Below are 67683 nucleotides of genomic sequence, written 5' to 3' on the forward strand. Positions count from 1 at the left end.
TCATAATATGATGCTCATATATAGTTGTCAGTCGGATTTAATGGGAGGGATTTATGGTAATTGAGAGTGAGCGTGCACGCGCGTCCCATTTACGACTGATTGGAATTCATTAACACACACACATTTCACTATCACATCTGACGTTTACGAAGTTTTTGTGAATCAAGAGAAGAGTTTTCGGGAAGTTCTCTTTACGCGCAAATCACTCAGATATTTACTCGTATATTTACGAATGTTTCATGAATGAGACCCAATCAGTTCAGAATCATTCACCAAAAGAACAGTTTGGTTCAGATGCGCTGTGTGTCAGTCTGCTTCACACTGATTCACACATGCGCAGTATCATCAGCTCCTAGGTTCTTGTGAATGCACTCAAAACAGCGCTGACAAAGAGAAGACAATGCTGAATAAAGTCATAGTTTTTGCTATTTTTGGACCAAAATGTATTTTTGATGCTTCAAAAATTCTAACTGACCCTCTGATGACACATGGACTACTTTGAAGATGTTTTTATTACCTTTCTGGAAATGGACAGTATACAGTACATACAGTTTCAATGGAGGGACTGAGAGCTCTTGGACTAAATCTAAAATATCTTAAACTGTCTTCCGAAGATAAACGGAGGTCTTATGGGTTTGGACGACATGAGGGTGAGTCATTAATGACATAATTTTAATATTTGGGTGAACTAACCCTTTAATAGAAACAGGGTTGGGTTTCTTGTTTCCAGTATGTTTTGCATGGGACTGGATAGGGAGATTAATAGTTTAAATTAAGTCTTATTTAAAAGACTGATAAAATCGTTTAATTTTTTTGTCATATTCAAAATCTAGGTCTGGGAAAAGTTACATATAGACGGTTATTAGTGTGCTGTTCATATATATATATATTTTTTTTTTATTTTTTTTTTAGGGAAAGAAACCAGTTAAAAACATCTTCATACGATTCCTCACTCACTTTTTTTTTTTCAATTAAGAAATTTTCTCTCCCAAATCAATATTTCATGTCGATGTCATCAACAAAGCAAAGACCTTGAGGATGATTCAAACCTCTGCTTCACGCTGGTGTCCTGATCACCCTGTCTTGGTTTATTATGTGTCTGACTGCTCATTGTCCAACTTTGTATGTGAGGTCTTTTTAAAAGACCACATACCATAGGTCTGGCTTGCTTCAAATGGCTTTCTAAAGAAATGACTCCCGAATGTTAAGTATGTTTGTCTGCGTGACACCACCCTCACATTATTCACCAACTGTTTGACAAAACATGCACAGTATGTTGTCGGCACTGGCTTTCCACTACCACTCCGGGCACACATACAACATTCTTCACAACCACCTCCACCCAGGAAGTCCACAGGACATGACATCACAATGAACCAGCTGTTCAGGCCTCCAACTCTCATAATGCTGTTCTGTATTCAGTAGTGGGCAGAACCCGTGTTCATCAGGTGTAATGATGTGTTACACCTCAAGCAGGGTGGAGCCCTTTTTCATTTCAATCACAATTTGCACCTTGTAGAAGCCAAAACTAGTGAATGATTTAAAGAGCGCAAAACATGGTGAATAGGCAATGGGGTGTGTGCGGGGTCAAATGTTCATTTTAAGGGGACAGAAACCATGAGCAAAAGTTTTAGTAAAGCCTTTGACATGAAAAAAGATGTATTATTTATCTTTGATACTTTTGCATTTTTTTCCGTTGTCTTTGTCTTCAAAAAATTAGCACCAACCATCCACATTCAACTCCTTGTGGTGAAATCAGTCAAGTCAACTGTGTGTTTGTCCTCTCAAGACTGTTATGTTTGGTGTGAAGTGTGGCTGATGCCTGGCACCTTCCCACCACACTGAAACTTACGGACACAAGACTGAGAATGTTTGTTCTCTGTCCAGAACCAAGATTGACCATCAGTTTCTTCTCTTTTCACCAAAACTGCAAGACAAATGTATAGAACTCAGTACAGAGCTTGGAGTAAAACTTTCTTGGATTCACTGTCATCTCAACATCTCATCAATAGTTTAAAGTTTACAGATATTATATCAAAGTTTTACAGATATGATACTGAAATTTAAATCATAAGCCTGTAGGCTACTCCACAACAAAATTCTCAAATACAGCAATTCAGAAAGATGAAAAGAAAATATCTCAGCACAACAGAGAAGCAAAACAGAGAGAATACTTTAGTAGAGAAGGCTAATTTGCCCTCAGATTCCTTCAGCAATGCTACTTCACTTTTATACATGACTTCACTACTTAAAAGTCATAGAAGGGACATATTTATAGTCTGCCATTTATTCATCATTTAATCCTCAATATTGAATGATATACTGTCACTATTATCATATTAACAGTGATGACAGAAATGACAGAAGGGTAAGATGGTTTAAAGTGCTGTTCAGGACCATCACTTGAAGCCTTTTTAGATGAAACCATTAAAGCAAATTATCTGTGTCAAAGTATAAGGTAGCCTATAGTCTACTGATGGTAAATTCGGGTTCACCCACATACGAATTATTGAATAATTGGATTTTTGTCATTTTAACTGTACAGTGTTTTAAAGTAGTGTCTGTGTATATGGGCTTCCAACAACACACTTAAGTCTAAAAGTGTCTGAATGGTTTGAGGACTGCATGTACAGCACTAGGGGAAGTTTCTCGAAATTGACGATTTGTTTTAATTTTTTTTTTCTTCTGACCCGGATGTTGACGATAACGTGCAAACAACCGCGAAGGTAGGTAATTTACATGGATGACGACGCTAAACAAGTAAGTTACAGTGTAACGAAGACGCACAATAAAAAGAGCCCCCGTCCCATTTATTATATTTTTAAACTTTTCAATTCTAATCCGCTCCCGACTAATCTCACTTGATTGAAAAATATCCACTGACTGAACAACACTTAAATAATCTCAGAGGATGCAGATTGTTATTATGTGGGTAGCTACTGTTTACTTTATTAATTTATATTCCGACGTAGGTCTGATACTCACAGGAGGACTGTTTGCAAACTAGCAACAAATGTACAAACTTCTGCTCAGAACCCGTAGAGAACAGCTGAATGGAGTTTAGGCGAGGGTCTTGTTGATGATAATTTGTTGAGAGAACTGAGGTGAAATGCCTCCCTCTGGTGTTTTGTATTGCAAGAAGAAAATATCTTAGATTTAAAATAGTTGTATAAACATTAGTGTATGATATAGAGGCATTCGTGCATAATTCTAAACAATACGTCAATAAAGCCAACAACATAATGATTTTAAATTATTTTCCGAATTTTGATGAAATATTTGATGGGTCACATACATCCCCCAATGCGCATGTTGCCGTTGACATAATTACAGGCTTTGAGTTCTCCCACAGGGACGTGAGAGAGAATCATGCGACTGTTTCTCACGAAACACCCCTTTGGTGACAGATATGATGATTATAAATAACCTAATACAAGATGCTAGGGGGTTCCACGTGAATTGCATATTTTAATTACTTTTGAAAATATGTAGGTTTAAGAATCAGTTTAGCAAAGCCCATTTTATATAGGCTATGTTGCGTGCCATCACATTTATTTATGATAGGCTATATAACATACTTAGATGTATGTTTCATTTATCTTATTTAAGAGATCGTACATTTAAAATATATTACATGAAATATGTAATAAAGAGGCGTTTCTTCTTTACAAAATATGAAAAGCTTCATAACAGAGCTGGTAGAAGTGAACAGTGTGCGTGGGGAGGCGTCAGTGTAAGAATGAGCAGCGCGCGATCTGTGTACTTTCATATTTTACACTGTGAAGCGCGTGAGTCGATCACTACACACTGGATGTACCTGCTAAAGAAACACCTTTGAAGGCGCCCAGGGCAGAAAATGGGACACCTCAGTTCCCAACTTTAAATCTGACAGGAGTATTGTTTCTTGATGCAGAGTCTGGACTGATGACATGGCAGTAGACGGTAATTATGTGATTTAATTTTTATTCATAAGGATGATCGTAGTAGTTAGTACGTTGCAAGCTAGAGATGATTCGGTGTATCTGCTTCCCCAGAATAACATTCTCTTTTCAGTTTCCTGATTATATAATTTTGAATGTATCATATAATTTGAATTTAATATAAATGTTGTGAACTCAGTTAGGCAATTACGCGTATTGTTGAGCACATTAGATTTTGTTTTCCAGTTATATCTGCTCAGGATAAAATAGCCTGTACCCAGTGACATAGTTGGTTTAAAATAATTAATCGTTATCAGTCTGCTAATTAATGTGTGTTTGATGGCTTATTAATTTTTGGGTTTCAGTGTGTTCAGGGTCACAGCCTTGTATTTTGAATCAGTTCAAATGAATTTTGAATTGAGTTATTTGCTTTTAATGAAGCTACATTTTCTTAACGAAAACTCTAATTCTAATAAGCAAGCAATAATGATTTATTATTATTATTATTTATTTATTTATTTGGCTCTCCATTATGAGTATAAAATGCCAAAATAACTGGTTTATTGATATGTTGTGAAGTTTGAGTAATAATGTAATAATGGATTCTCATTGACAAAACCCTGCACACCATTCCACATCTCAACATGTCCTTGAAAACCTAAAAAAACAATCTCCTTTTCCTTACACATTCAAACCTAGAACTGTATGAAATCACAGAACACAATGAAACTGTCCTCAGTCTCTGTAGTTTTCTAGTGAACCAGTTACCTGCTGAGCAGTTTGTGTCACTACACCACTTTAATGAAGGCTTGCATATTCATTTTCGCATTCATCAGCATAGATAATGAGGCCAAACAGATCTGAGGGAGCTCCAGCTCCACATTTCTGTCTCTTTTAGTCAGTAGTAGCTCATTACTCCACACAGATGTTGTGTTTCTCTCCCTTCCCGAAGTTCAAACCCCTCATGCTGTTCGGAGATCTCTGGCACACTTGCTTGGTTTCTCACAAGAGACCACATCGTTAGTTCAGTCCAGTGGGTACAGCAGGTGAGAAAGACACCTTGGCTTGGATTTAATTATGTTTTTCAGAATGAAGAGCTGTCATGGATGACGGAGCTCTAGATAAAATATGGATTTAGAATCTTGTTTTTTTTTTTTTTTTGATTGACACATGCAATGAAATGGGTCACATGTGCTTGGCCATGAAGCCTGTCTGTAACCTCATATTCATAATATTCAGATGTAATAGTTTAAAGGAATAGTTTAACCTAAAAATTAAAGTTCATCATGTGCTCGCACTCATGTCATTCTGATCTCATACCATTTTTTTTCTTCTGTAGACAACAAATGGAGATATTGATGCTGCTTTTTCATACAGTGAATGAAAATGACACAAAAAAATTGCTGTTGGTTTTGTTTGTCAAGTCTGGAGATGGTAAATATCTGGTCACCGTTTAGTTAAATTTTATGGAATAGAGCAACATGAACATTTTTCTAAATTGAGCAATTTAGTCTGTGTTTTACAGAATAAAACATTTGGCTTTCTGTAGACTTTTCCATTTTCCCTTTAGTGGATCAAGAGGAGGATATACTGTTTCTAGATTTGGAAGCACATCTTTTTGTGCACACATAAATAGAAATAAGGGCAACATCTGTCCAGGACTAACAGGCCTTGGCGTGTTTTCACCCTCCAGCCACAGTTGTGCGACATCTCTCTAATGTCTGCTTCAGAGGCACTCTGATGAAAGACTGTGTTCATCTGTGACTCCATCCCAAATGCATTCACACAAGCAGGCATCCCCCATGCACTCTTGATGAGGACGGCCTTTGTAGCCGCCTGTGAGGCTGCAGGGGACGAGAGCAAAAGACATCCCTTTTATCTCATCCAGGCCTCCACCTTCCAACACACACACAAACTTATAGTCTCTCCCTCTCATCAACTCGTGCTTATGCACACACACACATATGGAGATATATTACCATCACACAAGTTGTCATGCACAGAGATGACTGATTGTACTCATTTGTGCTAAGACTAAGGTGGTGATTAGAAGTCTGAGGTTTTAATGAGCACATATGCACACGTCTCTGTCTTTGTTTGTTAATGCACTAGCCTCTCGCAGCGTCTGGAAGAAAATCTTCTTATGCTGCCCACTGACTCATTTACAGTCACCAGTCAAGCGAAACTGTGCTGTGCTGGTCTGCTGTACGGCTTTTAGAAATATGCACATTTTTTTCACAGTTTTACTCTCACAGTTAAATGTATGTACACTGTCTTTTTGTTTATTAAAGGGACAGTTCACCTAAAAATGAAAATTCTGTCATTTACTCACCTGCATGACCTTTTATGGTACACAAACAAAGATATTTTGAAGATTTTTTAAGCTGTTTTGTTTATATAATAATGAAAGTCTGTGGGGTCCAAAATGTGTAGTGATATTTTTGTATGATTTTTATTTACTGCATCAACTTGGCAACAACCTGAAATGAAACATTTAATAAATTAATAAAACATAATAATTTGTATGGTTTTATTTATTTCTAGTTTAATAAATAACCCTGCCAAAAACTACACTGAAGCATTTTTCAATATGTCTTCTTTTGTGATCCACAAAAGAACCAAAGTCAACTATTCCTTTAAAGCATATTTTGTACCAGGAAGATCTTAGCAGGCATCTTTATTAATTATATTTTCTGTTAACTGTTTCATGAATTGCAAATGCTAGTTTTGTCGAGCTCAGCAAGAACTGATGTTTTGAGGCGTTCGGTATTTAACAGCACTTAAAGTTTTCCTTCCTGGAAATCTGGAGCCTCATATGCTTTTCATTAGATTACCCCACGGGCTACCAATGCTCTGGTTTTTTATCACCCTCTGACATGCTAATGCATAATTTTCCTATTAACTTTGCTGACTAGCGTCTTTAGGTATTATTCTGGGAAGAATCCAAGCCACCCAGTCAGCCGCAGCAGATGTGGGTCATTCAAACATTTCTTATTTGCTTTTACTGAAGCCTAAACCTAAAACTCTTCTCCTAACCACCAAAACCCTAATGACAAACACAGTCCTCAAATTGACCGGTAACCACAGCATTGTTGCTGGACATAAACACTAAATCACCTACAAGACACTAGTTATTCTAATGCCAGGTTGCTGACTGAAAAAGAACAGTGCTGCTGCACATCTCTTTCTGAAGAGGGAAGTGAGAATGTAAGAAAGAATGATGGAATTTGTGTTTAAGTGAATGAATAAATGTCGAATCTCTCTTTTTCTGTTGCAGCGGCCTCCAGTTTCACTTTCTGTCGTCCTGCGGTGGAGTACAGGGCTCTTCCAGAGGACTTTAAGTACCAGCTGAGTCGTTGTGCAGGTGGAAACCTCACCTGGCATGAAGGGCAGAGCCGCAAAACAGCTGGTGGCCGAACGGTCAAACTTCTCCAACAGCCTGGAACCGAAGGACTGCAGGTGAGACCAAGAAGGAAATCTTTAATCAAACATCTTACTCATACATGAACCCTTTTCACATGATAGTTGGGGCAGCTTCTATACTGGTGAACAGTAGAGTAAGAAATATATAGTTTTTTTAATTCCCCCCAAAAATCAACTTTCCTAATGTATATGCAATTTGATTGTATAGCTTAGTGTTATAAGTGTACATTACATTTTTTAAGAATGAAAATACCAAAAACTTTTATACTTTCTAAATTTATGACTTTAATAACTGTGGAAACACGCATTTTGTCTTATTATCAGAGCTGGTGGTTTAAAAGTCTCATTGAGCATGAGAAAGAATAGCATTCCTCTTCTTCAGATTAAATAATAAAGATGAGTACAAAGCCAAGTGGTTTTTATGAATGCCCTGTATACATAAATGATCATCATTTTGTATGATCTCATTAACATGACTTGAATATAAAAACCCAATCTTTTTCAAGCTCTTGCTAGTGCACTTTCAGATGTTGTTGAAACTGACCTCAAGAGCACACTGAGAAAGACTCAGAAATGTAGCTAGTTGATCACCATATTCTTATATCATATGAAAGGATAAGTAGATAATTTAGTAACTTCACTATTTGCAGTGCAAATTTATGTGACCGATGTGAAAACCCACAAAGTAGGTAACTATAGTTATTATCCAGTAGAGCTAATGCCATGACAGCTTTCAGTTATTCCCTACCTCATCATTTGAGACTTTGTGTGCTTATATAATGTATGTATCGCTGTCCTGCATTATTAATACTGGAAAATTTCTCGCCTTTCAGAAATGCACTTGTATGAAAACCTGTGCATTAAAAAAGGTGGAGGAGGGGGGTCTGGCAACAAAATGCTTCGTTTCTTTCTCCATCTTTCCATCCATCTAAAAGTGTGTCATTTGTAGAGAATGAATAAGATGCTGTTAGGCCAGCGGGTAGAGAAGATAGAGACCACTCTCTACAAAATGGCTTTAAAAAGCCTTGTGGGCCTCAGGTCATATGGGCACTGCTGATTTGAGCACTGCAAGCAAAGATATGGGAAGTAATGTGTGTTTTTAACTTCATTTGATCTTCTGTATTAGCATATTAACGAAGCAAGGGCCTCTAGTCAGGTCTGCAGAGCTTTGTGGGTCAGAGTCAGTCTCGCCCACGCAATTAGACTCCTCTTAGATTTTACGACAGGTTTGAACATACTAATTAGACTCAAACCCGATTTTGTTAAAGTGAGATAGATAATATTATCTGTTCTGCCTTTAATTAATAGTATTCAAAAGTAATTACTTGAGGCAAATCCACTGTTCTGTTGTCATTTCCATTTTCTTTTCCATTTCTCTTTTTCTAGCGCTAAATTCCTTTTTTTTTCATCTCCCCAGTGAAATTAACAGAGGTGCTGTTCATTTGGAAATTCTGTTTAGTGGATTAAATATGAGCGTTTAAACAATTTAGCTAAATTAAAATGTACACATAAAACACATTAGAGAGGTGCTGCCATTCTCTGAAAAGTTTTGCACATAGTATAATATATTTTTTATATATTATAATAAATAAATACTTTGGGGTCAGTGCGTTTTTAAAATATACTTTGGGGTCACTCCTCAAACAGCGTTTCAATATGCTGATTTGGTGCTCAAGTAACAGTTCTTATTACTATCAAAATTGAAAACGGTTGTGCTGCTTAATATTTTTGTGGAAAACCTGATACATATAATCAAAGATCAAAAGTACATCATCCATATATTATTATGTATTATTATTTTAGAATGGATAAAAATGTTTCATCTAATTTTATTGTCTCGTCAGATTTATTTCAAGTCTCAGACACCAGTTTCTATAACATTCACAAATCTTGCTTTCGGCCAGAGTAATTAGAAGAGGAACACCAGACTTAAGGTGAATCTTCTGAACTTGGGTTTAAATTTGTTGCATTTTGCTGAACCGAGTGTGAAGGTTCAGACTGTTTGCCTTTGATTTTCCAAAAAGTGAATTCATGATCAAAAGCTTGGCGTGATCAGACATCCATGTTAATTTATTCCTCATGAAAAAACCAAACAGGAGCTGATGAGATCCTAACTAACCTCTGCACTTTTTTGGCCTTAATTTAAACCATCATTAATGAATGGTGAACCTTGTTAGCCTCTTCCAACAGTGACAGGAGAGATAAACAGCTCTGTTTTATCTCTTCCCCTAATGGCTTCATACACAAATCCTTTGTTCAGCCCAGCTACACTTGTTAGTTTTCTTCTCAACAATGCAGGTTTGTGTATCTCAGTACATGAAAGACTCACTGACATCTCACCACACAGTGTGCTCTTCCCTGAAAAAAATGAGCGAACAAAGAAGAAAAGAAAATAGAAAACGTCACTTTTATCACAAATCTTTTTTCCATTTCATCAGCGCTGTTGTGATTATCTATAAATTGTGCCAAGAAGCACCACTTTCCACAGACATGACATTGCAGAATGATCAAAGAAGAAATAAGGAACTCAAGTGCCTGTTGACTAATTGTAGTCAAAAATGTGACTGTTATGAATGCATTTGTGTACTGGGGGCCATTTTTGATGGTTAGGGTGTGTATCTTCTCATTATTGTGCTCACACTGATCCTCTAGGGTCTGTGTGAATGGAAGTCATACTGTAAATAATTCATGTTTTACATTTAAGTGGTGTGAATTCCTTTCTCGCTAACATATTCTGTAAAGTATAGACTCTCTCTATAGCATTGCCTAGTAAGAAGGATTGCATCAGCTTGTCTCCATTGTATGTCAGAGAGCATTTCAAGAGAGTATCTCGAATAATAGGCATTAAAATAGGGGAAGTTTGAAAGCTGCTTAGTCAGATCTATTGTAAGCCACAAACAAGGTACTTAAAAAGATGTAAATGCACTCACTGACATGCCTGAAAATCTCATCTACGAGTGCTTAAAGGAATAGTTTCCTCAAAAATTAAATCTGCTGAAGATTTACTGACCCTCAGGCCATGCAAGATGTAGATGAGTTAGTTTCTTTATCATTACATCACATACTTCCCAGTGGATACTATGTAGTAAATGGGTGCCGTCAGAATAAGAGCCCAAACAGCTGATGAAAACATCACAATAATCCACAAGTAGTTGACATGACTCCAGTCCATCAATTAATTTCTTGTGAAGCACACAGCTGTGTGTTTAATAAACAGATTCGTCATTAAGCATTTAAACCCTCATTCTGACGGCACCCATTCACTGCAGAGGATCCATTGGGGAGCAAGGACTGTAATCTGCTCTGGTAAAGAAACATACTCATCTAAATCTTGGATTTCTGAAGGGTGAGCACATTACATTATTCATTTTTGGCCTAACTATAATTTTAAGAGGGGTTCTACAGCCATTGAGAGACTGCAGTGTTCTAATGCCCTACAAAGACAGTTGTTGGAGAGATGTGCATCCTGCCCAGGACCAGATGAGTGGAACAGTCACTTACTCAGCCTTTATGTGTGTCTGCATGCATGCATGTATACATGTATGTTCACATGCAAGAATGTATGTGTGCAATTTCCTGCAGTTGCAGAAGAAAAAAATCCCCACTGCACTCAAGGGCAAACACAGCAAGGGCATAAAGTAGAAAGTTGCCTGAGGGAGAAAGAGAGAGAGAGAGCAGTAGAGATGGGGCAAAAACTGTGAAGGAGAAAGAAAATTGAAGATGAACTTGAGGGATGGGGTACAGATGGCGGCAAATGGCTTAGAAAAACAAAACAAATAGAGGGAGAAGTGAGAAAATAGAGGGCTGTGATTTTCTGAGGATAAATGACTGTTAATGAAATGGAACACTAAGGAAAAGGAAGAAAATATGCAAAACACAGGGAATGAAAGTATTTGTGAAACAAGTCACCAGAATTTATGGCAACCTACCACATTAGAAAATAGTCAAATATAATATAGAAATAATATAAAATGCATTTATTATTGAAAGTAATAAAGTGAAGTTTGATTGTACATCAATGGACAAAGGCACATTATACTTATTAGTTGCACATTGCATTGTTTTTCATTTATCCATGGGCCCACCACCCTCCATTTTGGAGTTTTTTTATGTTTAATGTTTTTGAAAAAAGTTGTTAGTTGTGCCGCTTAGCTTTTTTTTTTTTTTTTTTTTAGGATTCTTTAAAGAATATAAAGCATTTATTTGAAATAAAAACCTTCTGTAATTCACAAATGTCTTTACTGTCACTTCTGATCAATTGGGTGCACCCAAACAAAATTATTTCCTTTCAAATCAAATTTGACTCACCCCAAACTTCTGAACTGTAGTGTAAATATTCGTAATGCTTCTTTGGTGTCACAGTAAACAAACATCATAACATTGTATATCACAGATGCATTAAACTCAGTTTCATTAGCTCTCATAAACATTCAGTAGCTCTAAATGGGGATGATTTTCTGGAATTATCTTTGCGGGATGATTTTGTATAATTAGTTTGTGAGCATATGGAAGTGTGTGATGAAGGTCAAGCGGGTTTTATTGTGGCTCATGTCACTAGCGCAGCCATTGTAACGAATGCTAATCATTCTAGAATAGCCTTCATTTATACAGCTCGATGTGCAGAATCATGGCCGTGTCCGTTAGGCAGCCAATCAGATGGCTGTGGAAGATGAAAACATCCATCTCAATCACTGCCGGTGCATGACATGGAACACAGTTATTTAAACAAAAATTATATTTCCCAGAGGACTTGGCAGAAAGGAGAGCTGTTTATCTGTTAATATACTTCTTTTATTGCGCAAGAGATTGATTTCAGATTAGTAGTGCTATAAAAAGTTGGGCATTCATGCGTGGTCGGACTCCAGAAGGACGGATGCTATTCAGTCACATTTTGAGATTTGTGTTTCAATACCGCTTCTCTGTGAAATGCATATTTAAATTAGTTTCCCTGTCTCTCTCTTCCCCATTTCTTTGTATTTCAGTTACGTTCAGGTGAATCGTGCTCTGTTTACCACACCAGCCCAACCTTGCCGTGTCTCTCCAGGCCAGTGGTTTTGTGGTCTCAGCAGGATGTTTGCAGATGGCTGAAGAAACACTGTCCACACAACTACTTGACCTACGTTGAAGCCTTCTCCCACCACGCCATTACAGGTGTGTTATCCAGCATAAAATAACAACAACAACACCTATTATTGTTTATTCTTATATATATATACCTATGTGATTTAAACATGTTAGCCATTATTCATAAGAAAATCGCATTCTGAAATCTCACAGTGACCCTGCATAAAATCACCTTTTAAAAGGTATTGCATACTCAGCAGTTATAGACCAATCCCTTGACTCCAGCTCATCTACTATATCTCATCTGGTATGACAGAAGCATTAACCTTTTAGCTGAAGGTCAGCCAACCTGTGCTCATCCAGTTTTCCAAAAATATATCTCTTGTCAAAGAACTGGTTCTATTTCATTCTCAATCCCTGTTTTTATAGTGCTTAGTCTTTCATGCTTTCATTTTCTAGAAAATGTAGTTTTTAGTACTTGCACTGAATCCTCAAAAGTATGAAATTGGACATCTGCTATCTACACTCATAGACACTTTTAAAGCCATTTATCTGAGACATGTATCATTTTCCTTCATGATGCATGAACATGTACAGTCCCAAAGCCTTCATTAGCTATTTGCCTGAGCTGTGAAAGACAAGTTACAAATGTATCAATTTCAAGCCTTTAAGTGCCAATGAATATATAATGTTATATAATAACATTAGTGATATACAGCACAGTTCAAAAGTTTAGGGTCAGTATATTTATATAAAAAATAGTAATAATACATTCATTCAGCAAGGTGCATTCATTTAATCAAAAGTGGCAGTAAAGTCTTGCACTGTGACAAAAAATAAAAATTCTGTTCTTTTTAACTTTCTATCCATTAAATAATTCTGGAAATTTTTCCAAATGGTTTCCACAAAAATATTAAGCAGCACAACTTTGATAATAATGATTAATGAAATTATAATAATCAATATATAATACTAAAATATTTCTTGAGCACCAAATCAGCGAATTAGAATGATTTCTAATGGATCACTGAAGACATTTGTAGTAATATTTTACAATATTATAATTTCAGAAAAATTACATTTTACTGATCACAAACATTTGAATGGTAGTGTATTTTTTTTTTGCCAAAAAAATAAAGTTTATATAATAATTGAGTACTTTTTTTGGCAATCAATGGGGAAATCTGCAGCCAGTTGTATTTTTTTGAAGCTAGGACTCACTGGCCATACTGATATCCTTCATTACTATTTTATCATGTTTTTCTTGGGTTTGAAGCATTATAATGTGAATATGCGACTCATGTGTGAGCATATCACAGGGTCCCACTCACACACTGGCACACAGACCACTGCTTCTCCCACTCACTCCTTGAGTGCGCTCTTGCTCTCTAGGGATCAGTGTGGGTTCCCGTCCTCCACAAATCCTCTCTTTTCATTCAGTGGACACAAAGCATTAAGATCACAGACACACTGGGTGAGATCCATAGAAAAGTAAATTGAGAGAAAAGGAATATAGAGATTTCAAAAACAGGTGCAGTGTTTTTTCTGCATGGCTGTGGACTGAAGTGTTTAGAGTCACAGCAAGAGAGGCTCAGTTGGAAATAAAGTGGGAAATGAACCCGGGGCGGCCTGTGCCCTCAGGCAGCGGTTCCACACAGCATGTTACCATAGTCACACATGCAAAGATCACTGGGAACACGGAGATAATAACCTTAGGGGGATTTGCTATGCTGTAACTTGTTTATAGCTGCAAGCAAAACTGTGCATGCATAATGCAGAGGCTACAGAGCTTGTGTTTCCAAAGAGCTCATGTTTAGTGAAACTGTCTTTCTCTCTGTCGCTTTGTCTTTGACAGGTCGTGCTCTCCTGAGATTGAATGGTGAGAAGTTAGAGCGGATGGGTTTGGTTCAGGAGACTCTGAGACAAGAGCTTCTCCAGCAGGTTCTGCAACTACAAGTACAAGAGGAAGGGCGCAACTTACAGCTGCTGAGCAGAGGTGTGTGTGTGTGTGTGTGTGTGTGTGTATGTGTGTGTGTGTGTGAATAAAGAGAAAAATGAGGAAGAAATATTCTGCAGCAGGTGGCATGACCTAAAAGCAATAATGTGAGCATAATGGAAAATGAAAGTTGTGGCGGATTGGTGAATCTGTGCCTATTCATCTCTCCCTAGCAGCTTTATTTTATGCTTTAGTGCAGGGGGGTTTACATTTTGTGATGGCAGAGATGCCCAAACACGTTGATCTTCTTGCAAGGACACCCTTTCCAACAATATAAGTCAAAAAAGTGATTAAATTAAATAATATTTAGGAAGCATTTACATCTTTTTCTACTCACTATTAGAGTTATGTCAGATGAATAAACCTGAAGAAGTATGAACAAAAATCAAGAAATTAATGAACGAATTAACATTTGTGAATTTTATGAACAGTCAGTACTAGTGACAAATAAAAATTTGCTTGTTGATAGTCCCATAGTGTTAAAAACCCAAATCCATAAAACTCCCCAAAAACTGTAGCATATACTGTGGCACTTAAATATATGTGTTCGATGTCCAGCATATACTGTAACACTTAAATATATGTGTTCGATGTCCAGCATATACTGTAACACTTAAATATATGTGTTCGATGTCCAGCATATACTGTAGCACTTAAATATATGTGTTCGATGTCCAGCATATACTGTAACACTTAAATATATGTGTTCGATGTCCAGCATATACTGTAGCACTTAAATATATGTGTTCGATGTCCAGCATATACTGTAGCACTTAAATATGTGTGTAGGTTACCACTGGAGAACTATTCTGAGACATTTTACATTCATTCACTCATTCATGCTTTTTCTCTTCCCCTCATCTCTCGCTTTCCCTCTGTTTTTCCAGGGCTCTCTGGAAACCTGTCATAACTTCAACCGTGCGTGGGGCAGTTCTACCAGACTGACTGCACTCTGAAGAGACATCAGTGGGTCTGGTCAGACTGAGGCCAGAGACATTTGACTGGAGCTGTCATGGACTGGGACACAGGGACAGGTTTCAGTTATACAGCTCAACCTTCACATTCTCACTAAGCTTAAAGAAAACTCATACCAGATGAGACCTACAAAAGGAGCTTTCATGTGCACTCACGATTTATCTACCCCAAATCTACTTTGTAATGGAAACATAAAATGCAGAGGAATCTCGAATCTTCATAACTGATAAAGGAGGACCCAGCTGGCTGTACCAACGCTCCACGGATTTAGTAAAAAGTCAGATCCACTTTAAAGTCTGCAAGACCTTCTACTATGATGTCTGGTATTACTGACAGAACTTGCTATATTATGAACTTTGTCCACAGAAACAGGCTTGCTAACTATTTTCTGCTGGAATGTGACCTTGCCAGACGTGCCCTCAAACGTGCCCGTCAAGATAGTGGTACTACGTAAGCAAAATGTATCCGGTTCCTGCAGGTGTTCCTGGAATCATTTGATGTTAGAGTTAAATCTAAATAATTTAAACCTGCATTTGTACTGTGAACCCAACTGGACAGCCTGTTTTAGTGGGTTGTATTTTTTCTTCTGAAAACTTAAAAGTTTCTTTTTATCTTCAGATGATTCTGTTCTAGGAACGAAAAGATAAAAAAAAACGAGTTCCCCATGTGACAATGACGGCAGCATTTACAGTGAAATGATAAGTATCTTTGGTCACAAAAGGCTGTGTTTATGTTGTGTAAATTACAAAGCTCTGGAAGTCTCTGAGAACTGGAGATGACAGATGTAAAACAATGACGAGCTGCATTGTTGCCTAAAAAAGACTCAAGTGTGGACCTGCCCAAAAGGCTGTTAAAAAAACCACATCAAAACATCAAGATGGTACAGTGTGACAACCTGAAAGTGTTTTTGGACACGCAAAACGGCGTAAATGTGTTATTTTGTGAAGACTTTGATTTCAAGTAATGACAGGATTCTGAGTTCTAGTGTTGTGACACCATGACTCAGCTTGTGATATATTAGATTTGATTATAAATTTCCTGTCAAGGTTAGGCAGAAACATTCTTAATACCGTGTGAAGTGCATTGGCATTTAAGTTACTTTACAGGCAACTGTTTTCTACTGAAAGAGGCTAAACTAGTTTAAGCATTATCTACTTTGTGAAAAGCAAACTCATTTGCCATTTTAAAAATAGGCATTTTTTTGTTTTTAAGTCAAAGTTCGGATTACACAGTTTGCTTTTACCTTAGGGCAGTGCTGTTCATCTTAAATCTGCATTGTACATTCCAGAACGCACTGTCACATTTTTACATGACACCCTTTACCGAAAGAAACATTTGCATTTTGTCATTGTCTTCAGACCTAGAGTTAAAAGACTGTTCTAACTGATCATAAAAGTTATGTATTAAACTGATATGTGATTTTACCATTTAAATTAATCATGCATATTTGTGTATTTGACATTTGACAATTTACATTTAATTGATTATTTCTGAACATATTATATATGACAAGTTGTTTGTGATTGTTATGAAGCAACATTTTTTTTTTTTCATTTTCTTTTATTCTTTTTGTGTGTATGAGTATGTTTGTGATATGGGAATTAGTTCAGAGATAACAAGCTGGTTTGTGAACTTTTCATTTAAAATAAAGTAAGCCTGCACAACTTGCACACATTTTTTAGAGAGAATTTTTAAAGAGATTTCTTTCTGTGAAATTATTAGTTTTATTTAAGTCATTCCTACAAAGCCTTTTGAGCTTTGAAACTAAAAAAAAAAAAAAAAAAAAAAAAAAAATGATAATATTAAAAGTGTGTTTGTTTCATCATAAATTAGGCTAGTTTATACAGTTCATGCACTCAGCCTACTTAAATATTATTTACAAAACAAAACTTCTAAACTTGTGAAACTTGGACTACAACAATTTTGGAGAAGTGACCTAGGCTGATGCTGACCACATGAATTACTAAACTTTTACATCTACAAGAGTGGACCTGTTGTGAAGTAGCCTTCCAGGTTTGCCTACTAAGTGATGTCATGACATACAGGTACAGTTTGAGACTAACAATATAAAACATTAATTATTTTCAACGAGTAAATTAAAACACACATTCAAGCCATTTTTTTTTCAGAGAAAATTTAAAAAGATACAGTCGATAGGGTCTTTAAGACACTGAATTATAAGAATGGCACACAGAGCGTGCCCAAACTACATTTCCCACAATGCTTTTCTCGACGTATTAACAGCTTACTGTTGAGTCCCGCTTCATAGCTAGTCGGATCGCAGTGGAGAGTTTTGTGTGAGATGGAGTGCAGGAGGAAAAACTCAAGCCGGTCGAACAGGTATCACAATACAGCTGTCTGCGATCCACCCTTTACTCTACAAACATATAGATATAAATTATAGGGAAAGTGTCAATGCGTTACGCAGGTGCACTTCTCCCTGACCTTGCTATCCGTAGACCCACACCGAGCCAATTAATTATTTTTTGCCACGGTATGGTACGGTTATTCATACTATGGATACAATGTTTCATCGTTATGATGATGAAAGATAATTAATCATAATAAGAACATAAATCTGCATTGCGTTAGTTAACCCCCTTCTTTCCCTCATGCCCCAGTTTCAGCAGGCGGCTGCTGCGCGCTAATGACGCGTTATTATTATAATGAACTATAGACTGAGGTCTCCCTCCTGACACGACATGTGTTCCCATTAGTGCACCGTGGAGAGATCACATCCTAACTGAACCCCAACCGAGAGTCGACCTTTGAGATGTGATTTAATTAACTCGTGCATTTAAAATATTGTGCTTTATAATAATTATTTAATACCAGGTGGTATGACCTATATTTTAATTTAACACATACTTTCTTTTTGTAAAATCTATAGTCTACATTATTATAGTTTTATAATTCAGGTGGGGAGGCCAGCTCAGATTAAGAACACTTGGAAAACAGTGAAGTCAACATTTAGTATAACACACTACAACCTTTGATTTAAAATATTTTCTTGAAGTAGGCCTACACTGTGAGATTTTAAGTTCTCTATTTAAGTCATTTAACAACAAATTTGCATTGTAATACTTTAACAGCACGTGTTAATTCATGCTCACATGGAATCTAATTAAAATGCATTGTTTTATATTTTTTTAGTAAACCTCTTATTTTGATTGTTTTTATTTTAAAATACATTTTAAATTATAATTAATTATTAGCTTTTCATCAACTCATAAGACCCATGTAGCACCCTCACGAAGCCCAGGGTTTTGTCCCAAGTTTGGGAACCCTATAGCATATAAAAAAGCCACAAAAAGCATTATTTATAAATTTTTTGTTCTAAGTAAAATATGTATGCAATCTCAATCTTTCAGGAAGAAAGGTACTGTAGTGAAATATGATTTCAAATAAAATTATTGCTATCCATTGGGTTTTGGTGCTATTTTTTTGTTTAATTATTAAGTATTTTCAACTGAGGAATTTTAAAAGAAACATCTGATACAAAACTGACACTTAAATGAAATCTGAGAACTCTGAGTAGTTAAGCTTTCCTTCTCCTTGTCTCTTGGTTCTATTAATACTTTCCATCCATGTCACCTGGAGATCTGATCCTCTTATTCAATCAAGCCCACACACTGCGAGCGAGTTTCCAGACACAAAGAAAAGTCGTTTTTCTATTTATTAAAAGGTTTCTCAAATACATTAGAGTGGTCGGTAACGATCAAACCTCAAGGATTACTCTGATAAAACAAAAGCAGATCCCAGTGTTTATCTACAGATCTGTGCTTTCTTGGGGAGGCGTGCGTTTTTCCCAGTGCATTCAGAGTGCGATGATGTCTGCCCTCTCTGTGACCCACGCTTTGTGCTTCAGCTGTGATTATTAGCTGGTTTATCTGTGTTTGGCCGTTTGAGCTTCATCGAGAATGTGACCTTTATTGCTCATATGGAAGACAGCCGTCAGACTATTTTAGCTGATATGAGCACGCTGCCCGGATACACAGGGGCCAGAATATCAGGCTGCTGGGCACTCCGTACAGATGGAGGGTAAGTTATTAAATGCACTGTTTTTAGTATTTAAAAGGTAAATTAAATGCCGTTTTATCCACCCGTTTGAGTATAATCTGAACAGAGTGACATATGCCTTTTGACATATGTCTTTTGGCTGTTATCATAGTATTAGCAGCACCTCTTCTCCTTTGCTCTGTGTTGAGCTGTTTTGACTGAGCTGTGACTGCTGGCCTGATTTAGTCACTCACTCACGTTGATACAAAGAGTGAGAAACAGGTTATGTGTGACACTGATGTGATGCAGGGGAAAAGATCTCTTGGCTGCTGTTTTAAACCTTTTAAATTATTTCAGTTGGATTTTAATGTTTGAAAGGTTGTTCGTTTCAGTTTTAGGTTGAGTCAATTGATCATGTACAAGAAAATACTTTAAACATACACACACACACACACCCACCATTGCTATTTTAGTAATATTTGCTGTATGCATTATTATAGTGTTTCTACATTTGTATTAATTTTTTAAGTTTTAGTAATTTGCTTTGTCATTAATGTGCTTTTTCATTTATATTGTTTTTTGTTTTTATATTTAGCTTTCGTTCATTTTTAGTTGTATTAATTTTAGTACTTAAAACGTATTTCATTTAATTTGTGAAGGCAACATTTCTAATTTTTTAAAATTCCATTTTATTTCAGCCTTATTTCAGTAAATAACAAAGATTGGTAACAGTTTACTTAAAGCCTTTATGTATTATAAATGTCGTTTTAATGAATTTTAATATGCCTTACTTGTAATGCACCTCATAATGCATTCTACAATGTCATGAATAATTGTAACCACAGTTAATACATTATAACACTAATAAATTTGCTGTTACACTATGCATTTTAAATTTGGTTATAATTATTCTCGACAAGATATAATATATAACAACGCATATTATGAATAATTATAATCCATTATACCCTTTAATGACACTTGATAATGCATTAGACATAAAGGCTTCAAATAAAGTGTCACCAAAAGATTTTGAATCATTTTAGTTTTACTTTTTGTTAAGCATATCAATTACACCTGCTGCTCACTGCTAGTTAATTTTGTAAGGCATTTACAATTGCGTTTGGCATTTATATCCTATAAACATCAAACAAGTTATAAAATATATGTTCATAATTATAATAAACTAAACAAAAAGGACACTTTGCACTTTGGATTTTGATAAAAGCAACTTATTTAATTCTGTGGTACATGCTTTGTTGCTGTGGCTCAGTGGAAGAGCATTGTGTTAGCAGCGCAAAAGGACATGGGTTCAATTCCCAGGGAAAATACATACTGGTAAAAAATGTATAGCCTGAATGCACTGTAAATCGCTTTGGATAAAAACATCTGCTAAATGCATAAATGTAATATATTTGTTTTGCATGAAACGTTATGAAAAAAAGTTGAGTGTGTTATTACGTAGCATTAGTGGCACCAAAAAGAAAAGCAAAAATAACTGTAGTCAGTAAGGTTTCCCAAACACTCCACCTGTATTTGATTGGTTGGACATACAGATTGCCCCACCCCAAATGCATCTCATTGGTGGAGCTGCTGTTGCTATGTTGTGTGGGTCAGACAGAGAACAGTGTTCTAACTTTTTGGGAAAATCAACCTACATGTGTCTTGGTAACATTTTATAATAAGGTACCATAAGTTAATAGTAACTAACTGCATTTGCATACATTTAGCTCAGGTCCATTAAATAATATTAACAGGTACAACATTTGATTTGAATTATGTATTAAACAATTATTGAAATTAAGATGAACCAAGATTAGTAAAAACTAAACTAGGATTAAAACAGTTCTCTTTTTTTGTTCCAGTGGAAGTGGTGAAGACTCTCTGGACAGACTCCTCCCTGCGGTCAGCACCTCTCGCAGGAAAAGCAGCACCCTGGGTAAAACCGAACCTCCACTGCTCCGCACCGGCACACGTACCATCTACACAGCCGGCAGACCGCCCTGGTACAACGAACATGGAGCACAGTTTAAAGAGGCCTTTGTTATTGGTACGAGTTGCTGGAGACATACTGAATTCGTGCTGAACAGAAAAATACCATTCCAATAAGACTTTCACTACTGGCTCAGTTTAGGGTTTATTGTAGATTTGAGTTTAAATACTAAACCTGAATGTTTGAATGAAGTAAGCATGTTAATACAGGTCTGTGCGGTGGCAGTGCCTCAGGAAAAACTTCTGTAGCCAATAAAATCATTGAAGCTTTGGATGTTCCTTGGGTGGTTTTGCTATCTATGGACTCATTCTATAAGGTGAGATGTTTGTGAGTGTTTGTATCGAGTGTGAGATCTGAATGAGGGATTGTTCCACCATGTGAAGTTAGCCTGTTAAGTCAAGTTTTTGTGAAAATCTTTGCAATCCTTCTCCTTCTATCTTCATCTCTGTTGATGTTTGTACCAACACGTAACCACACAAAACATTTTTTGATAATACTCATAATGTGTATCATGTATATCTTTAAATAGTATTAAAGGTTTCGCTATGAAGAACCAGTCAGAAACTAGACTTCTGTATTTGTGCTGATCTACTAAAGAGAATCAGACTACACTGGTCATGCTGTATGTTATATCAGAAAAATTACATTTCATATTTAGACAAACTATGACTTTTTTAATTGTATGTAGCTCTGAACATGTTTTTGCTAATCCTAATATATTAAAACAGCCCCAGATGCTATGGTTTATGTGATCCCTTGCATTGCTGTTAAAGCACATATGGTGGTAGGGCAGGATTGTGATCTTTGCAGTGTCTGTGTCGCCCCACCAGTGATCAAACATGCAACCTTTATGTTACCCATCTGCAGGTTCTGTCTCCAGAGGAACAAGCTCTGGCTGCCCGTAATGACTATAACTTTGACCATCCTGGAGCTTTCGACTTTGAGCTGCTTGTGACCACGCTGCAGAAACTCAAACAGGGAAAAAGTGTAAAAATCCCAGTCTATGACTTCACTACACATGGACGCCAGAAAGACTGGGTGAGACAGATGATTCACAGATTTTCCAGAAGTATAATAAAAATGTATACCACAGATACAGTCATCATTTATCATAGTGAAGATGGCTTGGAAAAGATTTCAGTTGGTTTGATGGTCTTTGCTCTTTCAGAAAAATGTTTATGGTGCCAGCGTCATTATCTTTGAAGGCATCTTGTCCTTTGCAGACAATGAGCTCTTGCAGGTATGATAAAATGTTTCGATTTCTGAATGTTTAGTAAATACACAGATAAAAATTCAAAGCAAAGAAAGCGATAAAGATATTTTGGTGATGAAGTAAAGGAGATGTTCAAGGACCATTATCACAAATCCATCTTAATAACATCGCATTAAATCAAAATTTGTCTTTTGTGATTTTTAGCCCATATCGTATAGAATAGGATGTATATGCTAATTTGTTCCGAGAAGTTGACAAATGGGTGCATTTAAAATGTACAGTTTTTCTATTTAGTGCATATTGATTACTAAAGTAATTACTAATATTGATTACTTAATTTTTGATATTGATTTGAGTTTAAAAATACCTCTGTCACTATATCCTACAACTGAAAGCATAATATTTCTTCTTCTTTTTTTGCAGCTGATGGACATGAAGATTTTTGTAGATACAGATTCAGATATCCGGCTGGTACGGCGGCTGAGGAGGGACATCACAGAGAGGGGGCGGGACATTGAGGGGGTCATTAAACAATATAACAAATTTGTAAAACCAGCCTTCGAGCAATACATCGAACCCACCATGAGACTTGCAGACATCGTAGTGCCACGTGGTGAGTTCAACACACATGCATTGGTGCAGTTCATAATTGCAGTTTGCAGATGTTTCCGTTAATTATTTCTCTCCTTCACACACAGGTGGAGGTAACATGGTGGCTATTGACCTGATCGTTCAGCATGTTCACAGCCAGCTAGAAGAGGTGAGTGAAAAAGGAGATTATGATAGTGTCCTGTGAACTGATCTTATCCATTCTTTCAGACCAGGAGAAGCTATTCGCTTATTTTTGTGCTCACATTAGTAGACTGCCCTAGACAAAAATAAAAATTAAAATTAAAACTATTTTTAACAGCTTAGGTCATCATGTAAACCTGAGATGTTTTATTTTTTTCTCCCAATATTATCTTAAAAATCTAAGTGACATGTGGTGTCAGGGTTGCCAGGTCACAAAAACAAACTAGCTCATTGACCAATCAAAAATAGCCCAGTAACTCTTTTCCAAATCTCAGAACTCAAAATATGCCACTCCCATACCTAAAATAAACATTTTACAGTCACTGTTATGTGTTATACACAATTTCAACATAAACATCAGTGTATAGTATAATCGCAAACTGTTTGTTTCATAAAGGAGCTAAACATTCATTGCCTACCAAATCTCATTTAGCACTTAATGGCACTTAATGGTAGAATACACAATAGATAAAATATTACAAAACAAGTAATCCAGTCAAATACAATTTATATCTTTTTCAGCTTTCTTCACATTTCCACACAAAACAAACAGAAACGGCGCCCTCTGCCGGTGAATCTAGGAAAAATGAGGGAAACGATTGTCTTAGTGGTTCTTAGACGAGACGGATGACTTCTCTCACACTTTCAGCCTCATTCTTTCTCTTTCATAGTTTTTCACTGCTCTTTCATCTCTGTTCTATTGCATGCATTCTCTCGCCAGCGTGAGATTAGTGTCAGGTACAGAAGTTTTCCTCTTTCTCACACACACCCACATATATAAACATAAATTTGCGGTCTGTAAAAAAATATAGAGATATAGAGAGATTCTCTGGAGTAAAACACTTGACATCTAGCCCTCAACCAGCTATATATATATATATATATATATATATATATATATATATATATATATATATATATAGATTCTTTAGTATTAGTGTTAGAAATGTCATGGACTGGTGTACAAGTGGCTTTCATTTGTATTTGAATCATTTTTTTCTCTTTGATGGTGCAGATTTGCTTTATGTCTCTGCTCTTTGATATGCACACATACACACACACACACACACACACACAGGGCACTCCTGGCCACGGCCCATCAGTCCCAGCCGCTTCCTCAGACTCTCAGTGTATTGGAAAGCACACCACAGGTCCGCGGTCTGCACACCATCATCAGGTGAGCATCATATGAATCAGTTCTCTGAAACACATCAAGAGTCCTACTTTTAAATGTTAACGCTCATTGTTGAAGTGTGTTTTGGAATCCATTCATCTGTTCCGGCTGCCGTTCAGAATTCCTCACATGTGGGAATCAGGCTAATGACTCACTGGCCTGCTTTACCCTATTCTCTGCGTCTTTTATGTACTCCTCCTCAATTTTTCTTTTTGTTTTTAGGAACAGAGACACCAGCCGTGATGAGTTCATCTTCTACTCAAAGAGACTGATGCGGTTGCTTATTGAATATGCGCTGTCTTTCTTGCCCTCCAAGGTGTGTGGGTGTTTTTTTGTGTGTGTGTATGTGTGCCAATGTATTTTTCGCCAAAGATTGATATTATTGTGCGATCAAACCTGAATTTGAGATTTAAACTATAACTAAGGCTTAAATAAAATGTTTATGAAATTAATTACATAAGCTGTCGTTTACTAATCAAATTAATTGCTAATAAAATATTTTTTTTAAATTGGGGTAAAGTATATATGCCAGTTAATTAATCAAATGAGTAGCAAAAAAGTCACACATGTATTAATAAAATATAGTTTGAATTAATTACATTAAATGACAATTAATTAATAAAATTAATTTCTAATAATCAAATGTCAATAAAAATGTGAATTGAATTATGCCTGTTGATTAATCAAACAAATAGCAACAATCACACACAAAAATCACATTTTTCATTAATCAGACTAATTGCAATGAATAACACTTACATGTATATGATTACATTTTATTTAATTAATTACAGTAAATGTCAGCTAATTCAAGTCAGCATACAAGTCAGTTGTTACATTTAATCGCCTTATTCTTCATTAGTTATAATTAGTCATACTAAATTTGCCTGTTACTTTGAAAGTACTTTTAAAATAATTATTACAAATAAATGGTTCATGGTGAAGTATTAAATGTTAATATGACTGCCTTAATATAAATATTGTGATGACCTTTTGTCATACCTTTTAAGGAATACAGAGTGAAACGTTGTCTTCTCAGCTTTACTGTATGTATCATTACATAAATATCCATCCTTTCACAGGCCTGTTTCATCCGGACACCACAAGGCCAAGAGTATGAGGGTCGCAGATTTAGTGGGAAAGGGGTACATTTGTGTGCCCGTTCATTTTCAGTATTTAAACATTAATTTCCACAAATATTTGATTGAAATCATATTGGTTTTGAAGCAGCACCTGTCCTTCTTCACCTAGATCACAGGTGTGTCTGTTCTCCGGGCCGGGGAGACCATGGAACCTGCTCTGAGAGCCGTGTGCAAAGACGTCCGTATCGGCAAGATTCTGATCCAGACTAATCTAGATTCAGGAGAACCAGAGGTAACACGGGCCTCTAATCAATGCACACAATATCAGAAACAGATTGAAGATTCAATGAAGCCTTCTTGCTTGTCTTAACTACTGCAAGAACGATCTTACTAATAAATCCCAGTTTGTCTTATTCTAACAACTTTCTAGATAAAAAAAAATATATATATCTGTTAATTTCTCAGCTCTTCAAAAACCGTATATATGTCCGTTTTGCCTGATGGTCCCTGTCTCCGTGGTAACGGAGATCTCCTGACTCCTCAGTTTCGTTCTTTTTGGTGGCTGTGGTTACCGCTTTCTCACTTAGTTTCCGTGGTAACTAAGACCCCCCCCCCCTCCATTTAGCTGCACTACCTGCGACTGCCCAGAGACATCAGTGAGGACCATGTGATACTGATGGACAGCACCGTTTCCACAGGAGCGGCGGCCATGATGGCAGTGAGGGTGTTGCTGGTATGTGGCTATCGACCTCATTCATTCCACAATGTACTGATGAACAGTACAAACCCCGATTGGCTGTACAGTCCACACAGTTTTGAACAAAGTGTATTTGACTCCCTTCTCCAGCAATAAAGTAAAAAGGTGCCGCAGTTCCATGTGAAAATGTTGAATGTGAGTGTGTGTGTGTATATACAGGACCATGATGTCCAGGAAGACAAGGTTTTGTTGGTGTCTCTGCTGATGGCGGAGCTGGGTGTTCACTCAGTGGCTTACGCCTTCCCTCGTGTCAAAATCATCACCACTGCTGTGGACAAGAGTCTAGACGACCTCCTTCATGTCATTCCAGGCATAGGTCAGTTTACCTGATATATATTCGAAAATTTGTGGCCAGTAAGTTTTTTTTATTTTTTAAATAAAAATTAAATACTTTTATTCAGCAAGGATGTAAAAATGGAAATAAATACATTAACAATTGATTGTTCATTTTCAAATAAATCCTGTCCATTTGAACTGTTTTTCAAATGATAATGAAAAGAAATGTTTATTGAGCAGCAGATTAGATTCATTTTTGAAGGATCACATTACATTGAAGAAAATTCAGCTTTATTATAACTGAGATAACTTACATTTTAAAATGTTAAATTGAAACCATTTCAAATTGTAATAATGTTCCACACTATTTTTGTTCAAAAAAAAAAAAATTGTCATTAATTATTCACACTCATATCATTCCAAATCCCTAAGACCTTCATTAATCTTCGTAACACAAATTAAGATATCCGTAGACAGCAATGCAAATACGTACATACTTCGTTGTATTTTCCAAAATGGTGCTTTGGAGACACGAAGGAGAAGATTTTTTTAAAATAAAGTTATTTTAGTTTTTGCGCACAAAGTATTTTCGTAGCTTCATAAAATTGTTGAACCATGAAATTTCACATGGACTATTTTGTTGATGTTCTTGGCACATTTCTGAACCTTAATCGTGGTAGGCCCCTTGCGGTCTACGGAGGGTCAGAAAGCTCTCGGATTTCATCAGAAATATCTTAATTTGTGTTCTGAAGATGAACGAATGTCTTACAGGAACATGAGGAACATGGAACGACATGAGGGTGAGTTATTAATGACAGCATTTTCAATTTTGAGTGAACTATCCCTTTAATTTCAGTATTTAGTAATACATTATTAAAAGTTATATCTTTTCATATTTAATGGACTAATATATTTCATGAGCTAATATAAACTAACAATTAAAAGTTGTATTTTGTTAACTAATGTTAACCAAGATTAATAAAAATATTGTAATCAAATATATTGCTCATTGTTGGCTAATGTTAGCAAATGCATAAACTAATGTTAACTAAAAGGAACTTATTGTCAAATACCAAAACATCTTACTGACCCCAAATCTTTAAATGGTAGTGTATATAAATATAAGAAAGAAACAAACCCTACACTATGTCCTGAAATCTTGTGGATGTGTTTTTGCTATCATTAAAGGAGACTTTGGTGACCGTTACTTTGGGACAGATGGGATTTCATCATGGAGTGACAAAGAGCAGCAAGAACCGCATAGCTGCTCACCGGAGGTTTGACCCGCTGCTCAAGCAATTCAGGCAGCTGTGGATAGCGAGGATCAACACTTACCGTAATTTCATAAAACCAGCCAGGAACAAAAATAGATTTGCTAGCACACTCATGAGGTGCAGTATTTGTCGCACTTCATTTTATGACCGTATGTTCATGATAGGATCTAAAAAAGATCTAAAAATTGTTTTAGCAGTTAATAATTTAATTTACATTTGATATTTTATTCTGGAGTATTGTTTGTTCCTTAAACACTGTCACAATAGTTCAAAACGTTCAAACTAGACATTTATATATTTTCTAAATATTCGTTTTTACATTTGTATAAATATACCAATGACTGGACCCATATGGCTGTTTATCGGTTTTACACATTCAGCTTAAATTATGTTTATGTCCCTCAATTCAACATCGGTTCTACAATTTTATGAGAAATTTCTGTTTGATCATTCTTGAGGCGGCTATCTCCAAGAGAGCAGGTTGGAAGAGTTTTTCCCCCACACGTACTGCTGCAGCACTAACACCAGGGGGCAGTACATCACTCCTGTCTCATCGTGATCTTGCAGGTTCAGTAAGGACATTTCAAAACCAACTATGGAACTCAAAAGCATTTGGGGAAAATGTATTGTTCACTCAGGAGTTTAGAGACAATTGAGCTAAAATGTTTCTACAATCTTAATAAAACATTAGAAGAAGACCTTGACCTAGCCATGACCTTAGTAGCTCAACAGAATAGTGACTAGAGTAAACTTGAGGTGTTTTTGTTGAGAAACCCTGAGAGGAAACAATTGCACATATACTAGCTACCTTTGGGTGAAGGTGAAGGGTTCTTCACTAAGAGGTACTGAAAACATTTCTATTGCAATGGAATAATGAATGACCAAGTAAAAAGTGTTACACGGAAAAAGTCATAGAAGGTTAGAAAAGATAGATGTGACATCTGTTTCAAGAAAATGGAGGAAACTTGGCATACACAAGTCCTTTTAAAGATCAAATTGTTTTACCAAATTAGGCAACTGGAATCAAAGGGCAGCTGTCAAAGAATTAACCTCGAATGTTTGGCTGAATTTAACCAGACAACATCAATCTCTTAATTTAACATTTTACAGGTGTGACTTAATTAGCTTGATGGAAGAGACAGAATCTGACCCATCTGCATTTAGGACAAAATATATTCATATATTTCCCAGTAAACCCACAGCTATGAAGTAGTTCCAGGTCTGTTGACTGCATAACAGTTCAGTGTCACTCCGCTACACTATTTCAGTTATTTTGTTTTGTGGTGCATCGTGGTTCTCTCCTGAATGTGTGACGGAGACTGACATGTAAGAGAATAAATAGTTTTTATTTTTGTGTTTTAATTCATGGTTGAAGCACTGATGTTACGTGGAATAATGTATCGATGTCCTTCTGGGACTTCAGTTGCGTTGCAGTCTATGCAGGGTTAGAAACCATTACAACTACTAGGATAAAAAAGACAATCAATTAACATGTTTTCCATTATTATATTTTATTACCTATAGAAACAAGCTTCTTTTCTAACAATCGCTTTCTCAGTGTTGCCAGGCATGTTAATTATTGAATATGTATCATTTTGACCTCTGTGTGGAGATGAAATTTGGACCTTCCCACTAACGTATGCCTAGTTATTTATCTGTTGTGGTAATTTGCAGTTTGTGTCCAAATGTTGTTGGTAGATAGCTGTATTCTGTATGTTTGACTCGTGTACGATCATTTTCTTACAAATATGATGTGTTTTTATCGGGAAATAATTTGTGGACATGATATTAAATTATTAAAAACAAGTCAGGTTTTTTGTCCCTAAAGGGTTATTTCACCCAAAAATGAAAATTAGCTCATTGTTTATTCACCCTCAAGCCATCCTAGGTGTATATGACTTCATTATTTAAGACAAATCCAATTGAAAACTGTTGTTTCCCTTCCAAGCTTTATAATGGCAGTGAATGGGTGATTTTTGTCAATGGTTTAAAAGAAGCCAAATAAAGTGCATCCATCTATAATAGAATGTGCCTCATACGGCTTTGAGGGGTGAATAAAGGCTTCCTGTTAGTGAATTGATGCATCGATAAATTAGTCCACATAACATCAGTGATTCAACTATAAATTAAAACACAAAAATAACAACAATTTCATAGTGTGAATACTTTTTTTCAGGGACTGTACAAGGCTGACATTGCAGACTAGTGAGACTGGGTTGCACTCTCTCTAGGTTGCTACAACATGCAGACACTTTCTCCAGTGTTGCTGGAGCTCTGAAACATGGGTGACATCTTGACTTAGCAGAGCTCTCCATACATTCTGGATTCGCCTAGACAACAAACTGGTCTGCGACTGCAGCCTCAAGGTTAACCTGTTACTATGGAAACAAGTCAGCCAATAAAAAAACAGCAGACGGTTGCTATGTTGACTGCACCCTTTTTGTTTTAAGGATGACCTATTTTTTTTTCCCAGAGCAAGTCAGATGCATGCTTGTGACACCTTCACACATAAACACACACAGGGACAGAGTAAGAGAGGTAGGAAAGCAGGTTACACTTTTACAAACACAAGTTCATGTGTTCTGGTAGAGGATTTCAATGAAATAAAAGAAAAAATCCCATGACCTCCTCCATCTGTTTGTAATGTATTCTTACTGTGAAATGCAATGAGATTTTGCCTCAATGAAAGGGAATTCTTAAATACCATACCATGACACTGATGCAGTTGTCATAGGAACAACATGTACCACAGTGAAAGGCTGATGTGACTGCAGCTTCAATGGCTAATTAGGGTAAACAAAGAACTCCAATGCAATCCCTCATCTACCTGAGTGTATAAACTAATCAAACCCGGTTTAATCAGAGCCTAATCACATCCAGATTTGGAATGAGAAATGTACTCTGGAATATTTGCTGAACCTTTTGCGTTGATGCCTACAGACATCACAAAATGCAAATCTAACACAGGCGCACATCTGTTTCCTTTTAAGTCAGTAAGTCGGAGGAGCAAGACTTGCCAATGCGAGATCTCACGTCTGTGAACATCTTTGTTGCTGTAAAAATCATGGTTCTTTTTAAATAACCTTATTAATACTGAACTAAGAAATATTTAGTTCCTCTTTTGCCATTCATTTGTCTCCAGAGACAGAAATATTTACTGAAAACAGATCTGCAAGTTCTTACAGGTAATAATAATAATAATAAAAATATAATTTTTTAAATTCAAAACACCTGAAATCTGATTAAAATTAGAATTTAAAGGCATCTTGGTATGAGTGATTAGATCAGATTTCAAGCTTAAGCCCTCACTTAACTGTGGAACTTGCAAATAAATATAACATATTCCACCCGTTCTGAATTTTAATGCTACAGATATGTTTAGATGTGGCTACTGCATTCATGAAAAAGCCTTAGAGAAACATCCATTACTGAAATCTTGTGTATGGTTTTTGTGTTGTTACTTTGACAACCAGTGTGGAGGTACAACGATCATATAAATCTAAAGTTCTGTCAAGAAACTCTAGATGGCACAGTCCGATATGTCTTATTCATAATGACTTTATCAAAAGGTCAGCTGATTGGTTATTCTTACTTGCTGCCCAACATTGAAATACATTGCTAGTGCTTGCTGTAGCAATAGTAGCACGCTTCAGATACCCTCCAACTTCCCCAGCTCCACCTGCTATTGGGTAATTCATGTATGCTGTATATGGGGGCTAATTTATATAAATTAAAATTTTAAATTAAATTTTTGCATTTAGCAGACCTTTTATCCTAAGAGACTTACAGTGCATTCAGGCCATCAATTTTTACATATCATGTGATCTCAGGGAATCGAACCCCCAACCTTGCGCTTGACAGCACAGTGCTCTACCAATTGAGCTACAGGAACACTATATAACTATATATATGTTATATATGCAGCAGCAGTATTTCTTACATGTTTACAGCAGCATGTTGTGGATTTATCGGCAGTAGCCAATACGTTACGGTAATTTTGGTAGTTGTCATGATAGAACTACAGTATATTAGCACTATACGTGTTTACCAAAAAAAGGTTCCTGTAAGTGTCCACCACAATCTCAAGACAATCCATAAGTATTTCAGAATACAATTAATATGAATTCTACAATCTCATTCTTACGTTTTCATGCAATCTGCTTACATGTCATCGATAATTAGATTTAGAGTTTGGGTTGGGGCAAACCCTCATGCTTTTTTCAAAAGTGTACATTATTGTACAGATCACATTATACAGATTCAGATATAATTGCCACCTTGTTAAAATTTTTAACTGTTCTGTGAGATCGGATTGTCTGAGCACTTAGTGGTTAGAGAATTAATAAATGGCTAATTGTGAGCGAGAAAACACCATGTAAATGTTATATGCTTTGTGTTTTTTGAAGTGCTACTTTATTTAAAAAAGTATAAACTTGACCCGACATTTTATGAATAGTCATTTTGATATAAAAACATTACAATCTTTTGCACATTAGTACTTAATTACACAGCTTTAATACACACCACCCTGTTGTTTGAGAAGCAAACGCACGACATTAGCTGCCACACTAAACTCAACTGGTCTTTGAGATACACAGTATAGCTAAAATGATGTGGACAACAAAAAAATCCCAAAGCACATAATCAAAACTCACAGAGATACTGCTGAGATCATTTTTCACCAGAGAAAAATCATTCCAAAAGGACAACCAGAAAGAAACAAATACTGTCAGGAACACCAAGAGCACATTCCCTCCCCCCATTTTCTGTTGTAATTCTTCTTGTAACATATTTACAACATTGCACCAACATTTGATAGCAACGAGGGCTTAGACAAGCAGTTTGATTATATTTAGTTGACCTGAGCCCCTTTTTTTGTGTTCCAGCCATTTGGGATAATTTAATCCAGATCACATTAGCATCAGAATCAAAGACACCAAGAGACAGCGGCTTTAGTCCACATATCATGAATATTTTGACATTGTCCACTGGCGAAACTTGTCAATATCTGGCCATAAAATCCCAAACCCCCCTCCCATAGATTTACAGGGCGACATACACAATTTTAAATTGCTTAGTCATTGGACCCCCCCCCCTTTTTTTCTCCTTCTTTTTTTAAATCTCCCGTTATTTTCACGTAAAATACAGGAGATTTTGCAACACTCTAATGCATGTGATTCCATTCAATCTGATCTGGACATACATAGACATCCTGACTGCTTCTGAAATGATGGGGGAAAGGGGTTGTCTATAATACATTTATTCTGACCAATTGGGTTTTATTCCTAACTGTCCAGTATTTTTTAAGAGAGTCCTCCTCGAGTCCTCATTGGTCTCCCTCAGTCCTGATGCGATTCACTTTTCGCTTTTTCTCATATGAAGAAAAAGGCATATAAATCAAACAATCCACCGACAACAGCAAGAAATAAACCATTCTCTGACACCACAGGACAGTGCTAGTTTTACTTTTCTTTCTTTTCTTTTTTTTATCCCTTTACAAGGGTATTTTTTCTTGAAAGCATGCATCTTTTTTAATCAGGCAAAGTGCATAAACAGTATTGACAAAGAAAAACACTTACTCTACCGCATTGAAGTGCTGTGGTGACGTATGTGACAGTTTTAAATGATGTATGACCAAAACAAGAAAATAACATTAAAAGACATTTGGGGTCTCTTGTGAGAAATGTCATAATGTTTTGTGTGCAATTATTTCATATTGTTGTTCACTGTCCCTGAGCTTTTGCTAATTCTCTCCATGATCTTGATTTATTGACAATTGCAATTTACCATCAAATATTTTAACAGATTTTTAAAAATCTAGTACTCTTCAATTTCAGAAGGGCACTGTCTCAGATAGACAACATGCTACGCAAAGGATTTTTGTGCTTAATAAGAAAATACTTCCTTGGCGTATAGGATCTGTTTGACCAATCAAATTAGAATCTTTTTTTTGGCTCTAAAATTATGATTAATTTTTTTTACTTAAATAGAGGCTTTGACTTTACAAAAATAGGACCATGTGTTTCCTAAAGCTTTTGGGCAATAGATAGCGTTTAGTCATTTTAAAATAGGATCAACTCTTCTATGAACAGATTAAATAAAGGCTTTTGTCAATATATTATATTTTGATTGGCTTTCTATTAATGTTCACTTTCTGTATATTAATTTTTTTTAAACTTGTACTTTGCTGAGGGCATCTACCAAATTATAATTTTTCTTCTTTTCAGAGGGCCACGGGAACACAATTAAACTGTGCTTCTTAACAAGTAACATTTGTAATAGACTTGTGCTCTATTTTATTCTACTTTGGGATTTTCTAGGCACAAGTTTGACCTGCAATTCCAATGGTCACTTTGTCCTTAAAGGGTTACGCCTCCCCAAAATGACAATTTTGTAATTTATCACTTATCCCCATGTTGTTCCAAACCCATTAAAGCATTGTGATTATTCAGTATTTAAGATATTTTGGATGAAAACCTATCCCTTAGACTGCCTAGTAAATAACAGTGTCAAGGTCTATAAAAGGTATAAAAAGTAGTCGTCAGAATACTCCATCTGCCATCAGACGTGCAATCTTGGTTATATGAAATGGGAACACTTTTTGTAAGTGAGGAAAAAAGAAAAACAATTATTTTATTTATTTAGCTTTGATTTTAAACAAAACAGCACATCTTTTTGGCGCAGAGGACACAGAAGAGCACACACAGCACAGTGATATGGAGTGACACAGAAGAGACCATTGACAAAGGAATTATTGAATAAAGTCATTATTTTTGTTTTCTTCGCTTACAAAAAGTGTTCCCGTCACTTCATATTACCCAGATTGCTCATCTGATGGCAGATGGAGTATTCTGACAACAACTTTTTATACCTTTTATGGACCTATTGGCACTGTTATTTACTTGGCAGTCTATGGAACAGTCTCAAGCCTTCAGGTTTTCATCCAAAATATCTTCAATTTTTTTCCGAAGACGAACTGAGCTTTTACGGGTTTGGAACGGCATGTGGGGGAAGTGATTAATGACAAAATGTTCATTTTAGGGGGATTATCCCTTTAAGTACAGCATGTAATGACAAAAAAACAAGAATTTCCTCTATAGGAATGCTACTGTCAGGTGTGATATGTTGTGTCTCTTGTGATATGTCGTGGCTGGTGATTATTTTTCTTCTTCGCTATGGAGCCATATGACTAGGTTGGATTTTCACATAAGCATTCTATCGTTTTGTGCTGCGAGAATACTGACCTTTAACTAGACTTACAAAACTGAATAAATGCACAACTAAAATATATAGCAGTGGCACAATGTGCGTATCCCATTGGGTTAAGACACGCTTACGTGTCCCCATTCAAGATTCAAGACCCAAGAGAGGAAAGTTCCCTTCCCCAGAGCACCCTCTACAGGCCAGTGACATACATCTCCATACCGTCATTAAAAGTAAAGATGGTGGTTGTGCTGGAGTTGGCCGAGCTCTGCTTCAGGTCAGGGATGCTCTCGTACAGGCTCTCCCCGGGAATCAGCATTGTTTTGGCTGGGGGATGCTGCAGTTTAGGGGTCTGCTGGGGGGGTGGAGGAGGTGGCGGTGGTTGTTGCAAAGGTTGCTGGGGTCGCTTCCGTTTGGGCCGCAAGGTGGCACTGGCATTGGGTGGAGGCCTGTCACGCCTCCAGCCTCCCCCACCCTCCATGGTATCGTAAGCCAGTTCTGTTTCCTCAGTGCTGATGGCTTCGTAGCAGTGGTCTTCCATACAGCCAGGTGGCGCTCTTGTGCCTTTGCCCTCCTGCGGGGCCCAAGTTTGGGGTTTGACTACCACACTGAAACCCCCATCACGATCACCGCGGTCACCCCGAGCTAAGGTCCTAAAGCCGCTGATGTCCCTCGTGGAAGTGGGCGAGCCAGGCATGCCTCGCTTCTTTTTGCCCGGTTTGCAGACTTTCGAATACATCTCTGTGATCTACATGATAATAGAGAGATAAACCATAGTAAACATATTCATGAGTGGAAAATCTGTGTATATATCTGATACTCCAAAAGTTTGCTTTTCCAGTTCCCGCTGTCTGATATGCAACAAAAACAATCCGGCCTATTAAGAATACACATTTGTGGGTTTACAGCTGCTTCTGATTAACTAGTGTTTATAGGCAAGGAAGAACTCTGGGATCATTCACAGATTATGTTTTAAGAATGTAGAAGACATTTTGACTGCATAGAATGAGAAATAGAGGATGTGTCTCAGGACTGTGGAAAACGAAATGCACACTCACCCCTGCTGCAGATGCTGCCATATTCTCTCCTGCATGGGAGCTCAGAATACCCATCTGCTTGTGCTGGAAGATGATCTCATCCTCTTCCGGAGGTTTCCATATGTACTGTTCTCCATTTCCCATAAACACTGCCTCCTGATATATTAAAACACAATTGACTAGAATAAATATTAAATGACCTTTTAAGGGTCCATCTTAAACAATATACACTGGAGAATAGAGCTGTGTAGAACAGCATCAACAATGCACTCCCAGGGCACTCCAACGAATGGTTTACCCATAAAATTAATTCTGTCATCATTTACTCACCCTCATGTTGTTTAAAATCAGTAAGACTAAAGGAGCGTTCGAAATGGAAGCTTCAAAAGTGCAAAAGCAGCATGAAAATACCATCAAATTTTCAGTCAACAATATTCAGTCTTCTTGAAGTAAATTTAAGTATTGGTCACTCATAAATGTCACATCGAAGAACTGGATGAGTTCGATTTGTAAGAATTCAGACTGGTTTTGTAAATGAACCGATTTCAATAATTTACTTTTATTATATTGAAAAAATTCACCTTTGATTATGGATTAATAGAAAGTTAGATGATAGTTTGATAAAATATTACACAGACTTACAGAATGCTTTTTAACAGTCAGTTAAAAATTCATCTCCCTGAAAATAAGACTATGTAGCACAATCAGGCTACTGTCCACCCTCTTAATGCCTGCCCTCATGTCTAACCATCTTCTGCATCTGGTGATATTGAGCTCAATGTGTTTCCTCTACTCGGGTTTAAGGGAACAGGCTGATGCTTGCTGTGCATTTTCTTCTCATTGTTATGCAGGAGAAACGGAAGGTGGGCAGTGGGGTGTGTCACAGTGCCATTTTTAAGGCAGGGATTAGCCTATTGTTGTAGCTTCTTTCGTTCACCATAGCAATTCACTGTGTCTTCCATTAGGACTGGCCCATTTTCTGGGTCTCGCTGTTTGCCTGGGTTTTTGAGAGGTTTTACTCCGTGTTTCCGTTGGTTGCATCATCCTCATAGTAAAGCGCCCGTGAGTGTGCAACACCCTGAATGCTGTGGACGGACCACTAAACGCTCGCAAGTATCATTGATTTGGACAGTGTTCTCACTGAGAAAATAATGAAGTACACTTGCAATGTACTTAATTGCAGATCCGCTTTAGTTGCAAGTCCACACTAGTGCTGAAGCACACAAAAATAGGGGAAGCCATTTCCAGCATGCTTCTATTTATAATATGTTCCATTTTAAGACACAATATAAAAGCACAATTGCAAATTACAGTGAGTCGGAGGCTTTTAGTAGTCATGAAAGGACAAATAGTTTCCATCAGCCACAATGTTCTCAAGCACCACAGTAGTGCTTTTTACATTTGTAGCCTCAGCTAAATCCCTGCTGTTGCTATGAAATACTGAATTACACAAACGCTGAATGTATGGAAAGAAGTGCGCCATTCAGAATTGAATTGAAAATACACTTTAAATTACTGTTTAGGAATTACAGAATTTGAATTAAATTTGAATTGAGGCACCAAAGAGGATACAAATTTACATCCAAATTGTAAAGCTCCATGAGCCGGGAATTGAACTTGGGTAGCTCGAAGTGCCATGGCATTATATATCAGTGCACTGCCCAGGATGCTATAGGTGCTGACTATAAGATTGTCATTTTTAACAAAAATGTTTATAAATGATAATCTTTGAATGTCAATCTTGTTTGAAGGTTTTGAAAAAAGTTTTGAAAGCTTTATAGGTCTTATAGATGATAGATAGATCGATTCCACTGGGTACAGTACCTGGTACCTGGAACTTTTTTCAGTACCACCTCGGTTGAGGTTTCAATCGAACCGTACCATTACCAAAACGTGACATGTAAACTCTGCTGATCACGGATTGGCCTGGAGAGAATCGTCACTACCTGCGTCACTGAACTTGTGACACAAACACAACAGAACCGCTAGATTTAAATCAAGAACAGCCAGCAAAGGATCGAACGCAACTATTTTGAATAAGCGCAACTTTATTTAACAACCAAAAAACTGACATTTTCAAATTTCATTGTCTGTTGAGGAAGTACAGTGAGAGCTTGCTGGTGTGACGCGAAATGAAAAAGTTTTTCAGGAGTCGCGGCAGTAGAGGTTGCGCAACCATAACGACGTGAATAATTCCACCCACTCTAAAGACATACTAAGCTGCAGGGGAAAAGCAGTGGAAAAGCATAGATAGATAGATAGATAGATAGATACCTTAGGGAAAGATGGAAGATTGAAGGCCTCCATGTTTTTCCGAGGTATCTTCTGACTGTGTGGATGTGTTGGAGGTTGGGCTGGGTGAGTGGGCGGGGCATGTCGAATGTCCCCACTGCTGTGTCGTTGTTGTCCGAGCCCCTCCTCAGTGTCTGTCCCATTGTCCCTCTTCTGTGCTGCTTTGTCCACTTTCCGGACCTTTCTAATGCAGGCGTACTCCACTGTTTCCTGCGGTTGAGGGGGCGTGTTTACCACTTGGGGGAGGGTCTCTGGCTCTGGAATCCCACTATCCAAGCAGTCCCCATCAGGATCTGGTGGAGCAGGGGTATTAGCAGGGACCGCCGGTGGGGCGGGTGTGTCCGTCTCTCCAGCTCGACCTCCAACACCATAGCGGGTATCCTCAGAACCGCGAGTGGGAGAAGAGCGGCGGCCCACCTCGGCATACGTGTGTTCCCCATCTTCACCAGGGGGGATCTGAGGCAGCTGGCGGCCCTGAGAACGCAGGTCGGAGTTTGAGCGACGGCTAGGAAGTAGGAGTAGATCCATGCTGGCCGGCCGGTTCTTCTTAGAAGATTCTACGGAGAGCAACATGATATAAACTAAAATCTGAGAGACAAAAACATTGGGGTTTTTTCAAAGAGACAAAATAATTGCTCGAAACTGCAGAGGCAAAGGGCAGAAGACACATGCCAATCACTGTAGATATAGATAGATATCTACTAATAGCCCCTATGGAACATAGCTGGTACCATGCTCAGACCTTCCCTCCAAACTGCAGGTATATGTGAGGAACTAGAGACTAAGCTTTAAGAGATGTGATTGTACAGTACATACTCTTGCCATTGCAGTTGAGTCTGTTCATCTCATGAAGCTTGGTGTCTGACTTACTGATGGAGGTCAGCTTGGACTGTCGCAGTATACTCTGAAAACAGATGCACAGATAAACGTCTTAAAATCTATTCAAATAAAGCAGCATAAACAATACAACTAAAATTTCAATTTTCCTATCCAGCCTACATTGGGCATATTGTTGGGTCAAGCGAGTACATGGCAATATTAATGGATTAATGTCTGAAATAATTACTTCTTATTGTCGTATGTTATTTCTATTCTCACTCTCACTGCTTGATATCCAAGGTAAATCATGGTAAAACATCTACGATAAAGTGTCAAGGGATGCTAAAATAGTGAAATCGGCCAAATCCTTTTGTTTTAGATTCAAAGCTTAAGAGATATATTCAAAGTTTAGGTCAGATCTATTTCCAATGAGCCGATTAAGAAGATTAATTAAATTCAGGAGGAGCCTTCAATTTGTTACTTGAAAACTAGTGTTAGGGAAGAATTTAAATCCTGAAACAAAACCATGAACTGCTTGAACTGACATGGAACTGAGCCCACACCTGGGTTCCTTAGAAAATACAGAGAAAAAGATTTAGAAGAATAAGAATGGGTTTCACTCACTAGCAATGAGTACACACGTAATTGTGCATAAAAACCTATGTGTGAATGTTTTCATGCAGAAATTGTGATTTATCAATAAGGTTTCTCTATGAAGATTACTTTAGGTTATCCTTTTTCTCTGCTTATATAAATACAAAAGTTTGGGTTCACTAGGATTTTGTTTTTTTAAGAAATGAATACTTTTAGTCCCCAAGGACATGCTAAATTGCTCAAAAGTGACACCGTAAAGAAATTTAGAATGTTACAGAAGAGTTCTATTTAAAACAAATGTTGTACTTTCCATCTTATTCAAAGAATCCTGAAAAATCTAACATATGTGAAACGTCTGTTTTGAACATATTTTGACATTTTCCAGAGCACCAAATCAGCATGTTAAATGATCATGTGGCACTGAAGACTGCAGTAATGACTGCTGAAAATGTGGATTTAAATAAATCAAAACAAGTTGAGAGTCTTGTTGAGAATGAAAGGCATTTTTGAGAGGCAAACACCAACTGACAGAACTAAACCCAAACTAAACAGAAATAGGTTATATATAGTGTGTGTACATACTAACAGATAATTTGTAACTTATTGGCTGAAGATATGTCTGAGAAATGGCTGTGCTGTGTGCAATTATTAGTGAATGACACCCAATGAGAAAATGGAAAAAAATGCAGCAGACGAGAAGAGACTTAAAAATGCTCACCATGTCCATGAGCCTGTGCTTCCTCTCCTCTCCAGGGCCATTGTGCGTCTTCCCCTTCCTGCAAGACACAATCAGCGAGATTTAAACCAGGCTGTTCCAAATCAAACATTTTAAAACATTAGGTTCAAACTTCAAATGCTCCGTTTATTCAGTGATTTATGAAGACTGAATGCGCTGACTCATTTGAGCCCCTGATTCAATTTACTCTAGTAGCTCCAACTGTTTATCTTGTGCAGAAAGAAAATGCACATTTCAATTTAATTAGGCTACTCGAAGGATTCAAGGCAGCTGATTTTTTATAAACTGTTTCAGTGAAGTCATTTGATCAGAAGTAACCGTGCAAGTGCTTTCAAGATGCACTGTCCTCGAAATGAGTCCAGATTGGCATTTGAAACAACAGACGGCTTTCACTGGATGATTAACAGGCCTTAGTAACTGCGGCGCAACAGTGTTGCCACAAAGAAAATCAATCAAATAATCAACATAATACAATTCAAACACCACTAAAATAGATAAATGGATGCTGAGGATTATTTTCTTCACGAGAAGACAAGTGCACAGTCATGTCTCTTAGTGTTTTAAGAATCTAAACTTGCCTCTCTCACACATACACAGGGCACTAATCCAGACCCACTGCCTGGAATGTTCGGCCAAATTTGACCAGACATCTGTTTATTCTTGAAAAAAACATGTCAGTCGTTCCCTTCTGATTGCTTGCATTTCTTTGATAAGATTACAGGAACAGTGTAGTTATCTGAAATCTGCCATCTAGCAGAGTGAAATTGATACAAAGTAGATTTTGTAAAGTACTAAAGCTGTTTCTGAGATTCTCATGAATCACTGATATTCGTTTTTTAAGACATAACCGAATAAAAAACATTAGTATAATATCACACAAGAACATCTAGCCTTCTGAATTTAAATAAATAAATATATAGTATACACGAATGGCTTCTTAAACCAATTAGTAAATATTCTATGCTGTATATTTCAGATCTAATTAATTTGATAAATGATGTGGAAGGTCCGTGAGGAAGATTGACCATATAAGCATGAATTTAGCCTTGAAAGTAACAGTTCAATCAAATAAAAATTCTGATTTACTATGTAGTTACAATAAATGGGAGATTTCAAGCTTCAGAAATGATGCAAAAGCATCATAAAAGTGGCCCTTAGTACTACTAACACACTATTTCATTGCTTTGCATGACAAAGCACAATTTATAATATTCCCCATCAGTGGTCTGTTTACAGTTGTGCTTCAGGTGTCCCAAGTTTGAATCGACCTTAACCAATGCCATCTCTCTCTTCCCCACCCGCTTCCTGTTAGATTGACACTGTCAAGAAGAATTGCAAAAAAATAGTTTCTAGATGTGCTTTCGTTACCCTACAAATTCCACAAATTGAAAGTGTGTATTGAAAATATGGCCAATGGAAATGTCAATTTTGCAAAAACTCTCGTATATCATAAAAAAAGTTTTCATGCTCGCATAAAGTGGGTTTTTAAGGAAGTTTAATATTTCTTTATTAATTGTTTTTTCTCTGCATTTACAGGTCATCTGGCATACGTCAAAATCACATGGTCATTCTTTAATGCAGTGGTCTCAAACTCAATTCCTGGAGCGCTACAGCTCTGCAGAGTTTAGCTCCAACCAGCCCAAAATCACAGCTACTTGGAAGTTTCTAGTGATACTGAAGACCTTGATTAGTTGGATCAGGTGTGTTTGATTAGGGTTGGAGCTAAACTGTGACGGGAGCCCTTATTTACGCAGCATAGGTCTGCAGTGCATTACGGCGGAGCTGACTGTGGCCATTCTAGTCAATTCTGGTTTTTATACCAGCCTGGCCGAGGCACATTGCAGAAGCAGCTTTCCACACTGCTTTGCTAAAGATAGACACCTATGACTCCTTTCTATTAAAGATCGTGGCTAGTGGCTGCAATAAATGTAAACCTCCCAATATACGTTACTACGCTCTGTGTTTTCAGTGTAGACTACAGGAGCACTGAACCGCATAGAGCGCCCTCTCGCGGCTGTAGACGGTAATGTTTTCTATTGGTTCATTTCTCTTGGTTCATTTCTCTCGGTTCATGTCAAATTAACTGATAAATAAGTCGCACCTGACTGTAAGTTGCAGAACCAGCCAAACTATGAAAAAAAGTGCGACGTATAGTCCGGAAAATACGTTACATAATCTCGCACAAGTTTGCAATCTGTAATGGAAACGCACCTTCTGAGAACTGATTCGTCAACTAATCATTCCAACTGGTTTTGTGAACTGTATCAGCTTTATTAATTTATTAGTGAACTATTGAGTTTACCTTTGACTGTAGTGTTTAGTATTCATTTGCAAGCTATAAATATTTTTTCCAGTAAGTTTGACCTTTAATACCTTTATTAGTATTAATATCTAGTAGGAAAACTGACAATACCTCCAACATCTTCTCTAATTGTTCCATTAATTTTTTTCCTGCAATGTCTTTCTTTTACTGTATTTCCTTCAACCCTTGTTCTTGTCTTTCTTCACCTCCATCTCTCGTTCCTCTAATACCTTTTCTTTGTCCTCCCACTACCAGATGCATCATGTGCTTTGACAAAATGAGACATTAGCATTCACACAGTGTGCTCTGTGCTATCATCAGTGGAACAAGAGAGACAGAGATGGAAAAGAAAAGAAAAACAGCCACTTCCTATTTAAACATCACTGCCATGTCAAAATGACGTCCCCACCATTACGCAGTAAGCATGAAAGTGGCGTGGGTGAACTTCAATGACATTTTTGAATAAGCTCTATTAAAGGCCTTAGTGACAGTGACGGGTGAAGACAGGTGATCTCTGGCTTTCATCCTGGAACACACACACGGCAGCAGTGGGATATGTAGCTTCATATTAAAGGAGCATTTACTGAGATGTTAACAATATGAAGATTCCAGTGCAAAGCACACTGTTACAAGTATGGGAATACTAGCTCAGTGTGAACATGCTAGTCAAAATCTCTGCCAATAGATGCCATTTTTTCTCAATTGAGAAATACTGTACTAAAGTAAAGCCTGTCTCAGAAGTTAAGATCTACAAATTTTATAATTTATTGAATGCAATGGGCTGGGAGAAAAAAATGTCTTTAGCACAGAATGAAAATACATAAAATATTGTCAACTGTATACAGAATTCCAAGAAAACCTCAGTGGTGTTTGCCTGTGCAAAACTCATAGAGTGTTATGGGAGTTTTTCAGGGTGTTCCTATGCGTTTGCGATGGTGTTCTGAGAGTTTAGCACTTTTTTGTGCAGTTGTTAGTGTTCTGAGAGAATGCCTATTAAAAAAAGACTTCTGCATATTAACTTAAAATATTGATAAAATATATGTCATATTTTATCCTAGGTATTATCCTCAATTTGAGTGTTATTTGTATATGTACACTACTGTTTAAAAGTTTATGGTCAGTAAGATTAGTTTTTATTAAAGACAAACTACATTTGTTTTACAAATCAATTATGTTCTTTTGAATTTCTATTCATCAAAGAATCCTGAAAAACACAGTGTCCACAAAAAATATAAATAAAAAAATGTTTTTTGTATTGATAATAAGAACTGATCCTTAAGCTCCAGATCAGCTTATTAGAATGGTTTCTGAAAGATCATTACTGAAGACTGGAGTAATGATTTGTCAAAATTCATCTTTGCCATATAGATGATGAATTACATTTTAAAATACATACAAATTTAAAAATGTAATAATACTTAACAATATAATTTACTGTACTTTACAGTGAACATAAGAGACTTCTTTCAGAAACATTCAAAAAAAAAAAAAAAAACAGACCATAAACTTCTGAACGGTAGTGTATGAAACAGCAAAATTATCAATATTATATTTATGAGTTTACCGGAGTGTTGGTATGTTGTTGATTTCTGTGGTGTTGTTGTTGGAGGGGGGGGGGCGGTGAATACTTATGCATTTTTAGATGATTTCTATTAATATTGGGGTTAATCCTTCAGGGTAAGTCTATGGAAGTCTTTCGCCAATTTGACCTGTTTCGTATTTTTTGTACACCAGGAAAAATCGTAAGCCTCTCATCAATGAGCTGCATGATTAAAGGTTTTTATGTCTGCAACACAAAAGCAGGATGAGTTATGCATTTAAGGTTTGGGGTTTAAACAAGAAGAATATGAATCTAAATAAATTAACCATCAAAGAAACTCCAACCAACCAAAGAGGGCAAGCAGTATAAATGAGCAAATGTGCTTGTGTTTGCAACTCACCTCTGGCAGCCCACACATAGCACGACGATGAGGATGGTGACAACGAAGGCTGAGGCGGCGGCGATGGCCCCCAGCAGCAGTACTTTGCCGTAGGGATGAGCAGAGAAGTTCACCCCGTCCTGCATGGAGGCCATGTGGAAGTGCCAACACACACACTTTCACGCTCGCCCTCACACACGCACACACATATGCACGCACACTCTCAAACACCGCCCACAAGATCTGAAAGAGAAAAGTGAAGGTGCTAGAATTAGTTCCTTTGCTTTGTTAAACGAGCCTTTTCACCCATCAGATGGATAACAAAAGCGAATCATACTTCCATTCCTCCCTGCAGCCATTCTCTAAAGTGTGAATGAATGACAGAGAAAGAGAGAGTCTCCCCAACACTTTCTCTTGTTCTCTCTCTGTCCCGCTCTTGTACTTTTAGTTTGTCTTTCTCCTTATGTGTGTCTCCTGCAGGTCTCTCTCTCTTCTCTCCCACTGTGTGTCATTTTCTGCCCACTGACTGTCACTCAGCGTTTGTGTGGAATCATTTGTTTCTGACTGGGGGGCATTTTTCACTTTTCATGCAAAGATTCATGAGCATCAGGTACCTCACCTGTCTGTCGCTGCGAACAAAATGACAGTAAATGCAGTTGCTGAAAGGCTGAGCTTTCACATTTCACTTTAAAGCCCCTTTCTTAACAGTTGCACTGCTAGGAAAAAACACTATATTTTGCTTTCTAGATGACAGTACACTCATGGCCAACTGTTAAATGACATTGTTTTTAAGAACACTTGATTTAGTAGACTAACATTAGATGACTAAAATATTAGCAGGGTCCCATTATAGTAAGCTCACACTGAAAGTGTTGTGGGGCCCAGGGGTCAAAGTGTTCAGCTACTGCTAAATGCGCCAGGGGCCAATGTGGTCAGCTTGTGCCTGATTGTTAAACTTCATCTGACAGAGTCAGGACACACAGCTTGAGGCTTTGGAGGCCCCTGGCAATCCATGATGAGCATGTAGAAACTAATGGCAACAATGTCCAACCTCCTACTGTGCATCTTAATGTGCCAAGCTTGAATTAGCAGAGAAATTAACATGAACACACATTTGCTACATTGCAATAAAGTATTATGCATTACAATCTGAAATTCTATAAATGTTTTACGCATTACATATACAAACATATATATATATATATATATATATATATATATATATATATATATAGAGAGAGAGAGAGAGAGAGAGATAGATAGATATATATATATATATATATATATATATATATATATATATATATATGCACACACACACATTATGTACCTTTAATACTGAATAGATTATAATAAATCATTTAGAATTTTTTACATACAAACACATACATATGCTCTTCTTGTTTCTATAAGGGACATCGCTGATGACTGTGCAGGAATAGCTGGAACAGCTGCATTGAATTGAACCCATGTGAAGCAAATGTAGTACAGTCTACTTGATTACATTATTGCGTACACTTCTCCGATTGTCCAATGTTCTCCATTACATCAGAAATCTTCTGAATGGGCCAATGCATTTGAAAGGAGAACAAGTAAATGGTAAATGGACTGCATTTATATAGCGCTTTCAACAGACCACATGGTCATCCAAGTACTGAATTGTTCAGTCACCTTTTGTTTGCACACACAATCCAGCCTTTATTTTTCAACGTGAAGACTTGTACAGCTAGTGGCGGTACAAGGAATTCGATGGCTTTTTCTGTCTTACACCTTGCAGGCATCATGCATGAGATGAAGTATGTGGATTTTGTCAGATAAGGAATTAGCCCTGTTTTAATTGTTTGGGCTCTTGGTTTAGAACTATCAAAGGGAAGTGAGTCATGATAAGAGCTAAAAATACTTCACAAGCAAACAACAGCAAGTGTTGAAATACCAGGACAATGCTAGGGGAAAAATCTCTTCTATTGTGTCTTGCTCTTTGTCAGTCTGAAACACGGTCTTTTTACTACAATGGTTGTCAGAAGAATAGTGCGCATGCATACTTGCCCTGAGTTGCACTTGAATTCCTGGTGACCTCTTTTAAACTGTATACGGGTCTCTTGAGTATGCATCAATGAAAGAACATGCCTGAAGATTAATGAATGGATCCATCATTCACTGACTCCCTGTTTATACACAGAAAACAGAGACTGTGTTTGTCAAATGCTGCCAGCTCAATAAGGAAAACTGCTGTGTTAGGCTAAGGCATGTATCCAGACATTCCAGATATTTTGGAATATTATAATAGGATCCCAACTGGAGCCAAATAAATCCTAATTTAATCACTCTGACCAGAACAAACTAGTCATGATTGTTTGAGCTTATTTATTTAATTGCTTTAAATAAATAAACACTGGGGGATAAAAAAAAACCTTCATTAATGTGCACATATGCTTAGAGTAACCTGATGTAGTGTTGTTGGTATAGGCTAGCACCATATCTCCCAACATTTTTGTGTATTTAGTGTTAATGAAGCTATCGCTGTCTCTCACCTTCACTTTCTCCATCTTTCCATCCCAACTCTTGTGGTGCATCATGGTTTTAATGATCTGTTTAAATGGGATCTCCTCAGTGGGTGAGCAGGGACACAGTTTTAGGTGTTTGCAGCTTGGTTTCTGAACAGCTTGAGTCCTTCATGTGGTTCCTTTTGAATTCTCACGCACATTTTAACCGACTAAAGGTGTGATCACATTTACCGGTCTGCAAATTAATTCAGTCTTTTCAACAGACTTTAGTCAGTGTAGTGCCATATTGAATTTTTGACAGGATGAAAACAAGGCAATGAGGGATAAAAGTACACTCACAGTGTGTTCAGTGGATTATACTGTTGCCAATTGTTTAGCTGATGAATCATCTGTCCAAAAAAGCTTTCAGAAAAAAACCTCCATAAAACAGTATTGACAATTATTTTTACATGATCTAAGACACAGTGCAAGAAAGACTGAAAGCCTATCCCTCACAGCCTTGTTAACATCCGTTTTCAGTTAAATATGGTGCCTTCCCTGATTTCATGTAAGAATCCACATAGTCTGCAATTTCTTGTGAGGACAAAGATTTCCCAATGCAGATTTGGCAGGTTTGCTACACTGGGCTGTTGACCAGCAGAAATCTGCTTGGTTTGAATGTGACTCATTTAAGAGCTGTGCTCCATACATCATTGCACTACTGACAATAATGGATCTTATTTTGTCAGCAATTTTGCTGAAACATGGCAAATGTGACTGTGCTTTAACTGATTAGTTGGTTGGTTCAAAGGGTCAAGGTTTGGCATTTAAAACAACTAATAATAGGTATTCTGAGGTAATAGAGTTTTTCAAGGAACATATCCATTGCTAATATTCAATCATAGAATAAGAGATGTTTTACTCAAAATTTGTCCCCAAGTGCCCAAGGCATATTTCAAATCTCATTATTGGCAATGACATTCTTCTCATATCTTTAATGCCTACAGAAAAATTAAATGCAAAACAACTGAAAGCTTCTCTCTTTCTCTAGATTGCCTGTTTTTAACACAATTTGAATTACTCAAAATAAACAGACATGGATATTGAAACGCTAAATACCGTAATAAATCCAACTGTGATTTTAATAGGAGGTGAATCTAAATTTTGCTCATGAGCTGCTTATTCAGGTTGCAGTGGTATGACAGAATTTGCTGGTGGCAGCCTAACGGCTTATGAATTGAGCTTTCTTGGTTTCTAGTTTCCAAATCACCTTTGAAAGTACCTGATGAACGGCAGAGTTACAAAAATCATCATCTCCATAATGCCCTTCAGCCACAGAGCACTATCCTAACTAGGTCTGATGCAAACAGTTTTCACTGTCTGTCTGCATTGAACATGAAACTGCTTTGCATTGTGAGACAATCACAATCAATCAGGACATAACTGATGTGCAGTAAAGTGTGACAATGAGCTTAATTTTCTCCATAGGATAATTATTTTATTAACGATAATGTATAAACCTCTAACAGACCTGTTGTGAGCTCTGAGGTTGTTAATTGTTGGCATATGCTTTTGTTGAAGCCATCTGTTTGCATTATTTGCACTTTTTTAGAAAAAAGGAAAATGTGGAGGAAAAATTACATTACCCAAGATTCTGTGCAAAACGATTCCACCAATCAATCAGAGAGTTGCAGCCAGCAAACTGACAAAATCCCTACGTCCTCAGAATACTTTAATATTTATATATTTTTTGCATATTTTGTAATAAACTTAAAATGTAGCTACTGTTTCTATAGATAAAATTACATTTAAATGAATAGTTTTATATTTCACAAATTTTCATTTTTTTTATCGAACTGTTATGCGCAATGCTTCATGGGATTGGTAGTTCTTTCCTTCACTAAACCTGTAGTGTCTTATACTTTTGTGTCCAGTTTTTTTTTTTTAAATAAAAGTTTAAATAAAAGTTTGTATTGTTGTAATTTACCCTGGTTCATGGCTTATAATGCTATTACAAAGACTTTTTTAAAACCCTATGGTAAAAATGAATGAAAAAAAATACTTCTACAGTACCAACCAACGCCGCAGTAAATGTGGACTGGCGCATAAAGATCTCTGTATGAGCAGGAAGAATTTGGACCAATGAGATGTCACAGTGGGCGGGGCTTGCCAGCTTGATGCAGCAAAAATACACACCAAACACTCATCAAAATATCCTGTCACACCATGTTTGTAGCTAGGACAAAAAAAAAATTATTGAAGAGTTTTGTCATGATTCAGATATAAAGAATTTGCTAAATGTCAACTATTTACACAAAAGCAAAACAATCCTTCATATTGCAAACTTGTATGTTGTCCTGTGTGCTTAGGGGAAAGAAGGGGCGAGGACAATGCTGAAACCAGCACTCCATCAGGGATTGTTCTGTCATGAGCACATCATTAGTCTGAGGCCAGATGGAGCTTGATGTGACTGTTTCACCCCACTGAATGGCCGAATCACATGTTACTCCTACTGATTTGTGAAGTCATTCCCTATAATGATGTTTTTCATTCAGAGACCAAGGCAAGCGTGAGCTGGGTGAATAAAATAGTCCCAGTCACTGTCAGCAGGTGCTGTTTAGCACATGTGAATATGTGACTAAACTAGACTGTTACATAAACCCAATCAAAGGTATTATAGATGCTAAAATTTCTGACATATTGCCATATTCTTCACCTACAGAACATGAGCTGAATTTCAGTGTGATTTATGGCTAACTACATTGAGTCTTTCCATTAATAACAGCCATCAATTATAAAAAAAAAATTTTTCTAGTCTGCAACTAAGACGGCACTATTACTGCGGTTTAATCAATACATGTTGGTTTGCTCCTGTCTTAAGTGGGCGGTTCTTGGCCAGAATAAGCTGCAATGTGGACCAGAGCTAATGTTGTTTATGAGACTCAGGCTCTTTTAGTCAGTTCAGAAACATATATATGCACACACATATGTGATCTGTCAAAGTTCAAATACAACTATCTCTCAAAAATAGTACAGTTAATCTTCCATCACACTTTCTGGACCAAGTCGAACTTGGCAAGTGTGAGGAGTTTGTGGCTAAATCTACATCTTGTCTTCGCTGGGCTAATTAAACAGTAAAGAGATTGTTTCCGGTGTAATTACACAGATACTGTTTGGGAAGAAGCAGAGCCTGTCTCTGATACTGAGTCCCTGTCTTTATTCTCAGACTGATTAATTTGCCTTTCTGAAAACCAACTCATTAGAGCAAGACAAAATCCTATTTAATTGGTCAAATCAGCTAATGCTGCGCTATTTTTTAGGATACCCAAGACAATCCCCTTAAAATGATTACCATTTCAGATTTAAATAATGTGACCAAGCAAAACGAAAACATCCTGTTCACTCTTAATTGGAGACTTTCAGTCCACCACACATTTTTTAAATGAAACACTGAAACAACCCCTCTAGACTTGAATGCTACTAACAGAAGTCTTGGTCTATTAGTACAAGAAATTATTACATACAAACAACTTCATGACTAAAGTATAATTGAATTTAGCCAGTAAAAATGTGTAACATGTTTTTAAAAACTTATAATGAATACAGATTATATATATAATTAGAGATGCAGCAATATTAAAATTCTGGCTGATACTGACCTGTGTAACTTTCAAATCATAAATATTTATATAGTAGGCCTACATAATCATTTTCATGATATAGCAGACAATTATTGCAGGTACGATGTTGGATTGTGTCTCAACGCCTGGAAATTAGATCCAGACTTTGTACAAGATCCCATCAGAAGATATCAGTTTTGTCTGGTATCCAAAACCAGCTTGCAGAGTTTTGGCTGAGACCAAAACCAGCTCACTAAAAGTCTTCTATCTGACTGAGAGGTTGACAGAAGACGCTGTGAAGCCACAGAATGCAGGAGATGAAATGACGAACAGGGTTTATTGATTAAAGTCTGAATTTCTGAACGTAACAGACAGCAATTGTATTATTTTGTCTAAATTAATAAAAATAAAACATCAAAAACTATGTGATATCTAAAAAAAACTGGTTGTACAAACAATTTTCACTCAGAAATTAGGCCTACTAGTAAATTTTAAATATACTCATCAATGAATAATAATAAAAATAAAAAAAAATTAATATTGGTGAATATAAAACATCTATAATGTAATGAATTATTAACAGTATTTATGTTGAGGAAATATCCTTATTGAGACTAGTTTATTTATGATATATATGATATATAGCAGGGGCTATGCTAACCAGCCAAACACATCCAACATACTTAAAGGGATAGTTCACCTAAAAATGAAAATGTTGTCATAATTTACTCACCCTCATGTGGTTCTTTTTTAGGAATGGTGGTAATCAAACTTTCATAGTAATTATTTCCCTACACCTGTTTGATTCTTCTAATTATCTTATTTATTGAAATGAAACATATAAAGTTTCGGAACGACACGAGAGTGAGTAAATGATGACAAAATTATTTTCGGTAAACTGTACCTTTAATACACTTATACAAATCCAATGATTAAACTACTGCTCCCTAGCGGTTGTTGAATGCAATTGCAGAAATGCAATATCAAACAACAAAAGCTTACAGGTCTCTCGAGTCCTCCACGAAGCCTCAGCATGTCCAGACTCCAGTCACTTCAGGTCAAAAGCACATGATTAATATTTTTTTATTTAATATTTATCTCTGTATTTCATTTATTTTATGGGTTGCATGTGTGTGAAATGAATCTTGTTTCTTAAGAAAAAAAAAAACTATGGCAGGTCTCCATCTCCATGTCAGATACCTGCTTCTTTTTTCCAGTCAATTACTTCCCCAGAGAAATAAAGAGCATGTCAGTTTGTAAGGAGTTCAGGAACAGGGTAGAAGAAAGAGTAACAGAGAGAGATTGGGGAATGGCATGTTTTAATTACTCTGAAGCCCTAGATTTCAGAGAGAAACTGGCACGTCCCCCCAAACCCCCGAGACATGACTCTCTCGCCTCCTCCCCCTCTTGTTTTTCCCCTTTTCACTCTTTTCCTTCTCTTTCTGTCCATTCTACATCAGCATGAATGGGGAATGGGTATAAGATGAGACGTATAGGCTACACTGCAAAAATTATAACAACAAATTAATATAATCTAACAAAAAAAAAAATTCGAATAACCGTTCATATGCTGTATTCATAACTGTAGTGGGCAAATTACTATCAGCTCTTTCAATGGAAGTTGTGACCGCATCGCACTCCACTCAACTTCTGTCACTGACGTTCGGGTCATCAGAAATCAACAACTCTCTCTGAAAATGAATGACTTCCTGCTGCTTTGTTGGTGTAAATCTCTGTATGTGTGAACAGCCCTGAAGTCTCCTCTGAGAAGCATGTAAGCGTGAGGGATGTACTGTAAATGATTTATTCGCAAACAAGCAGTAAAACAGGGTGTCCTCTGTCATCTTTTCTTGAGTTTAAAACAAACACATCCTAAAAGCCAAACTCCTCAGCGCTAACTTTACATTACTGCTTTGTTCTAAGATTATAACTTGTTAAAGAAGTAAGAATAATTGACTGTTGATACTATTAGTTACAGCTGTACTGCTACTATTTCATCCTACAGCACTAACAGCTAATGCTTCAGAGAACAGCTGCAGTGTGTGTCCATATTTACAGCTTCACTGTCCACTGGACTGCCTGTCTTGTATTTGTCTGTTACATGTTTTGATATCTGTTCTGCACTGTGGCTCTAGGGGTCACTGTATTTTGTTTTGTCTCCTACCAAGAGGAAGAGAAATAACAATTACTTTTGGTTAGTAAGAATAAAAATGAAGAAAAATATCCAATTGAGGGAGTCATATATAATGATCAAACTTAAGGGTCAGCTGTTTCGACCTGGAGCAGTAAGCAACCTCCTAGTAACCATCTAAAGGTTCCCTAAGAACCACCCAGTACACCCTTTTAACCATATAGCATTTGAAAAAAAAAAAACACAAAAAAAAAAACTCATAATATATTAGCAACACATTAGCAACATACATCTTTCTTCCTTCAGTCGAAAAGAAATTAAGATTTTTAAGGAAAACATTCCAGGATTTTTCTCCATATAGTGGACTTCAATTTTGGCCAACGGGTTGAAGGTCCAAACTGCATTTGTAATGCGGGTTCAAAGGGCTCTACACGGTCCCAGCTGAGGAATAAGGGTCTTATCTAGCAAAACAATTTCATTTTCTAAAAAATAAGCACATTTATATACTTTTCTAGCATTAATTTACAACCATGCGAATGTGTGTCTTCATGCATTATGTAATCACGCTGGAAAAGTCACACACGGTTAGTTCCGAAACCTTCATTTGTTTTTGACTTAAAAAAGAAAGACAAGAACATCTTGGATGACATAAGGGTGAGTAAATTATCAGGAAATTGTTTTGTTTTTTAACAGTGAACTAATCTTTTAAACCAACATCATATTTAACTCAGTTTAAATAAATAAAAATAAAAACAAAACCTCTTCATCCATTCGTTAAATGTAATGTTTCACCAAATTATATTATTTGTTTCTTAAGCATTGTTTTTATAATGTTATTATTTATATAGCCTACTAATAGTATTTGTGATTTTGATTTTTTTTTTCTTATATGATTTTAAAAACCTGTTCAATTAATTAGAAAAAATGTGCAAAAGCCTCTGAACTGTAAGAGAAACTAAACACAATGACTCAAAATACCACATTTTAAGGTCACCAGAGATTCCTGGCCTCACGACCTTTGTTTGGAAGAGACAAGGACCGCTTGACCTCTCGCTAAGAGGCTGTTGAAATGTAGTTTTGTTAGTAGCTGAATCATACTGGTTTGATCAGAAAGGGTCTCTTCCACACGACATAACTCTCAAGGCAAGTCAGCAAACATTCACCCTCACAATCTGTAACTATAGGTGATTTAATTGGGGAAAATTATTAGGATTTGGTTTCAAATGCTCTTCTGGAAGATATTGCGGGTCTAAAAGCCCTGCAGACACAGACATGGATATGCACACACACATATGTTCAAGGTCAGATATAGGCTGTATGTTTCCTCCTGTGAGAAGCTATGACCAATCATCTGCTCCACGATAAGGCTGAGAGAAGGAACTCCTCTACAGTTCACAGTATCATCAGGCAGAGCCTCACGTTTAATGGATGTCTGCCTGCAGGGCCTTATCACACCGTCACAGACCTACAGCAAATCTCTGACGCTTCTCTGAAAATCTGAAGGCTCTGTTCACTTTGTAGGCCACCCCAGGATAAACAAGAGGTTCAGGAAATTGAGTACAGCAGAACCACATTTCAGATGTGACAAAACAAGGTGTGTGATTCATGTAAGAGGTTTCCAGAACAGAAGAACTGAACATAATGCTTTTCTAAAAGATTACATTTGACAGTTGTCAATTTTAAAGATGAACTTATGTATTACAACCTGTTATAACAGAGATTCAAACCAGTTCAGACTTCTTGCCTCTTTGTACAAAAAATAAATCAATCTAAATATAAAATAGTTATTTACCCCTCCGGACTCCAAACTCCAAATGCTCATAGTTGGGACTTCATATCTGTTCCAGTCTCCACCAATCAACAGGAAGCTCATATTACTGAGCAGTTTGGCCCTGATGGTCTGATTCTCTGCAGCCACTCTCACAAACTCACACACTTGACACACTCTGAACCTTCATCTCTCTTGTACGACAGGTACATTGACAAGCCTTCCCTCTACACAAGAAATGGTGATTTAATTCATTCCAGTGAATAAATTAAATCACCAACACTAAATCATTGGATTTTTCTAAATCCGTTCATAAAAAGGTTCATTCAGATTTGTAGCCAGCAGGTGTCAACCAGGGGTTTGTGTTATGAGTCAGGCCTAGTTCTACAGGGATTTCTGCTATAGCACCCTCAAACGAAATCAGTAGAACCCTCAGTTAAAGCTGTAATAATGGCATTTTATTGCAGATTTGACAAACTATACAGTGCATTATGGTCTGCACTCTGGATACCGATCTCCATTTCAAATTGTTTTTGCTGTGTTGAGCAATGTAGCCAATCACAGACATATCTGTTGATTTCTTGAATCAGACGCATTTAAGTTAGAATCCACTCAATGCTCAGATCCTTAGAGTTTTTGTTGAGTTATTGTGTTCAGCACGAATCATCTCATTATCACGAATTGTAGACGCAACAGACTATCTTTGTGAGAATGCTATAAACTGAAGATGACTGACAGCGTTTTAGTAATTATGAACAGACACCACTAATATATATATACAGGTGCTGGTCATATAATTAGAATATCATCAAAAAGTTGATTTATTTCACTAGTTCCATTCGAAAAGTGAAACTTGTATATTATATCCATTCATTACACACAGACTGATATATTTCAAATGTTTATTTCTATTAATTTTGATGATTATAACTAACAACTAAGGAAAATCCCAAATTCAGTATCTCAGAAAATTTGAATATTGTGAAAATATTGAAGACATGGTCTCTCAGTCAAGTTCTGTACAATCATGGGGAAGACTGCTGACTTGACCGTTGTCCAAAAGACGACCACAAACACCTTGCACAAGGAGGGCAAGACACAAAAGTCATTGCAAAAGATGCTGGCTGTTCACAGAGCTCTGTGTCTAAGCACATTAATAGAGTGGCGAAGGGACGGAAAAGATGTAGTAGAAAAAAAGTGTACAAGCAATAGGGATAACTGCATCCTGGAGAGGATTGTAAAACAAAGCCCATTCAAAAATGTGGGGGAGATTCAAAGAGCACAAAGAGTGGACTGCAGCTGGAGTCAGTGCTTCAAGAACCACTACCCCACAGACTTATGCAAGAAATGGGTTTCAGGCTTCATGCTTCCTGCTGCTGACCAACTTTATGGAGATGCAGATTTAATTTTCCAACAGGACTTGGCACCTGCACACAGTGCCAAAGCTACCAGTCCCTGGTTTAAGAACCATGGTATCCCTGTTCTTAATTGGCCAGCAAACGCACCTGACCTTAACCCAATAGAAAATCTATGGGGTATTGTGAAGAAGAAGATGCGATATGCCAGACCCAAGAATGCAGAAGAGCTGAAGGCTACTATCAGAGCAACCTGAGCTCTCATAACACCTGAGCAGTGCCACAGACTGATCGACTCCATGCCACGCTGCATTGCTGCAGTAATTCAGACAAAAGGAGCCCCAACGAAGTATTTAGTGCAGTACATGCTCATTCTTTTTATGTTGCATACTTTTCAGTTGGCCAAGATTTATAAAAATACTTTCTTTGTATTGGTCTTAAGTAATATTCAAATTTTCTGAGAAACTGAATTTGGGATTTTCCTTAGTTGTCAGTTATAATCATCAAAATTAAAAGAAATAAACATTTGAAATATATCAGTCTGTGTTTAATGAATGAATATAATATACAAGTTTCATTTTTTGAATGGAATTAGTGAAATAAATAAACTTTTTGATGATATTCTAACTATATGACCAGCACCTGTATACATCTTATATATTAAAGCACCCTCTGTGATTTGATTCTGGAGCAGGGCCTGTTATGAGTAAATCAATGAAACATTTAGTTACGGAAAAATCACCTTTGTGACCGAAAGGCTATGCTTTATTAAAATTTGTGTCTAAAAATTTACTTAGATACCCCAGAAAGAGTTCTGAATCCTTTATATGGCTTTTCTGAATGATAATGATTCACATTAACACATTTACGAAAAAAGTTCAGAACTGAGATGATCTGATTCAAAACGGCAAATTGTTCAGTATAGGAGGCGTGTTCATTCAGTAAATTTGAACAATGATATGCTCTTTTTCACAAGCCGCACTCGAATGCTATTGGCTAGTATTGTAGTCAGTCAGGAATGCTGTCACGCACTAAAGGCTGATTTATACTTCTGCATCGGACATACGCCGTAGCCTCTACACTGTAGGCTGTGCGTTGGTTTTCATTTATACTTCTCCGTCGTTGTCCGCATCTATGTGCAGAATACATGCAAACCACTAGTCTGCAGTGTCCATGGGCATGTTACTTGTGTAACCCGCAGACCATGGCAAAAGCCAAAGAAGCAGCTTGTCGGAGAAGCGTCAGTAGTGACGGCAGCAAATAAATGTCAAAGAACAGATAATTTATTTAAAATGACAAAAAAAGAGATGACAATGGAAGAGCACAAGATGGCATTTTTTCAATCTCCACAAGGACTTGTAACATACCATGACAGAAAAACTATTTGTCACGAACAACAAAGTGATGTCATCATACATTTTATAATAAATGTTAAGACACTTGTTCTTTGCTTTGTTTTACTTTAAATAAGAAGGTTAAAATGTAAAGTGCAAAACACACACACAAAACTCAAATACATATAGAGGGAGGGGTACTAGCAGACCAACCACAGCCCTTACGGTCAGTGTAGATTTGACGTGCAGACATTTTTGAAGAGGTGCACGTGAGGCTACGTCATAGCCTGCAAGTACTACAGACAATCTACAATGTAGCTACAGCATAGTTTCGACACAGAAGTATAAATCAGCCTTAAGAAATCAAGTTAAAGTGGTGGTCTAATGCTGTTTCATGCATTCAGAGTTATTTAAACTATTAAACAGTTGGATTCTCATTTTAAGCATGGCCAAAGTTTCCAGATTTGAACATATAACAGAGTATTTTTGTGGCAAACACACAATTCTGAGCTTCTTACAAGTTTCGGAAAGTTTTTTTCAACTGTGTCTCTTCATTGCGTAATGAAGAGTGGAATTCCTTATATGGGCATTTCTCCCAGAAGAGCACGCACATGAACACATGTCGACTCGCCCGGGAAGAATGTCTCCAAAGAAGTTTGTTTTTGTTTGTAAGGGAAAGATAACCTTGTTCAGCTTCCCAAAGAAAACAGCATTACATAAACAGTGGATTCAGTTAGTTTTTTTCGGGGCAGCAACAGAGTTTCGCAAGTGTGTTTGTTCGAGTTCGAGGCTGGATTTACACATCGTTTGATAATGATAGTTGCAGCGGTCCCAGCTATATAAGATCCCGGTCATGATTCGGAACTGCAGACAGTAAGTGAAACTGGATCAAATGTCAAGTGCTCGCAGTCACAACCCTCTAGCTCTGCCCACGGCGCAGCTCCAGAAGCGCCGGCTTTTTTCGGCGAGAATCGGCAACCTGTATCTTTCCTTTATAAATATGATCAAACTAAAGACTTTTGGGAGATATGAAGGATGCAATATTGCTTTATAGATACTCAAGATTAAAATGAGATTGGGTGAAACTGTCTGTGTGTAAGGTCACCTTTAACAAAATGAATCAGTGGATGGTATATAAGGGTAGCTAAACTAACAGTTCATTCACTTAGAACATTCACGAAAGAAATACAGGCTATATGAAATGATTCAAAGTCATTAGTGCTCTGTTTAGACTTTTACATTTTATCTGGCAAGAACGACAATAAATCTCTACGTGTGCCGCCCTAACCTGTTCAGTGCGTTTATTGACTCGTCTCGTGTCCAAATTATACATCATCATTGAAGTACTGCGCCTTTTTTTTCAGACAGGAGCTCAATCTGCTTTTACTGCGGCGGTTGAATCAGATATTATGAGACATACAACAGGTTAGCAGAATAGATTTTGACCCGGCCTGGCCGGTATGAATTTTAAAACGTAAATGAAATGATAGGCTAATGTATTTGTCAAGTATGCCAGTTTAAACACAATTTTTTTCCCGGCTCACATATTTGATGTGTAGCGCGAATGCATGATATGTTATGGCCCGCAGCGGTCGACCTCTTATTTAACACGAGTAATTCGTTGCTCCCGTGGGTATTGTCCCGCCAATCCCCGCTGCACTCTGGAAATAATCTCGCAAGATTAAACTGGAATTGCACGCGCAGTGCAGGCGCGTCCTCGAGGCCAGCTCCCACAGCAGACGGCAAGGTTTCAATCGAAATCCCTTTTAATTGAGGGGAAACAAATAAACGAGAGGCAGTGTCACTGTTCTCTTAATTGATTCCATAATTCACGGTATCAAATGTGATATCGAGGAGTGCTGGTTTCCGCTGAGTGAGAGAGTGTGCCAAAACCTGCTTATAAATCGTTTAATTAAGCGTCGAATCACAAAGGGTAATGCGGCTACACTGAAGCTGATGCACACGTGTCGTCTGATTTATATGATGCGAGTCATTAATCTTATATTACCGGACGCGTAATGCTCCAACATCCAGCAGCAAACGATCATGTTATACATTCTGCTATGCGTTTAATACAGGATTCCGTTGTGTGGTCAGCACGTAGACAGAAGTGCATGCCAGTGAGACGCGTATACAGATGCTGCTGAAGATACTCACTCAGTTTAAGGATTCTGGGGGCGCGTCGCCGTGCAGCGTCCACCTCGCTGCACTCTCTCTGCTGCTGCTGAAACGTCTGGCTTCTGTTCAGACCCCGTAAGCATAATCAATAACCTGCGTTGAGCCTAGTTTCATATGTTAGGGAGGACATGTGTGCGGTATGGTATCTGGCGTCCTCAGCGCAACCTCTGACTATCCCCATTGTTCCTGTGCATGCCGCGTCGCTCACAAGGCGAAAGGTGCAAACTCACAGCTGGGTTATTCCAAGTCTAGGCTCGTTGTGATATCAAGACCACGTCACGAGACACGACTGCCTCCGTTGAGCCTCTGAGCCTCCTCAAGCCTCAATCCTGTCTCGAACATCGGCGACAGTACCATATGACACCGGTACCCACTCCATTGGCATCTGGAGCTCGCGTTTTGCGCCACTGCGCGGACAGTTTTAGAACGACAGCCAGTGGGTGAACAGTACAGAAAGTACTGGTAGTACTTTGATATATATATATATATATATATATATATATATATATATATATATATATATATATATATATATATATATATATAGCATGTTGGCCAAAGGTTTGGAATGATTAAGATTTTTAATGTTTTTGAAGGTCTCACCAAGTCTCAATTAAACAATTAAATGAAGTCTCTCTTGGATACAGGGCATTTATCTAATCAAAATAAAATAAAATAAAAATATTTGTAAAAAAACAGCAATATTCATATTACAGCTTCCACAAAAAAAGCAAAACTGTTTTCAGAATTGCTAATAAAAATAAATATTTTTGAGCACCAAATTCATGATTAATAATGATTTTAAAGGATCATGTGACCCTGAAGACCAGTGATGGCTGACTATCCAGCTGTGCCATCACAGGAATAAATTACATATTAAAATGTATTCAAATGGAAAACAGTTTTTTTATATAATAATACTGTTTATACTGTATTCTTTATTAAATAATGAGCATTAGAAAAACACTTTAAAAACCTGAATTACTCAAAACTTTTTGCCATCAGTGTATAATGATATCTAATGATCACCATATTACCATAATTTAAAAGTGCTTCATATAAGCTATTTATTTTAGTTTTCTCTATGGTGTTAATATATACACTCACCGAAAGGATTATTATTACACCTGTTCAATTTCTCATCAATGCAATTATCTAATCAACCAATCACATGGAAATTGATTCAATGCATTTAGGGGTATGATCCTGGTCAAGACAATCTCCTGAACTCCAAACTGAATGTCAGAATGGGAAAGAAAGGTGATTTAAGCAATTTTGGGTGATAAAAATATAATAAAAATATCATCAAAATATACTATAGTCCATGTGACATCAGAGGGTCAGTTAGAATTTGTTGAAGCATCGAAAATAAAAAAAAAATTATGACTTCATTCAGCATTGTCTTCTGACCCTCTGATGTCACATGGACTACTTTGATTATGTTTTTCTTACCTTTCTGGACATGGACAGTATACCAAACATACATTTTCAATGAAGGGTCAGAAAGCTCTCAGACTAAATCTAAAATATCTTAAACTGTGTTCTGAAGATGAACGGAGGTCTTAAGGGTTTCTAACGACATGAGGGCGAGTCATTAATGACATAATTTTCATTTTTGGATGTACTATCCCTTTAAAGCTACAAACTTCACATAACAAGAATCTGTAGCCCATACAAACACGGGCTCAAAAGGAGAGCAAAGATTCACAAACATGTTGTATATACCAACACATCAATCACCTACAGCTTTCTCTAAAGATAGAAAATGTGTTTATCAGCACATTTACTGAGACTCACAGACCTAAACCTCTACACCCTGCTGTTAATCACCCATCTGTGGGACCATGGACCGTGCCAGCAAGCGTATACTCACTGCAGCAGGCAGCTGTGTTCAGGTGGGTGATATGTGCTGAACATGGCTGGGCACTGCAGGGGCTAGTCAAATAGGGGGACCAAATGATGAAAAATGCAACCTCAAGGCAGACACAATTGCTTAAAAAAAAGATCAAACACAAAAACATATACACACAAATCCTAAGGAAACCCTTAGGATTAGAACCCTTAGAAATCTTGGCCAACTGAAAAGTATGAACATGAAAAGTATGCGCATGAAAAGCACTCAATACATAGTTGGGGCTCCTTTTCGATCACTTTGCAGGTGTTTTGAATTAGAGTCAGTCTGTGGCACTGCTCAGGTGTTATGAGAGCTCAGGTTGCTCTGATAGTGGCCTTCAGCTCTTCTGCATTCTTGGGTCTGGCATATCGTATAGTCCTCTTCACAATACCCCATAGATTTTCTATTGGGTTAAGGTCAGGCGAGTTTGCTGGCCAATTAAGAACAGGTATACCATGGTCCTTAAACCAGCCACTGGTAGCTTTGGCACTGTGTGCAGGTGCCACGTCGTGTTGGAAAATGAAATCTGCATCTCCATAAAGTTGGTCAGCAGCAGGAAGCATGAAGTGCTCTAAAACTTCCTTGGTATACGGCTGCGTTGACCTTGGACCTCAGAAAACACAGGTGACCAACACCAGCAGATGACATGGCAGCCCAAACCATCACTGACTGTGGAAACTTTACACTGGACCTCAAGCAACATAGATTGTGTGCCTCTCCTCTCTTCCTCCAGACTCTGGGACCCTTATTTCCAAAGGAAATGCTAAATTTATTTTCATCAGAGAACATAACTTTTGACCACTCAGCAGCAGTCCAGTCCTTTTTGAAGCAAGAGACTTCTGACGCTGTCTGTTGTTCAACAATGGCTTGACAAAATGAATGCGATAGCTCAAACCCATTTCTTGCATAAGTCTGTGGGGTAGTGGTTCTTGAAGCACTGACGGCAGCTGCAGTCCACTCTTTGTGAATCTCCCTCACATTTTTAAATGGGTTTTGTTTTACAATCCTCTCCAGGGTGCAGTTATCCCTATTGCTCGTACACTTTTTTCTACCACATCTTTTCCTTCTCTTCACCCCTCTATTAATGTGCTTAGACACAGAGCTCTGTGAACAGCCAGCCTCTTTTGCAATGACCTTTTGTGTCTTGCCCTCCTTGAGCAAGGTGTCAATGGTCGTCTTTTGGACAACGGTCAAGTCAGCAGTCTTCCCCATGATTGTACAGAACTTGACTTTTTAAGAGACCATTTAAAGGCCTTTGCAAGTGTTTTGAGTTAATTATCTGATTAGAGTGTGGCACCAAGTGTCTTCAATATTGAACCTTTTCACAATATTCTAATTTTCTGAGATAATGAATTTGGGATTTTTCGTAGTTGTCACAGTTCAATATTTGAAATATATCAGTCTGTGTTTCATGAATTAATATAATATACAAGTTTCACTTTTTGAATGGAACTAGTGAAATAAATCAACTTTTTGATGATATTCTAATTATATGACCAGCACCTGTATATGATGTATGACGTTTGTGTTTATGTTGCGTTTTCAGTGTTTGCTCAGGTAAGTAAACTCAAGGGAGTAGGATACAAAAGTTATTTCATCAGTGTTGTTTCTAACCAATGTGACTTTATTTTGTTATGTGGAATACATCCAGAAGTAGAATGTCCCAGCTCTCTTCCATTCAATGAAAGTGGATTGGGACTAGTAGTTAGGGGGGGAAAGCGCATCAAGAATGAGACTTGTTCATTATACGTTTTTTTAACTTAACAATTATATGAGGAACAGGTCACAATTTAAGGCACTGCACACGTCATGCACACACAAATCTTACTTTGCTTGACAGCCTTACAATTCCCAATGAAAATGAGCAACTCTGACGTTATGTTATAAATAACTAGTAACTATAAACTTCCTGAGTTTTACCCCCATTTGTAATTAAAGGCATGCGATAAGCTTGGGTTTTTACAAAATCATTCACCTTAAACTTCCCTCTGAAAATATTGTGTATAGGCTAAATAAAATAATGCTGAATTTTTAATATCAGTTAAACCCCTGCTTTAATCCAGCCTTAACCACCAAGTAGCGTTAATGGTAGTCAGATCTTGATTTCTGTGAGCAGTAAATCTAATCATTTGGCAGCTCTTCCACCTGCCGCTCCCTCTCCACAGCGCACCGAGAGGCGGCGGCTGATTTAAGGACCCACCCCATTTTATTTACGCCCGCCTACCGCTTTATATTGTTTTTAACCCTATCTGCTATGTATTTACACCTATGATCACAAATTGTAAGAATAGCATAGTTTACTGAAAAATAACGCTAAAAACAGACTACCTCAAAATGAATCTCTTTTATTTACCATTTTGAGTTTTACGTTAATACCGGATCGTGAAGATGGGCTGCTGCTCGGGGAGGTGTATGTTGATGTTCTTCTGCGCTCTTCAGCTGGTAAGTGCGTTATAGAATTGTAGTAAAAACAAGCGTCTACTCGCTGCAGTTTTGTATCGCATTTATTAATCTGTCAATTTTTATGACATTTTGCGTTGTGATATTAACTTCGAAACGAGTTTCTGAACATCTGAACAACAAGTCTTAAAGTCCGCAGTCTTTTATGTAGTCCATTGTTTGAAAGAAGGAAGGTTTTTAACCCAAAAACCCTAGTTTTTCAATTTATAATTTGTGCAAACAGACTAGAATTGTACGTAGACTTTTGGACAGTTATTGGACTATTATTAAAAGGAATTGTCGTGAAGGAGCACTCACAAAACTAGACCACATTTTTGTAATAGAGTACAATGAGAACTGCAGCGAGTGCAAATAATACATTAGTGTATATTATATTATGTTTATAACTACTTTTTGTTTTTGCACATATTGTATTTATAGCTTTGCTTATGTAAACATTTGTTGTTCTTTTCTCTCATTTTTATATTTATATATTTATATTCTGTATTTATGTTTCTCTGTCATATGTATCAGTTCTCACTTGTTTTTCTGCTATTGCACCAAAATTTATCTCAAAGGATTTTTATTAAATATCCATCATCCATTTATTTAGAACTTGCTCATAGAACATAATCTAGGCTACTTATTTATATTGCAGATTTCCTACATAAGAAATGTCAACTGTGCATTTTAATATGGAGAAATGTTATATAGGTTGCACATGGTTTTCCAGTGGTGTGAGATCCTTTTCTCCTCTCACAAAGTGATATTGGATTTTATCATCTCAGTTCAGTAGCTGCACTTGTGTTCTCAACAGGAGGAAACCCTCTTGTTTCTGTGCTGAACACCAACAGAGACAGTGACCTATATCCCTGCTGCTTAACCTTTGTATGGCTTTTAACTTTGGTCTAACCTTATCTTTTCTTTCTTTCCTTTCTATTGACTGTATAAATGTGCATGAAAAAAATAGAAATTGGAGATGCTTATTCAGTCATATATTTTTAAATCAGCATTTTATATTAGCAATCTAATATGAGATCACATTTGGGCTATAATCTCAGTGGATTAACTCAGTCTTGCCATTTTTTTTAAATACAGTCCCCTACTAAATAAATGATGAATATTCAGTAAGACAGTGCAGAACAGAAGCGTGCAGTTATTAGTCTTTACAGTTGTGTACATTTGATCTCAGGATGGCTCAAAAAGAAAGTATAGCTGTATGGTTTAACTGGTTTAACAAATTCAATTTACCATTTCACACTGTCAATGATTAGAAAAAGAGAGGTCTGCTGCATGCCTGCCATACCATGTCCAATATTGTGTAACATTTGGCACCAATAAATCTTGGCTTGACATTAATCTGTCATGTCGACTATCAACAGGTTCAGCACTGTTGCTGTGTTAATGGTGGTTTCATATATCCTTAAAATAAATATTTCAGATGAGTTGAAGACTGTTCATGTTTATGAATTAGATATACCAGGATGGATATATATTGTATAATCTGAGTTTGTAATGCAGATGTCTGTTACCAAAAGCGGATAGCTCATCTGTATCTGCGATTCATCTCATTGTTTTATGTTTGGCTGGTTAAAGTCAATGCACCTCATGCTGGAACACAGCAGAGAGGGACTGTGGTGAAGACATGCTACGAATGGTTGATTTGAGGTGGAACCTCTGGGGACAGCTGGTACACAGCAGCATTGTGGCATACAGATATGGGGGATGGGTGCTTAGTGGAGAGAGAGGGTTTATGACTGCTGCAGTGAAGCTTTATGAGAGGAGCAGCATCCCCCACACCCAGCACCTTCTCTCTGAATCATACATCTCCTCTCCCTGAGCCTCTGACCTCCAAAGAGAGCCCTCATCTCCTCTCACTCACCCTTTCTCTCTCCGCCCTCCTTTTCTCTTTCTCCACCTCTCACTCTCTATTTCTCTGTCACATGCTTTGTACCCCATTGGCTCTGTTACCCTGGCAACCCTGAGTAAAAAGCCAGCATGTGGAAAAAACAGAAGTGGGGGTTTGATTGTGTGTCTCTTGGAAAGAGAGATGGGGTCTCCATCATTATTGTGTTTGGGGCAGCGTGAGGTGTTTTTGTTTGTGTAGATGCAAAGTAGCTGGTGGTTTTACTGCTCTATCAATGTAAAGAGATCTTGATCATATCATACTTTCTGTCTTTTTTTTTCTAGATCACTGCTGTGGAGAGACAGGTGTTCGACTTTCTAGGTTACCAGTGGGCACCCATCCTTGTCAACTTCCTGCACGTCATTGTGGTGATATTGGGCTTGTTTGGGACAGTCCAGTATAAGCCTCGCTATATAGTTTTGGTGTGTACTGTATTTAACTCATGACATTTTTTGTAACTTTAGAAATTCATAGGTATGCTAAATAATATTGCATTTAATAAAACTTGTTTTATTAAAACAACAATGTAACATAATTTATTATTCATAAAAATAAATGATTTATACTTATTATTTATAAAATACTGATACTAAATATAAAAAGATTACAAAAATACCTAAATGATCAAATGTATTAAATTCAATAATACATTTCCATTGATTAATATTATTATGTGTTTTGATTTCTTTATCTGAGAAAAATATATCACAGTTTTAAGAAAAATATAAATCAGCACAACTGTTTTAAAAAATGATAATAATCAATTTTTCCTGAGCATAAAATCAGCATGATTTCTGAAGGATCATGTGACACTGAAGAAAATTCTGCTTTGCCATCACAGAAATAAATTACATTTTAAAATACATAGAAAGCAAAATTCAGATATTTTCAATTGTCATAAAATTTCACAACTGTTTGTGTATATTTGTATACAGTATTTCTGTAATATTGTATTTTAGATCAAATAAATGCAGCACTGGTGAGCTTAGGAGATACATCATCCATCCAAAACTTTTTCATGGTAGCATATAATCTAATACAGTAATTTGGTTGTTAGCAGATATGGATTTTTGTTTAATGAAGTTAGATGTGGTTCCGACTGAATTTTTACAAACTCTGATGTCTATTATGTTCTTTCATTTTCCTTTAGTATATAGTCTGGAGCGTGTTTTGGGTGACTTGGAATATCTTTATCTGTTGCCTTTATCTTGACCTTGGAGGGCTTTCAAAGGTAAAGAGCCCCATTACTCATTATGTCAGTCTAGTGCTAGACCAAGTTCACATTCATTCCTGTTATTGGTATGAAATGATATCATAACTTTGTTATAATCTTGCAAACCACAGATGAACAGAATTAAACAACATTTTAAATTGACAGTACAGATCATGTTTACAAAGCCATGAATGTTTACAAATTCAGAATGCTGTGGTCTTGCAGGACAGCAATTACCTGTCATTGGGACTTTCATCTTACCATTCATGGTGGAAAGACAATGGTCCAGGCTGTGAGAATGGAAACCTCCCAACCACTAGATGGCAGCATATGGAAAGTCCTGCTCTGGTTTCTGAGCTGGGCTGTGTGTTAGAATTCCAATACATCGAAGTTATGCACAGCGCCCTGCAACTGTTCATTTCTGTAAGACCCTAAAACTGAAGTCATTATCTGTTAAAGCTGAAGTGTGCCGAAATGAATGACTGTTTTCAAACAGGTTTCATGAACATTTCTCACAACAGT

General features: G+C 37.1%; 4 protein-coding genes across 11 annotated transcripts in view; 3 read left to right on the forward strand and 1 right to left on the reverse strand.

Annotated features, from left to right (window-relative positions):
• The first annotated feature begins 3777 nt into the window (after positions 1–3777).
• Positions 3778–17029, forward strand: samd10a (sterile alpha motif domain containing 10a). The gene is made up of 5 exons (XM_052564173.1): positions 3778–3942; positions 7198–7379; positions 12326–12494; positions 14263–14403; positions 15291–17029. Exons 1-5 carry the CDS (start codon positions 3930–3932, stop codon positions 15311–15313), a joined length of 528 nt encoding a protein of 175 aa, XP_052420133.1. The 5' UTR covers positions 3778–3929; the 3' UTR covers positions 15314–17029.
• Positions 17030–17598: 569 nt separating this feature from the next.
• Positions 17599–30569, forward strand: uckl1a (uridine-cytidine kinase 1-like 1a). Of its 4 annotated transcripts, XR_008154684.1 has the most exons (16): positions 19002–19419; positions 21243–21427; positions 21580–21686; positions 22238–22408; positions 22539–22610; positions 23007–23196; positions 23282–23343; positions 24097–24113; positions 24454–24552; positions 24772–24865; positions 25632–25694; positions 25801–25923; positions 26257–26364; positions 26548–26704; positions 27853–29264; positions 30115–30569. XR_008154684.1 is itself a non-coding variant. In XM_052562513.1 (15 exons), exons 1-15 carry the CDS (start codon positions 17681–17683, stop codon positions 27945–27947), a joined length of 1581 nt encoding a protein of 526 aa, XP_052418473.1. In that variant the 5' UTR covers positions 17599–17680; the 3' UTR covers positions 27948–30569. The 4 variants fall into 4 exon arrangements, 3 of the variants coding, with proteins under 3 accessions (XP_052418473.1, XP_052418472.1, XP_052418474.1); XM_052562513.1 differs by lacking the exon at positions 19002–19419 and adding an exon at positions 17599–17718 and having other exon boundaries at positions 27853–30569; XM_052562512.1 differs by having other exon boundaries at positions 27853–30569.
• Positions 30570–34822: 4253 nt separating this feature from the next.
• On the reverse strand, positions 34823–60078 carry si:dkey-70p6.1 (uncharacterized protein LOC570575 homolog). Of its 2 annotated transcripts, none has more exons than XM_052562516.1 (7): positions 59689–60078; positions 44862–45083; positions 40602–40659; positions 39341–39374; positions 38453–39027; positions 36200–36334; positions 34823–35889 (listed from the first exon to the last, which is right to left on the reverse strand). In XM_052562516.1, the coding sequence occupies exons 2-7, from the start codon at positions 44993–44995 to the stop codon at positions 35335–35337; spliced, it is 1491 nt and encodes a 496-aa protein (XP_052418476.1). In that variant the 5' UTR covers positions 44996–45083; positions 59689–60078; the 3' UTR covers positions 34823–35334. The 2 variants fall into 2 exon arrangements, with proteins under 2 accessions (XP_052418476.1, XP_052418475.1); XM_052562515.1 differs by having other exon boundaries at positions 39287–39374; positions 59689–60077.
• A 3756-nt stretch (positions 60079–63834) lies between these two features.
• nkain5 (sodium/potassium transporting ATPase interacting 5) overlaps positions 63835–67683 on the forward strand; it is a 39716-nt gene continuing 35867 nt past the window's right edge. The window contains exons 1-4 of one of the 4 annotated variants that reach the window (XM_052562669.1): positions 63835–64045; positions 66233–66370; positions 67099–67179; positions 67387–67584. In XM_052562669.1, coding sequence (XP_052418629.1) covers positions 63992–64045; positions 66233–66370; positions 67099–67179; positions 67387–67584 — 471 coding nt within the window. In that variant the 5' untranslated portion in view covers positions 63835–63991. The remainder of the gene's footprint in view (positions 64046–66232; positions 66371–67098; positions 67180–67386; positions 67585–67683) is intronic. The other 3 variants (XM_052562672.1, XM_052562671.1, XM_052562670.1) reach the window with 3 other exon arrangements.

Source organism: Carassius gibelio, chromosome B8, assembly GCF_023724105.1.
Source record: "Carassius gibelio isolate Cgi1373 ecotype wild population from Czech Republic chromosome B8, carGib1.2-hapl.c, whole genome shotgun sequence".
NCBI classification, from domain to species: domain Eukaryota; kingdom Metazoa; phylum Chordata; class Actinopteri; order Cypriniformes; family Cyprinidae; genus Carassius; species Carassius gibelio.

Bases quoted from the DNA above. Each gene is read 5' to 3' on its own strand.
- uckl1a (XM_052562512.1), top strand. From the start codon at position 19,319: ATGGAAGACAGCCGTCAGACTATTTTAGCTGATATGAGCACGCTGCCC. The intron at 21,687-22,237 runs GTGAGATGTTTG...ACCCATCTGCAG, and splicing joins CTATGGACTCATTCTATAAG to GTTCTGTCTCCAGAGGAACA. The intron at 24,866-25,631 runs GTGTGTGGGTGT...ATCCTTTCACAG, and splicing joins TGTCTTTCTTGCCCTCCAAG to GCCTGTTTCATCCGGACACC.
- samd10a (XM_052564173.1), top strand. The intron at 7,380-12,325 runs GTGAGACCAAGA...TTTGTATTTCAG, and splicing joins CTGGAACCGAAGGACTGCAG to TTACGTTCAGGTGAATCGTG. The intron at 14,404-15,290 runs GTGTGTGTGTGT...CTGTTTTTCCAG, and splicing joins CTTACAGCTGCTGAGCAGAG to GGCTCTCTGGAAACCTGTCA.
- si:dkey-70p6.1 (XM_052562515.1), bottom strand. From the start codon at position 44,995: ATGGCCTCCATGCAGGACGGGGTGAACTTCTCTGCTCATCCCTACGGC. The intron at 40,660-44,861 runs GTGAGTTGCAAA...TGTGTCTTGCAG, and splicing joins CTATGTGTGGGCTGCCAGAG to GAAGGGGAAGACGCACAATG. The intron at 35,890-36,199 runs GTGAGTGTGCAT...ATTATCATGTAG, and splicing joins TGGCAGCATCTGCAGCAGGG to ATCACAGAGATGTATTCGAA.